The 72089-nt window shown below is 40.3% G+C and overlaps 2 protein-coding genes and 1 long non-coding RNA gene across 5 annotated transcripts in view; 1 reads left to right on the top strand and 2 right to left on the bottom strand.

Annotated features, from left to right (window-relative positions):
- Positions 1-6719, bottom strand: part of LOC115214693 (protein SHQ1 homolog) — a 55159-nt gene extending 48440 nt beyond the window's left edge. Inside the window, exon 1 of one of the 3 annotated variants that reach the window (XM_036503520.1) lies at positions 6503-6719. The gene's annotated coding sequence lies outside the window, so the exon portion shown is untranslated. Of the gene's footprint in view, positions 1-5568; positions 5588-6502 lie in introns of those variants that run through there. The other 2 variants (XM_029783761.2, XM_036503517.1) reach the window with 2 other exon arrangements.
- A 14286-nt stretch (positions 6720-21005) lies between these two features.
- LOC115213803 lies at positions 21006-65666 on the top strand. Its single transcript, XM_036503526.1, has 2 exons — positions 21006-22036; positions 64403-65666. The coding sequence occupies exons 1-2, from the start codon at positions 21638-21640 to the stop codon at positions 64946-64948; spliced, it is 945 nt and encodes a 314-aa protein (XP_036359419.1). The 5' UTR covers positions 21006-21637; the 3' UTR covers positions 64949-65666.
- On the bottom strand, positions 43705-57777 carry LOC118763792. The gene is made up of 3 exons (XR_004999534.1): positions 57768-57777; positions 55368-55372; positions 43705-44038 (listed from the first exon to the last, which is right to left on the bottom strand). It is a non-coding gene; the product is annotated as an uncharacterized LOC118763792 (long non-coding RNA).
- Positions 65667-72089: the final 6423 nt, after the last annotated feature.

Here is a 72089-nt window from a genome sequence, read left to right as displayed (position 1 = left end):
CTAGAGACTCAGGAAATTCATCATCATCATCATCATCACTTAACGTCCGCTTTTTATGCCAGTATGGGTTAGACACTTGGACTGGAACTGGTAAGCTGAAGAGCTGCAACAGGTTCCAGTTTGATTTGGCATGATTTCTACGGCTGGATGCCCTTTCTAACAGTAACCACTCTGAGAGTGTAATGGGTGCTTTTTATGTCCCACTGGTAATGGCCATGACTCACTTGACTTCATGAGTCATATTGCTAAGGTCTCAGTCACTTGTCACTGCCTCCATGAGGCCCAGTATTTGAAGATCATATTTCACCACTTTGTCCTTCACCTCCATGAGGTCCAACATTTGAAGATCATGCGGCCGGCAATGGCCACGATTACAATTTCATGGATGCCGTTTACATGACACCAGCAATGGCCATCACTACGACTTCACTCTGCTTGAGGACTCTTCTCAAGTATGGCATCTCACTAAAGGTCTCAGTCACTAGTCATCACCTCTGTGAGGCCCAACATTCAAAGATCATCCTTCACCGCCTCATCTCATGTTTTCCTGGGTCTACCTCTTCGACAGGTTCCATCCACAGTTACAGATCGGCACTTCTTTACACAGCTGTCCTCATCCGTACGCATTACATGACCATACCAGCACATTCATCTTTCTTGCACACCACATCTGATGCCTCTTATGCCCTGTTTTTCTCTCAAGACATGCTCTGTCGCTCATGATTCCTCAAATGCCCTGGTGGCTCATTAGAGGTTGTAGATAATTTCTGTGATCCAGGGGACCAAATTAGTAGTTGGGGGAGGATGCATGGAGAGTGTGATAGTTAAAATAAGAATAGGATGGAGGAAATTCAGAGAGCTGTTACCTTTAGTGGTTTCTCTCTCCAATGAAAGGAAGATTATATGATGCATATACACAGACAACAATTCTACATGGTAATGGGACACGGGCCCTGAATGCAGTGGACATGCAAAGGTAGGAGTGGAATGTAGTTAGCATGTTCAGCTGAATGAGTAATGTAAGTGTACATGGTCAACAGAGTGAAAGTGTATTGAGAGAGAAGTTAGGCATAAGAGGAATTAGATGCAATGTGCAAGAGAGATGATGGCACCGGCTTGGTCATGTGATGCAGATGGATGCCAACAGCTCCATACAGAAGTGCTGATCTCTGAAATTAGATGGAACACGTGAAAGTGGGAGACTCAGGAAGACATGGGACAAAGTATTGAAAGATGACCTCAGATGCTGAACCTTAAGGAGCAAGATGCTTGGCACCTGACTGTACTTAAGAAGATTCATACAACACAGGAGAAATGTTGAGGCTGCCCCTGCCCCACCTGGTGCCCAGTGAAGAGGATTGGCCTGCAAGAGTCCTATGTGCCAGTGCCACATAAAAGCATCCAGCGCACTTTGTAAAGTGGTTGGCATTAGGAAGGGCATCCAGCTGTAAAATCCATGCCAGATCAGACTGGAACCTGGTGCAGCTTTCCAGCTCTGGTCAAAGCATCCAAGCCATGCCATACCAGCATGGACAACAGATGATGATAGTCTGAAGTAACTGTCAGCTACCACAGTAATGTTATTTATTGGGGCTACAATAGCAAACATGGTCAACTGACCCCTACTGATATTGCTACACTCACCCTGAATAATATGGATAATATAGCAAGCAACAATCATCACTATCACAACTATAATACTGACAGCTTCTACAGCAGCTTTAATAACAACAATATTAATAATGATGGTGGTGGTGGTATTGATAGCATTAATGATAGGACTAATAATATGCAGAAGCAACAAATAGTGCAACGGCACATAACTTGAGATAAGAAGACATACAACTTCAAAAAATAATCAATAGTCCCTTGAGGAACTATTGTCTACATTCTAATATTGTGTATAAAAGTATATAGTTGCCACAACACATCTCCACTACACCAAACAGATCAACAACCAACTTTAAGTGCCAAATCCTACCAGAAATAAACTCCGATGTATTTACAGAGTAACGGTGTTACAACTTGTATAAGTCATTACATTATTCACATCGGACGGATATGAGTCCTCATCTTGTTTGTTATTACCACAACATTTTGGCTGATTTACTCTCCAGCCTTCATCAGGCGTCCTGCTAGGATTTTGAACCCAACCCTGGGTATTTTTTTGATGATGTTATTATTACTTATTCAAGGCACTGCCTGGAATTGAACACACAATCTTGTGGTTAGTAGCCCATGCTCTTAACCATAACACTAAATGAATTTCAGGGCTTATAAACCTAATATTTTTGTATCTTTCCTTAATACCATTTGCCATATTCTACCACCTGATGAAGGCTGGAGAGTAAATCAGCCAAAACGTTGTGGTAAAACAAAGATAGGGACACTTATCTGTCCAATGTAAATAATGTACAGAATTCCTAATCTCAAAAATATAGAACAGCATTGTATAAGTCATAGTACCCCTTAACCAGTGGCAGTTAAAGAGATATATTGTATGCCTTCAATTACATAAAATTATTCAATATATATTTTGTTTTGATTATTAATTATCTAATTAGAATATAACATTATTCCTTTTTTTCAGAGTATGAAAGCTGTTTATTGCAATTGGTAAAATTTTATTACATAGTATATGATACAGCATCATCATCACTATCTTTATCATGTAACATCTGCTTTTCATGCTGGCATGGGTTGGATGGTTTGACTGAGGACTGACAAGCCTACACATGTCCTCAGCAACCACAGCCCATGTTTCACTGCCGTGTAGCATGGTTGTTCGCACACATGTATCATACAGTCTACCATTCACTCTGAACAAGAGGCCCTTTGTTACCAGCAGAGGTAGGAGCTCCCTGAACTTTGTCCAGGATATTTTGATTCTAGCAGCTATGCTCTCAGAGCATTCTCCCCTGCTACTGACTTGGTCACCTAGGTAACAGAAGCTATCAACTATAAAATACAAAAAGAAAGATAAAGAAAAAACAAAGCAAGAGAATGAGAAAAAAGAGAAAAGAAAGAAAAAACATCAAAGCAGCACGAAGTGCTTCAATCAGTCACACACCACAAGATTCAATGGAACCTACCGAAGCAAGCGAGCATGCACGTGGCATTACCATGAGCAATGGCGAGGCTAAGACGGAAAAGCCAAGCACCCTTGCAGACATCACCTGAGACCTCAGTAAGGCAAGCTGCTGGTGATGACAAGAACTTCACTGTTAGTGACCCAATCCCTCCAAACATCTTAAAACTCCACAAGTTGGAAGGGATAGTTCACTGCCAGGTCCCAATACTTCAGGGTTTTGTTCCATTCAGCTATGGAAGCAGTGACTCTCTCACTTCTTGCAGTATCCAGGAAGTGGGAGGGAGCAAGAGTCACAGACCATGGCATCTCAGATGAGATACCTACCTTTTACCCAGAGATGATAAGACCATCTGGTCTCTTTCCATCACTTCTGGATAATCCTGCCAGATCCAGAACTGAGATAATATTAATCTGAGCCAGGGACCACTTAATGATAAAGTTTAGCAACCAGCATTTAGGCAGCAAGATAGACTGTGAAAACCTGTGGGATTAAGGGACCTACCACAGTGACATCTCCGTTCCCTACAGACATCAGCTCCCACTCTGAGTGTGATAGAGATACAGAGCTCATCAAGACTGAGTAGAGCTCCAAAGTTGGCCACAAGCAGGGCATCAATCCAGACCCCAAGAATTTTGCACTAGAAGAAAGTAGGCAACATCTTGAAAATCTATCAGACAGATCGAGGAGTTCAAAGTAGCACCTGAACGCAGATTGTCCCATCAATCCTCAACTGTAGCAGGAACTGACAAACCCAGCTCTCTCCACTGTAGCTGAGCTTCATCCCTCTCCTTGTTGGAGAGGAGAAAATGTTGTCTATTAAAAGGGAGCAAGTATGGATGAAGGAAAGAAAACAGGGAAGAGACAGAGGAGCAGTTGCACAGACCTAGACTTCCAAACCATTTGGGCAAAGCACCTTGGTCGTGGGACTCTGGGGAGAGTCTGATGGTGACCAAGCATTCAAGTTTCCTGAAGATTAGGTCATGAAAGCATTGGAGAGATGACAAGAATCAATAAGAGGGACTAACTCTGAGAAAATACAATAACTTATGGATCAACAAGTAATTCTTAAGTATAAAAAAAAACTTGGTGGGTCTTGATTACCTCAAGATTTTTTAAAAGTTGTTCAAGGTTAGCCATTTTGGATCAGTTGGCAACTGGGGCTTCAACGGCAATAGAGAGGAAGGAATCTGTAAACAGATTTACAGTCTGCTCTTGTGAAGCTGGATGATTGAGGAGCTAGAGCTCACATTTGGAACTCTTGATGCTAAGGTCCCTACAATCTAGTTCCTTGATCATTGTCCTGACAGTTGTGAGGGCCTGCTCAGGACCCCCCCACCACCACCACCACCAACAAGCATCATCAAGATACCAGACATTTAAGTCTAGGTTAGCTCCCATCTTGGTAACATCATCAATACCCAGTGCAAATAGGGCAGGTTCAAGTGAGTCACCCAGTTGGACCCCAGAGGCAGATGCGATGAGGTGATCACTTAAGGAGAGGTAGGAGGGTCAAGTGATAAAACTGTAGGGCGTTCTCCCTTACTGCACTCTAGGGTGACGTCCCGACTGATGGAATTGAAGGTATTCCTAAGGTCTAGTTTGAGAATGACCTTTGGGGACTCAAAGGGTAAGTTGGTGAAGGCCCTAGTATCATGAGCAGCAGCCTCACAACCTAGCTTAGTTGAATAGGGGAAAATTCAGCGGACAGGCAGTTAGAAACTGAGGACAGACACACTTTTGCTGTGGGCCGTCGCAGAGTACAACCAACTGCTATGAGGCGGAGGTCATGATTGGGCTTAGTGAGGCCAAACAGTTCAGCTCCAAAGAACAGGGGACAAATGTAGGGTGAAGGGTACTCTAAGACGAGAACAAGTTTATGAACTGCATTAGGTTCAATATATTAGTTATAACTATTTATTATTCTTTTATTTGTTTCAGTCATTTGACTGCAGCCATGCTGGAGTACCGCCTTTAGTCAAACACGTCAACCCCAGAACTTATTTGTAAGCCTAGTAACTTATTCTATTGGTCTATTTTGCCGAACCGCTAAGTCATGGGAATGTAAATACACAAACATCGGTTGTCAAGCGATGATGGGGGGGGGACAAACAGACAGACACACACACATATATATATAGGGCTAAAGCTCATCGTGTGTGTATATATATATATATATATATATATATATATATATATATATATATAAGACTAAAGGGCTAATGCAGTTACGCACCTCTCCTTGAAAAATACATCTGTAAAAATTTTTTTCGGATTCCTACGTTATAGATAGATGTCTGAGATTACAAATATGCAAAAAAAAAAAATTATATATACAACGGGCTTCTTTCAGTTTCCGTCTACCAAATCCATTCACAAGGCTTTGGTCGGCTCGAGTTTATAGTAGAAGAAACTTGCCCAAGGTGTCACACAGTGGGACTGAACCTGGAACCATGGGGTTGATGAGCAAGCTACTTACCACACAGCTACTCCTGAGCGTAATACTTCGTAAATTATTTATCTCATGACAATAATTTTATCAACATCTCTCAGCAAATTTTTCATAAAGAAAGTGTAAAATTTTTAGAAAGTTATGCGGAAACAAAGTAAGGTGGGACACCAAATTGCAGTCATCCTCTGATGTATCACTGCTTTTAAGCCGGCTGAATGTCGTCGCAGGATATTTTTATAAATTCTGTTTAACATTTTAAGTTCAATAAACGGGATTCAAGACAAAATGAACGTTTTCTTGGTTATTTCATTTGTTGTCATTTAATGTTTACAGGAACCAACAGCCTGAATTCTTTCGGGAATGCCTTAACACATAAGGCGCGACAGGCCACGACCGTGGCCGTCAGGCACAGATGGATGTATTTAATTTAAGGGCGTATGTTGAGGGGGAGGTCTAATGTCACTGAAAAGCTCCGATACAACCAGGAATACAAGAGGACAAATAGTTCAACTAATGACATTTCAGATTATGTAAAACTTTCTGTTATCTTCAGAAATGTAAACAAAGTCACGTGTGTACATATACCGAAGCATCGCCAAAAATTTATTTACTTAGTTTAAAAATTATTTAGTTTGCGTTTTATTTACTTTGTTCGAAAAATATTATTTAATTTTCTTTAATATGTATTCAGCCTAGAAATACAAACATGCGCGCACCGGGACCACTCTTGTTAAGTAGTAGCCACATGTATAAACAGTCAACGGCTTTCATTGAATGTTTAACATTTATTATCGTCATTTTTGGTTAAGCTAAAAATAAAAGGATGAGATTGTAATCAGATTCATTAACACACAAGGAGAACATTACATTAAATAAATATAAACAAAATATATATTTTATAACAGTCTTTTGTGTCTGTTCATTTTTTTTACATAAAATTATCTGAGGTAAATAAACTTACAAGACATGTAAAACAATGGAATCCGATGTGATTAGTGACGTTCTGCGATGACAGAGAATAACACAGATTGTTTAGAGTGGAATGTGTTTTGCTGCACTCATTTAAATACTTCCTTTTCGGTGAGAAACTTAACGAAGATAATAAAAGCCAAGACAGAAATAAATAAACCCCAAACTTCCAAATAAACAAAGGGACAAACACCACGTGGCTTTTATAACACTTCCTTCAGTTCCGCTTCCGGTTGCGGCTCTGCAGTTAATTACCTCTAAAATGACTAATTATAGGTGGCGAGCTGGCAGAAACGTTAGCGCACGGGGCGAAAGGCGTAGCTGTATTTCGTCTGCCGTTACGTTCTGAGTTCAAATTCCGCCGAGGTCGACTTTACCTTTCATCCTTTCGGGGTCGATAAATTAAGTACTAGTTACTCCCCTTTCACGTGCGCGCATTTTTTTTCATATTCGTTTAGAGGAAGTTGTTATACGCCTATTACACAATTTTTTTTTTGTTTTCTTTTTACTGGGTTTAACGCTTTAGTTTAACCGATGTACTTGACTTAATCCCTTTGTCTGACCTTGTTTGGGCGATCTTTCGTTTGTAGTAGCACGTTTCCGTCGATTTCCGTAAAAAACTTTTATTTTTTTACATATGGCCTTGCGGGAACATTTGAAGTAATGAGAGCGAAAGAGACTAAGAGGAAGCGATTTTATGACGAGGGAATTTCTTTTGAAGTTATCAAAGCATTGATGTACATGTGTGTGTGTTTGATGGGGTGTGGGAGACAGACAGTATGTTGTGTAAGTGAAGTGCTTCTGTTAGTGTGTGTGAAGAGACAGAGAGAGTAATGTGTGAAAGAGAGAGATAACTGAAATTTTTTACTCGGTGTATGTGTATATGTATGTATGCATGTATGTGTGTGTGTGTATGTATCTATGTATGTGTGTGTGTATGTATCTATGTATGTGTGTGTGTGTGTATGTATGGCTGATTCAGTGTAATTTTTTACTCGGTGTATGTGTGGTCGATTCAGTGTACACTGAATCGGCCATACATACATACATACACACACACATACATTCAGACATACATATACACATACACCGAGTAAAAACTTACACTGAATCGGCCATACATACATACACACATACACATACATGCATACATACATATACACATACACCGAGTAAAAAATTTCAGTTATCTCTCTCTTTCACGCATTACTCTCTCTGTCTCTTCACACACACTAACAGAAGCACTTCACTTACACAACATACTGTCTGTCTCCCACACCCCATCAAACACACACACACACATGTACATCAATGCTTTGATAACTTCAAAAGAAATTCCCTCGTCATAAAATCGCTTCCTCTTAGTCTCTTTCGCTCTCATTACTTCAAATGTTCCCGCAAGGCCATATGTAAAAATTAAAGTTTTTTACGGAAATCATCGACGGAAACGTGCTACTACAAACGAAAGATCACCCTTGTTTGTTCCCTTGTGGGTAGTAAAAAAAAAATGACTAATTATGATGATGATAATAATAATAATGATTGTATACAGTGCTCGGGTGCACCACATGTAAACGTTTATCTTTCCATAGTCCTCGATGGATAAGTTTTAATATTTACATTTGAATATACAACAAAATATCTTTAGGCTAAAAATAATAAGTTATAAAGTCAATATTTTAGCCCAAAGATGAATTTGCTGAGAACATTTTTATGATATAAACTAATATTTTATATTGAAAAATATTTTGTGTTGCCAAGAATTTTATGGCTATCTTTCAGTATTAGTAGATAACGTTATTCACCCATTTTTTCAACCTGGCCTCTTTATGTGATGAGGGGAACTACGTAAAACTGATTTCTTATAATTTGACAATGATGGTTCAAAAAAATTAACAAAAGCGCTCCTGCCGTACCAGCACAATGTAAAAAGCAATCGTACCCATGTCACGTAAAAGCACCCAACACATTTGGTGTTAGGAAGAGCATCCAGCCGTAGAAACTATGCCAAAACAGACAATTGGAGCTTAAGCTCCTGTCAATCCGTTCTACCCATGCCAGCATGGAAAACAGACATCAAATGACGATGATGTACAGAGAGAGGCCTAACAATAAATGTAGTCAAGAGAGACAACTCTTGAATGCAGATTACAGGTTCAATCTTTGAATACAGCATACCGCCTCTAAGGGTTTTTTAAACCGCTTTAATTTCGTGATATACACTGTTCAAATAACAAATTACCAGAGTAATCCTCAAGAAGTGTCTAATAAACTTTAACTTCAAAGTTAAATGTTTACAAAACAAAAAATAGAAAAATATGGTTTTCCTTGTTGAATTAACCATATTTGAATATAAGAGAATTGTGAATTACACGTTTTTAAGTTGCTCAAGCGTTAGAACATGGATTTTCTAAGGCCTTAAACCACAGAAGGTTACACTATAAACAACGCCAGGCCTTATTATACCATACCACACTACATCATACCACAACAGACCATACTATACTCTGCATTCAACCACACAAGACTAGACTATACCACACCAGCACATCGTATTAGGCTAACGAGGGTTGGCCTCATTCAGTTGACTACTAGAAATAGGTGCCAAATGTCTTTCATATCATACTACCATTCTACAAAAAGAGAGAACCTGTTAGATATTGCAGTTTTAGATATACTGTACTGAAAAAGCAGACAGTGAGGTCATACCTGGAACACCTTTGATCATTACCCTATAATATAGGACCTATATATCAAAGTGGATTTTTCATGTAAAGAGTTTTAGGCTAAAGTTCAAAGGTTCATTTTAACAGCAGGGCTACTTTTGAGGAGCTGTAGGTCAAGGTGTAATTTTTATCAGTAGCTAAATGATCTCATAAATAAATAAGAGAAAATTAATATCAGTAACTAGCAGCATAGCCCGGCGTTGCCCGGGTATGTAAGAAACTTTGTCGATAAGCAATGCCCTTTACCTTTTTACCCTTTTTTGTACTCATTGAATTGTTATTTTGTAAAATGAAGCCTAAAAGGCATTAAGGCATTCAAGGCACCGTTCCCTTGCATGCATGAAGAAGTAGGGAACATCTATGTGAACTTTCAAAAAATATCGCAGAAAAATCGGTTTGCTATGTGTGCCACATATGATGTAATTAACCGATTTTTTCCAGTAATAACGTATCCTATTGGAATCAAAAGGGCCATATAGCTCCTTGGAGCAGACATGATGCTCGCTGTGAATTTCAAAAAAAATTCCTGCCAATTTGTTAAAGATATTGTCGAAAATATGTCATCTTGAATTTGAATGCGATTTCCCAAAATGGACTGATTTTATCGATTTTTTCTGATGGTAAGGTATTGCATGGAAAACTAACGTCAGAATTAAGTTCCTTAGGGTAACATTAAGCTTCACCATGAGTTTGGTGAAAATCGATTACAAGTTGCGAAAACTACAACGGAAAATGTGTTGCATATGATAAGCTTAGATTCTCGACCCCATGTCGAATTTATCTATTTTTTTCAGAACTGGAGGAACTTTTCAAAATTTTCTCTGCGTTAGTTTTGAATTATGACATTGGGCTATGTGTGTGTCAAGTTTCATCAGAATCGGTTGAAAGCCGTGGTCAGGGTAAGGGTACAACCTGACAGACACACAGACAGACAAACTGCCTTTTATATATAGAGAAGAAGATTATAATTTCAGTGGGTGTGTCACAGTTGCATCACACAAGATTTTTTTTTTTTTCAAAAACATTTTCGGGGATTCCTTTCAACAACAGACATTACGATTTTGTCAATAGATAAATAAATTCCGTGTTTAAAAATATGGAGGTTAAATTTTTTAATTTCAAATTTATTTAATATTCCACCTTTCCCTCCTGGTTTTGTACTACCCACACCTGCTCAACACAAACCTTCCAGAGGATTTTATATTCCACTGTTCATTTTGTACGTGCATGGATTTATGCTAACCAGCAATCAGCAGATGAGATGAAGGAGGCCTCAGTGTGGTTGCTTAACATGTTAGAACAACAGCTAAATTTCTCTCAGACCATCCACCTCTATTGTTATATAAAATTAAGGACAATATAGTCCAACATATAGAAAAATGTAGATACAATCATAAGAAATATGATTTTCCAACATTTTATTCTTTTTTAAAATCCCCACTCCTTACCTTCTGAGATAGCAATGCTCCTAAAATATCTAATTTAAGTAGGGAAGCCAAGTATTGGGTCATCCCATAAATATTGCGGTTTTTTCATTTACATGAACTAAAAGTTGGCGGGGATGGAATAAACTACCTGCATCAATTTGCTTTAAAAGCAGGTAGTAATTTTACCTTGCCCTTATTCTTAGTGCAAGTTTTAAAGAGTCCAGTTCGATTTTTAACAGTTTTTTTTTTTTTTCAAAGCTATAATGGAAGTGACAAAGGAGCATATTTTGCCAGAAAATACAAGGAATATTGGACAATAAGCATAAGCCAATGTCAATGGTGGTTCCAGAAATTCTGAGCTGAAAACTAAAGCCTAGAAGATGAGCCTTGTCCTGAAAGGACATCCTGCAAACCCTGGTGGAACAAAATCCCATTTTAATTGTTGAGGAACTCGCAGAGAAGCTTGGATTTGGTCAGTCAACGATTCATTGATATCTGAGTGCCATTGGAAAAGTCAACAAATTGGATCAATGGTTTCCTCACAAACTTTCCAAGTCTAATCGTGTGCAGAGACTGAATGTGAGCTCTTCTTTGCTGTCACATCTCACAAATGAACCTTTTTCAGGTCGAATAGAGACTAGTGATGAGAAATGAGTTCTATAGGAAAATGTCAAGTGCAAAAGACAGTGGGTAGGAAAAGGAGAAACACTGGCACCCCAGGCTAAAGAAGGTCTTCACTCATGTAGGGTGTTGTTATCTGTTTGGTAGCATATGAAAAGTTTAGTCTACTTTGAAACAGTTTTCTGAGCATCTGCGGTATTTATTGCCCCCTGTGCATCTGTTGCACACAAAAGCTATCTTCCCAGTTAACCTTCCTTTGATGTTGCAGCACCTCTTATGCATCCATAGCTTATAATGGGTACATCTTATGGAGTTTCTACCAACACCTTTTCTTCAGATCAAGCAAGGCCATCTACCTGAAGGGGTTTGTGATGTGTTTGCCTTACTACTTACTAAGTGTATACAAATCTTGTATTTTGAGCACACATTTGAATGGGGCAGAAACATGGACTTCCTACTACAGACACATAAAGAAACTTGAAACTTTCCCCATGTGCTGTTCGCACAACATATGCACCATAAAATGGCAAGATAAAATATCCAACGCCAAAATCTTAGAAAAATGTGATATCTCCAGTATCCAAAGCATGCTGATGAGAATTCAGTGTAGATGGGGGGTAGGGCATATTGTTTGAATGAAAAATGACTATACTATCCAAAATGTATGGAAGCAAATTAAAGAATGTATAATTCTCCATTCTTTCTGTTTTCCTTTTCCAATCTTTGGCCTTATATGAAATTTATTTAGTGTTTGAACTTTGGCTTTACAAATTGGACAGACAATTGTATATTTTTGCAACTGACAGGGATTACAATGACATTCACTGGACAACTTATCTAGTTAGCCAAGGTTGGCCCTATGGAATGCTTAAAAAGTATGCACCCGGATTTTAATCCTTTTTTCCTTTATTACATTGATACACATACATACATATATATGTATGTGTATGCATATATGTGTGTGCCTGTATATATGTATGCTTCATCCAGGTTCCTCCTAGGCAAAAAGCATAGGTGTAAATTTTTCTGGGAGGGCAATAACGATGGGGTAGGAGTTGTGGGTATACTTCTAGCAGAGAAATGGGTCAGTAAGGTGACTGAAGTAGGCAGTGTATCTGATAGGGTACTTAAGCTTAGACTAGTTTTGCAGAGTGGAACAACAACAATCATCTCTGCCTATGTGCCAGCAACCAGGCCTGCCAAATGGAAAAACAAGATTTACAACAAGTGACAAAAAGACCCTCATTGTGGAACATGCGAAAAAGAAAAACATTTTAAAAACCAATGCAAATATGAATTGCAAATCCGGAATCTTGATTTACTGTGCCTCATGGCCCAAATGCAAAGAATACTACATTGGGGAAACAAGTATTGGATTATATGAAAGAATAAGGGTGCATAAATAACAAATCCATGATCCCTGTGTTAGAGACACAACTTGTGAACATTTTGAAAAATGAGGCAAAAAAAAATTTTTAATATTCCCTTTCTTTTATAATATGAACAGAAAGCAAACATTTTCACAAAGCCAAAGAAGAATATTTTATCCATAAATACACACCAAAAATAATATTAAAGCTGATAGAATTACTATCCCAACAATGCACATGGAAACACCAACTAAACAGGGTAATCAAAGCTACATATGATCATGTACTCTTTTATACCCATATTTTTATATATTCACACAGTTATATGCAGATGTCTCTCTATATACATAAAAAATATATGTAGGGATATGTATGGATGTACATATATATATATATATATATATATATATATATATATATATATATATATATATATATACACATATCATCATCATCGTTTAACGTCCGCTTTCCATGCTAGCATGGGTTGGACGATTTTGACTGAGGGTTGGCGAACCAGATGGCTCCACCAGGCTCCAATCTTGATCTGGCAGAGTTTCTACAGCTGGATTCCCTTCCTAAAGCCAACCACTCCAAGAGTGTAGTGGGTGCTTTTTACGTACCACCAGCACGGGGGCCAGTCAGGCGGTACTGGCAGCGACCTTGCTTGAATCTTTTTACATATGCCACCAGCACAGGTGCCAGTAAGGCGATGCTGGTAACGATCATGCTCGAATGGTACCCATATGTGCCACTGACACGGAAGCTGGTTAGCCGCTCTGTCAACGATCACACTTGTATGGTGCTCTTTGCACCTCGCTAGCACGGATGCCAGTCATTCAGTTTGATTTTGATTTCACTTGCCTCAATAGGTCTTCGCAAGCAGAGTTTAGTGTCCAAAGAAGGAAAAGGTACGCATAAGTGGGCTGGTTACGCTTCTGGCATAGGCCACGAGGTTATGGTCTCATTTGGCTTGCCGGGTCTTCTCAAGCACAGCATATTTCCAAAAGTCTCGGTCACTAGTCATTTCCTTGGTGAGGCCTAAAGTTCGAAGGTCGTACTTCACCACTTCATCCCAGGTCTTCCTGGGTCTACCTCTTCCACAGGTTCCCTCAATCGCTAGGGTGTGGTACTTTTTCACACAGCTATCCTCATCCATTCTTGCCACACGACCATACCAGCGCAGTCATCTCTCTTGCTCACCACATTTGATGCTTCTTAGGCCCAACTTTTCTCTCAAGGTACTTCCACTCTGTCGAGTATGCACACTGGCATTACACATCCACTGAATCATGCTGGCTTCATTCCCTGGAATGTGGCGGAAGTTGTTCTCTGCACAGTTTCAGTGTTTATTGCTCTTGAGCATCTGCTACTTACAAAAACTATCTTCCTAGTTAGCCTTCCTTTGATATTGCTGCACCTCTTATGTGTCCATAGCTTACACTGGGTACATCTTATAGAGTTTCTACCTACGCCCTTTCTACAGATCGAGCAGGGCCATTTACCTGAAGGGATTTGTGGTTTGCCTGCCCTCCTACTTATTAGGACTTCTATTTCGGGACGGTCATTTTCTTTTTCCGCCAAATACACACATGCACTATATATTCGTTCTTCACTCGTTAATTACTGTTCCTATATTAACTCATGTCCCGTGTCCGGAAATCTTTCGTCACACACCTGTAACACCCTCAGCGACACTTTCCGTCTACTTATTCCATTCTGTTCTTCGTACGAAGAGCACATACGAAAACAGAAAATGTCGCTGAGGAGGTCACAGATGTGTGACGAAAGATTTCCGGACAAGGGACACGAATTAGAATAAGAACAGTAATAAAAGTGAAGAACGAATATATAGTTTTTATTTGGCAGTGGAGGCACATGGCTTAGTGGTTAGAGCAGCGGACTCGCGGTCGAGGGATCGCGGGTTCGAATCTCAGACCGGGCGATGTGCGTGCTTATGAGCAAGATGGCAGCATGATCGGGAGGAAATGGCGAATTTCTGCTGACTCTTTCGCTACAACTTTCTCTCGCTCTTTCCTCCTGCATCTTGCAGCTCACCTGCGACGGACCGGCGTCCCGTCCAGGTGAGGAACCTATACACCAAGGAAACCGGCCCTATGAGCCAGGCGTGGCTCGAGAAGGAACAAACATGTTTATTTGGCAAAATAAATAAAAAATGACCGTCCCGAAATCTATCTATCCACTCAGTCGAAGTTGACTCTCGGTTACTCGTTGGATCAGTGTCCTCCAGTCAGTTCTATCCTGGGCCACTTCTTTCAGATTGGCCATGTCCTTTCCGGTATCCCTCTTGATGGTGTCAAGCCAGCGGGTTCTTGGTCAGCCTCTTCCTCCCTTGCCACTGACCATTCCGAGCATGATGTCCTTCTCCAGGGATTTTCTCCGCATAACATGACCGAAATATGCCAATCTATGCTTGGTGATCCTAGCTTCTGGCGACATTTTCGGCCTGATCTGCTTAAGAACTTCTCCATCGGTGAGCCTCGCTGTCTATGGAGTCCGTAAAAGTCTTCTCCAACACCAAAGCTCGAATACAAATATATATATATATTACACACACACACAGAGGCTCAGTATTAACTTTTGAAACCTTTAATATCCTTGGAAGTATACTATGGTAGTGTAGTGATGCTACAGTGTAGGGTTCGGCGCGCATGCGCAGAATGGGACTACTTCCGGGTGGCCACCGGAAGTCTTCCCCATGCGCATGTGCGGGAAAACATCTCTCGAGCCCGCGAACCTCAAATCTCTCTCTTCGGCTCAAGACAGCACTGCGATCGGTCACGGTTTTCCTGGCTCTGACAGCCACACACCAACTTCAACCAACTTCAACCAACCTCAACGACCAACACCAGCAGTATCTCAGAGGCTGTCTATTCCCCCATCAGACAACGTACAACCATGAATCAATAAACCAAGTTGTCTGTTCACCTTTAACCTGAGTTTCGTCTGTTTGTTTTCTACAAGAATTATTGTATGTGACTAGAAGGATCTCGACACCCTGCCAGTGCTTCGATGATAGATCCTTCACGTTACAATTGGTGACCCCTAGTTGAGAAAAAGAACAGGATAGAAAAAGACACAGCGAACAGGTTTTTTTTGGGGCCGAAGAGCGCGGAAATTCACATTTATTTCCTATTTTCTCCTTTTCAGCACGGCGAGGTGGGTAAAATAGCCTTATTCATCGCACACAGTACAAAAAAAAAAAAAAAAAAACAAAGAAAAAGAAAACACACACACTTCATTTTTTTTTCCTTTTCTGTATTTTGTTTTCCTTGTACACACCTATTCCTTTTTTTGCTACCCACGAGGTGCACACACAAACACAATTTTGAATTGCCTTCTCGGTTCCACGTGTTCTCTCTCCACTTCTAGACCATACTTCTGCCCCCTTCTCACAGATTCCTTCCGACAAAGGCATGGCTTCAGGTTTGCCTTCATTTACGGGGGATATGGGCCTGTGGTTTGCCCAAGTGGAGTGGTATTTTGTTGCACATGCCATTTCTTCACAGCAGCAGTTGCACCTGCTATATTCCGGCTTACATCCCCGACTCGCCGCATCGATCAGGGATCTAATAATAAGTCCCCACCCGGATGCCACATACGCGTCTGTGAAAGCAGAAATCCTCCGCCGCAACACACGTTCGGGGGAAAGAGCAATATTCAGATTGCCACGATGGCCGATGGAATACTGGAATTTCCGAATCCATCTCCATCGCGAGGCCTCTGTGCATGTATAGGGGGCCCTGCGCAAATTTCACTAGCCGAGCGGATTGATGCGCTCACGCGGCGAATCGACGATCTATCCCGTGCGATCGAGCGCCGACAACGCAGTCGTAGTCGCTCTACCAAAAGGGCAGATCGGTGTACCCAGCCGTGCACTTTCAAGCCCTCGGAAAACTAAATCCGGAGGAGGTGAGCACGTCACCTTCTTCCATCTCGTTTCCCAAACATCGTGCATTCTATGTAAAAGATCTGGTGTCGAAGACATTCTTCATGGTAGACACCGGTTCCTGTTGCAGCATCTGGCCCCTTCGTCTGGCTGCAGACAAGCCGAAGCGCTCTTCGATTGTCTTGCATGCTATTGACTCGTCTCCCATAACCACTTACGGTCAGATTTCGCTGCGCCTCAACCTCAACCTTCGCCGAGACTTTCGATGGGTTTTCGTCATCGCTGACATCCCACATCCTATTCTCGGCGCTGATTTCCTGAATAGGTTTAACCTATTGGTGGATGTCAGGCGTCGGAGGCTTCTTGATAGCACGACGTCGCTCTCTACACCGACTGGGAGTCCACCACTGCGGTCCTTAGCCCGACATTCTTTGTTGCCACCTCTGGAGACCCTTTTCACTCTCTTTTGGTTTCATTTCCGGAGCTAGTGGACATTGCCTTTAAAACCGGAAAATCCTACCCACTCGACCCTCCATTTCATCACCACCAATGGGCCACCTGTATTCTCACGCCCCCGGCGCCTAGCGCCAGACCGGCTTAAAACGGCCAGAGCCGAGTTTGAGCACATGCTTCAACTTGGCCTTATACGCCCCTCCACCAGCCCATGGGCATCTCCCCTTCATTTGGCGCGAAAGGGCGAGTCTGATTTTCGCCCGGTTGGAGACTATCGACGCCTCAATGCCGTCACAATAGTCGATCGCTATCCGATTAGAAATCTCCGGGACTTTACAGCAAATCTCCATGGTTGTACCATTTTTTCGAAGGTCGATCTGATACGCGCTTACCACCAAATACCGGTCAACCCAGCCGACGTTCCAAAAACTGCAATCACTACCCCGTTTGGGTGTTTTGAGTTTTTGTACATGAGTTTCGGTTTGCGGAATGCTACTAGCACCTTCCAGCGTTTCATTGATGAGGTTGTTCGCGGTCTTGATTTTGTGTTTGCCTATGTCGATGACATACTCATTGCGAGCGACACACGAGAAAATCATCTCCGGCACCTTTCTCAACTCTTCCAGCGTCTTCGCGCGTATAGCATACGCATAAACCCCGACAAGTGTGTTTTCGGACGCTCTTCCCTAGATTTTCTAGGGCATCATATTGATTCGACTGGAATCAGCCCCCTCTCGTCAAAAGTCGATGCCATTCAACGCATCGCACCCCCCACTTCCTTGCGCCAGCTCAGGCATTATCTAGGGATGGTCAATTTCTACCGACGCTTCATTCCCGGTTGTGCAGATAAGCTGCTACCTCTCACCAGGCTGTTAAAGGACTCTCCTAGAAAGGACAGTCAAGTCACCCTCTCTGTTGAGGCAGTGACAGCCTTTGAGTCCATTAAGAAGGAACTGGCTTCTGTTTCTTTGCTTGCACATCCAGTTCCTGGTGCTTCTCTCTCTTTGGCTGTGGACGCATCGGACACTGCGATTGGCGCTGTGTTACAACACACAGTGGATGACCATGTTCGACCTCTAGCCTTCTTTTCCCGTCAACTGCAACCAGCTGAACGACGATACAGCACCTTTGATCGTGAGCTCCTAGCGATCTACCTATCGGTTCGTCATTTCCAGCATCAACTTGAAGGGCGAGATTTTGTGATCTATACGGATCACAAGCCCCTTACATTGCCCTGTTTTCAAAAACGGACAAACTCTCACCCCGTGCTTTTCGGCACCTGGATTTTATCTCTCAATTTACTAGCAACATTCGACACATACCTGGAAAAGAGAACGTTCCTGCTGACGCTCTCTCTCGCCTTCCAGTTTGCGCCCTTTCGTCTCCTGCTGCTATCGACTTAGCTGCCATATCGCAGGAGCAGCCACCTTTGCGTCGTCGTTAGATTTAACTTCTCCCAAGTTCTCCTGTTGCCAGTTTTCCTACCTTCCGCTTCCGTCAGCCGAAGGCACCATTCTTTGTGACACTTCAACTGGATCTCCCAGGCCACTGGTGCCTGAGACCCATCAACGCTCAGTGTTTGAAGCACTGCACTTCTTATCACATCCTGGCATCGCTGCCACCCTCAAATTAATCACTGCTCGGTTTTTCTGGCCGAATATGCGTCGCACAATTACTTGTTGGACACGCACCTGCTCCAAGTGTCAACGATCCAAGATTCAACGGCACGTTCGTGGCCCGCTTGGACAATTTCCCCCACGGAGGCCCGTTTTCGCCATGTCCACATCGATCTGGTTGGACCATGGCCTGTGAGTCGCGGGTTTTCTTATCTATTAACTTGTGTCGATCGTTTCTCCCGCTGGCCAGAAGCCATTCCGATAGCAGACATTTCTGCTGAGACTGTTGCGCGAGCTTTCGTTTCAAACTGGATTTCTCGCTTCGGAGTCCCGTCCCGATTGACAACTGATCGTGGACGGCAGTTTGAGGCCTCGCTATTTCGCGAATTGTCGCGAATTTTGGGTATGCACCATATCCACACCACAAGCTACCATCCAGCGTCTAATGGATTGGTTGAGCGGTTCCATAGACAGCTCAAGGCCGCTCTTCGTGCCTCTTCGGACCCACAGTCCTGGATCGAATTTCTGCCCATTGTGCTTCTCGGCTGTCGGACTGCTGTCAAGGCAGACCTGGGGTTTTCTGCTGCAGAGCTGCTGTATGGTACCACACTGGCATTGCCCGGTACGATGTTGGTGCCAGACACTTCCCCGCCCCATGATCCGGCGACCTATGTCACCAGACTGCGGGAATATTTTTCAAACCTTCCGCCCATGCTTCCCAGAAAGCAATCTCCACCGTCCCATCTTCCACCGGATATGAACACCTGGTCGCATGTTTTTGTTCGGGACGATTCTGTGAAGGGCCCACTTGTTTCTCCCTATAAAGGACCTTTTCGTGTGCTTTCTCGCACACCAAAGGTTTTCACGATTGAGATAAATGGTCGTTCGGAGACCGTTTCCGTGGACCGTTTAAAAAGGCACATTTTGAGACGTCTTCATCTTTTGATGACAACCTTGACACACCCACCTATGCACCTTTAACAACACTTTCACCTGCACAAACGCCTTCACCTGCACAAACGCCTTCACCTGCACAAACACCTTCACCGGCTCCTACAACACCACCCTCGCCGTCAACGGGTGCCCCGAGCACACCGTATGTTACAAAATCGGGCAGAACAGTGCATTGGCCCAAGAAACTTTCAAAAACAATTTACATTTAACTTTAAAATGTTTCTTATTGTATAATAGTATGTACCAAGTCTTCTGGGGGATCGGCAAGCCTTCTGTTTTCTGCAGCACCACCACAATATTCTGGTTGCCGTACTTCGCACTCGGAGGGGAGCCCTGTAGTGATGCTACAGTGTAGGGTTCGGCGCGCATGCGCAGAATGGGACTACTTCCGGGTGGCCACCGGAAGTCTTCCCCATGCGCATGTGCGGGAAAACATCTCTCGAGCCCGCGAACCTCAAATCTCTCTCTTCGGCTCAAGACAGCACTGCGATCGGTCACGGTTTTCCTGGCTCTGACAGCCACACACCAACTTCAACCAACTTCAACCAACCTCAACGACCAACACCAGCAGTATCTCAGAGGCTGTCTATTCCCCCATCAGACAACGTACAACCATGAATCAATAAACCAAGTTGTCTGTTCACCTTTAACCTGAGTTTCGTCTGTTTGTTTTCTACAAGAATTATTGTATGTGACTAGAAAGGATCTCGACACCCTGCCAGTGCTTCGATGATAGATCCTTTCACGTTACAGTAGCATAACAATGCCTCTACAGTAATTAATATATATGTAAATATGTGTGTGTGTGTTAGCTAATATGACGAGGAAGGGAATGCTCATAGCTTTCCGAGATGTTGGGAAGGTAATAAAAATCGGAAAATTTTAAATGTACAAACTGAAAAACGTTGTTTCTAATTTCCACGGTATAAGAATAAAGAATAAAGGAACGCTGATTATAGCGAGGTATACGGCTTTTTACTGTTGTGAAATGTCCAGCGCAGTAGAAGAAGAAGTTAACGAGTTTAGTCTCACAAAGTTAACTCACAATGCCTGTGTGTTCAACAAAGAAATCTTTATATGGTAGTTCAACTGCTAGAAATAGCAACAAAACCTACCTTAAATTACGTTTGTTCTTAAAAGGGAACACAACAAGTGTTAGAGATAATGTTGGGACGGTTACAGTTTGAGCGATAAATCTGTGACTTCACAATTAGTAACATATTTATTCAGGTTCCCTCGATTGAAATAACCTTTCCATCGTGGTGTCTATCGATTAAAGTAGGTGAAAGTCGAATGCAGCTTCACGAGTTTTACTCGTAGACAGAGGTAGACTTAGTAATTAAGTTGTGACACAATTTTAGGCCAGGTCAGGTGCGTGTGTGCGCTCGTGCGTGTGTACAAACGTTTTAATCCACATTCTATGGAAACCTTTCATCAACAGACGTCCCCCTTTTACTGTTGCTGCTACTAGGGTTCACAGAATTAATTATAATATTAATTATGAATAATAATAATAATAATAATCATTATTATGCTTTAAATAAGTATCGAACTTTATGTATATTGATTCGGTTAAAGTAAGAAGCTATGATTTCGAAAAGAATATTTGCTTTTATTGATTGAGTTTCTGGAGTTGTAAAGAGAGAGAGAGAGAGAGAGAGAGTAAGGTGGGTGACCTGTTGCAGCTACGAATATCATTGGTGGACTGACAGACATATGTTCAGGTGTGGAAGGTAATGACAGCTGAGACGAAAGCTTTTTAAAAAGTTTTGAAGAAGGTAACCTCCCGCCAACCGAGAAGTAAAGTTTTACTCGACTTCGTTGAATGCTATGGCTTTAACTTTCGTGTTGATTACATTAGGTTGAATCGGTTCCATTGTCAGTCCATAGTTTTATTAGACGAACACTGCTACTTCCTCCGTCCCGTGAAAATCTTTCCTTATAATCCCAATCCGTTTCTATCGATTCGTTTGAAATTGTTACTACTTTCTAATTCAATAACAGAATCAGAAGATTTTATTGTGATTTTTCTCGGTCCCAAACAGGTGCTATGTCTTCAAAGAAGGAAAGACGAACGATACTTGCTTCTATATGGTCGCAACCGACAGTCCACGAATTGGATTTTTTCGACAAGGGTAAATATGTGGTTGTGACTTCAACCTACAAAGATATCATAAAGTGGTGGATGAATGTTCTGAAAGTATTCTACCCACAGGAGACATATCGAGAGAAAGGAGACCTTATCAAGTTGAAGCCAGTTAGTGGGGTCACTTTACGCCTCAATAAAACTTCGGGAGTGATGAGAATCGAAGGGAAAAACCATTGGGTTTGGTTTGTCGATAATTTTGCCAACATCCTGGAACAAGGAAATGCTGATGCCGAGTCACTTGCTGAACAATCGGATACATCTGTTACAAGATATTTACATTTGGATAAAAACCTCGATGAAGTAAGTATTTAACAATTTTCTTCACCTTAAAGGTAAACTGCTGTTGGATCTTTGTTTAACTCCGTGTCAGCTGGTCCGCTCTGACCATAATTTTCAAACATTTCATCTCAGAATATTTTATCCAATTTGTCCTTCATGTAATTTGAGAGAAATTTGGCCACTATTTTTAGCTGCTCGAGTGACGATTTAACTCCTTCCAATTTTATTTAAACCTAAACTGATACAGATTAAAAGAAGGGAGAATATTGGTATAGACTTGAATTTAGAATAGTTGATTCATCTTTTCCTTATTTGTACAACCACTAATTTAATTATAATTGCGGCATCTTATCAAGTTACTACAACATACAAACGTTATAGTTTTATATTTCGGGACGGTTACTTTTTTTGCCCATCCCTTCAACAAATGACTATCCCGAAATATACCAATATCTGTTTCAGCACATGGTTTCACATCACAAATCTTGCTACACAAATTCATAAACTTAATTACACCTAACAGTAGATATTATTATGACTGAAACCCAATAGCGAGATAAAATTTGTCAAAATTGAGCCATCTTAGTTGAATTTAATTTTAATTATTTCTATCCTAGCTTTTGCAGCTAATTCCCCCACATATCAATATTTACCTGCAATATTTGAAAGCTTATGGTGTTGGTGGTTATTTTTGTAGTTAAAAAGAATTTACAACACAGGTTGGTTGTTGTAAAGTTTGAGGACAAGATAGAATCTAAAAACAAAAGTTTGATCAAAAGGAAACTTGTTAAACATTCCCGAACCATTCTTCAATTTAATTAATCCTGACCTGATTGAAGGCACCTGTTGCCTTTTTATTTTTGTTTTTAATATAGTTGTCTGGTGAACATTTAGAAAATGTTCTGTTAATATATTGAAGTTTCATGGATTATGAAAATCTTCATAGAATAACTAATCAGATTGACCTATTTGATAGTATTTCCACCTCCCACGTGTTACTTTATTTTAATGCATAACATTTCATTGTTTATAAATCTCTCTCGCATATCACAACCTACTGACACTTCTTAAAAGGCGGGATGGTCACCTCTGAACTACCTTTGCTCATAGGTTGGTTCGAACTGGGCTAAATGTCTGTGACTATGAAGGTAGGAAAAACAACTTCCTGATTGTTACTAAAACTTTCAAGGTTTGTTTTATTATAAAAAGAAATTCACGAATGAAACGATTTATTAATACATGGGGCATGATGGAGGAGCTGTTCAAATTCGCTTTATATTTCATGAAATTAAAGTAAATATCATGGTTTTGTGTTTTCTTTAAGGGTCATTCTGCAGTCTCCGTAGAACTCTCTTCCACTCCCAGTGTGATGACAATCCTAAACAGTTAATCTTCGATAAGACGGTCAATAATCACACACACCCCGCCAAAAGAAAAACGTTACCAGAGACTTGTACTCTCTTAACTCTTTTACTTGTTTCAATCATTTGACTGCGGCCTTGCTGGAGCACCGCCTTTAGTCGAGCAAATCGACCCAAGGACTTATTCTTTGTAAGCCTGGTACTTATTCTGTCGGTCTCTTTTTGCCGAACCGCTAAGTTACAGGGAACGTAAACACACCAGCATCGGTTGTCAAGCGATATTGGGGGGACAAACACAGACACAAACATACACACACACACACACATATATATACATATATATATACGACGGGATTCTTTCAGTTTCCGTCTACCAAATCCCAGAACCATGCGGTTGGTAAGCAAGCTACTTACCACACAGCAACTCCTGCGCCTGAGCTTTATTGGAAAACTGATAGAACTGCTTTTTCCAATCAGCTTCGTCATGTCGCCAGGTCAGGCCAAATCTTATCTTTTTTACAGAGCTGCCATATGGATCTAAAGTATTTAAAGCTGTCCACTTATACAAGTTTTTGTTCAAGCAGCATGATATTGGTTGCTTGTAGTCAAATTGTTTAAGATTCTTGCTCTTCACTGACCTAACTTCCAATTTGTTAGTTCCATTTTGTTATCGAGTTCTGAGAATCCTTGCAATCTACTATGAGATCGATATGAGCAAGTCATGGGTTACAAACAGGCCATCCCCCGACGCAAACAAAGTGGAGGCCATATAGTGTCTCCTCTGGAGTAGTTTTCCCAGAGAAAACATATTTTAAATATGCAGGCAATCTAGACGACATTCACCTACACAATGTTCCCTCTTGACATAGAGGCTAGGCTGAAAAGAAAAGTGAATGACGTCGTCTACTAATACCGATTGATTGCCACATATGGCTGTAAAACCTGCTCAGTGGAAGTATTCAACTTGTTTGAACATGCTTACATTAAAAAACAATTTTAGAATGACTTTTTTTCTGTCAAAACGCTAAAAATATCTGACCAACAAAAGAAAAAACAAGCAAGATTCAACCAAATCAAAAAAATAAACCCAAATACTAAGCAAACAAAGATGAACCTTCCCACTTCCATTGTGTGCACATGCACACACATTCACATACTCCCTCTTTTACATACACACACATATATTCGCACAGTTGAAACGCTGTTTGATTTATTTTTTCATCGTACAATTTTCATCATCCCACTACTAAGTATGACATCATCCCTTCCTTTCTCATTCATAAACATGAGTATTATTATAGTAGATTATCTTGGTAACCAAGGGAGCTATGAAAAACATAGCCCAGCATCACCACTGGATCATTCTACACATCTGTGTAATTTTTCACACAATTCCACCCATCCATTTGACCGTGAATCCCAAGACAAGGAAGAATCGCCCATGTCAAATTTATATCAATAGATTTTAATGTGTATGTGTGTGTTTTTCTTTATTAATTGGCAGAGGATACAGTGATTTAAGGGCCGACAGTTCTGTTTATTGGCACTTCTCAAACTGGTTCCAAATCATGGGGCTTGCATTTATATACTGGTTATAAGGTATTTCCATGAATTGTTTTGAAACATGTTATAAAAACAATGTCATGTGGATAATGCATATGTTTCAAATGGTTTACCAATTACGCCATTCAATAATCAACAGATAAAGAAAATTTAAAGATATGAATGCAAACCCCCATCATTTGAAACCAGTTTGATAAGTGCCAATGCATGAAACTGTTGGCCCTCTGTAACTTCTGCTGATTTAAAAAGAAACATAAATATAATTGTTTTGAATTCTATTTTCCTGTTTGCATCACCAAATGTGTGTTGGGGTGGGGGGGTGTCCGTGTGCTTAAGAAATTTGTTCAATCTCACGAAATCTGAAAAGATCATTGTATATGTGTGTTTGCATCCACTTTGTGCTTTCAAAGCTGTGTGGAATAAGATCTCCCCTACTTGAAAAACAGGTAAGGTTTAATGACAGGAAGAGTATCCAGTTGTAAAACACTGCCTCGATAATGTATTTGTCTAACCCATGCAAGCATGAAAAAAGTGGACGTAAAAACGTGAGCTAAATATTTAATTGTATAGTGAGCACTCTTTTATAAGAATCCTAATTTCTTATAAAAGATGATTTCATTGATGATTATCGACAAAAAATACTTAACTTTGCGCAACACCCTGCTTGACATTTTGATTTTACCAATGTAACAAATCCAGTGCCCCCACCCCCAACCCCACGCTTTCGTGTCTTTTATTTCAATACCCTAATTAATGACTTACCTCCTCACTACCTCACATTCCTATACCCTCTCAGATACAATGCTGAATTAATCTTCTTTAGAGCAGTATCTTTTCAGGAATGTTTTTTCCCCTCAAGTATTGAATTGCAAAACTTCAAATGAAATATTAATCACACCACACCTGCATCTATTTACTTTTATTCCTCAACAGGGATTAAATAAGCTTCTGACCTCTACTTCAGGCTGAAACTATTGTCACTACTTCATTGGTTACTACTATTCATTCAGCAAAGTGATTGTAGACAGCCTCTTCCTTTCTGTTTGCTTTATATCTTGTATAACGAAACTGAATACACTGGCGTGGGAAATAGAAGGAACATTGATAGCAATTACAGGCTGAGTGAAAAAAAAAAAAATAATAATAATTATAAAGCTAGTGTCGAATTTGAATTAAGACTTGTTAAGACTTTATGGTGTGTCTTATTATGAAATAAGACATGGTCAGACTTTATGGTGTGTCTTATTATGAAATAAGACATGGTCAGACTTTATGGTGTGTCTTATTAAATAAGAATGGCATATGGTTTTGTACTTGACCACTTAAATTTTTAGTTATTCTTTTGCCCTTTTATTTGTTTCAATCATTTTACTGTGGCCATCCTGGAGCACTGCCATTAGTCGAGCAAATTGATTCCAGGACTTATTCTTTGTAAGCCTCGTACTTATTCTATTGGTCTCTTTTTGACGAACAGCTAAGTTACAGGGACGTAAACACACCAGCATTGGTTGTCAAGCGATGTTGGGTGGGACACACACACACATACACAACAGGCTTCTTTCAGTTTCCATCTACCAACTCAAGGCTCTGGTTGGCCTGAGGCTATAGTAGAAGACACTTGTCCATGGTGTCATCAAATAGGACTGAACCTGGAACCATGTGGTTGGTAAGCAAGCTACTAACCACACACCCACTCCTGCACCTATACATTGAACAGTTAAGGGATATAAAGCTGAATATTAGCTAAAAGTAAAGTTTAGTTAGTAGCTCGTGTCAGAAAACTCTTGTTCTTGAGCTTACTGTGTGTCCCAAAAATTAATAATAAGTTCTTTGGTATTGACTGGCAAGCAAAAGTTCATGTGCACTAGAGTGGCTAATAGCATAATCTGGCTAAAATTGAAGATCCTTGATACCTCACAACCAGAAGCAAATAGTTCTGCCACAAATAACACAGTGAACAGTGTCTGTATTACTAGAGATAAGTATGGTGATTCATGCTTGAAGGAAGTGGTAAGGTAGGTTCTGCTGTCTGTAAGTAGCAAACTTTGTCTTTCCATAAGAAAGTTTCTATGAAGTGAAATTCAAAAGTGTTAAAATAATCTGCAGTGATTTGAAGTCTGTTGAGACAGTTCATTGGATGGGAAATGTTGAAGTGAAGACAGAATGTATGAAAGGCACTGAGTGATGTTAGACACTAGAATTACTCTGGTTGTGTGAAGAGAGGATATTGGGGAGCAGAGGTGGTGATGGTGGTGTCTGAGTCAGTGATGGTAGGTTCCTATATATAGCAGCAATAAGCTTGGTAAGAAGTAATTATACACAACCTGAAAATATTGGGTTTGTCAAACAACGTCACATGTTGCTATTTAGCTCCAAGTCAGTCTTCATTCAGCAAACTACAATCAAAAGTGGTCCAGCAGTGACCACCTCATCATATTTTTGCAGACTAATATAACTAGGACCATATTACCCAGTGCATACTTCTCTTTTTAAGATGCTTGGGATTTGAGGGATATTCTGCTGCTATTTCTTGCAGATAGACCTATACTATACTTGTATGGCACAGCAAGATGTAAGAGCAAGAACTGCAAGTCTGATAGCTTCATCCATCATGGATTCGTTCATCTGTGCCAGGGTAACACGGTACACTTAATTGTGAACCATGTTACGCTTATCATACAGTGCCATCTTAAGGCATAAACACACTAAGCAGTTGCCCAGGGGCCCTATTCTGAACTATGTTTGCTGTGGCTTGCTGTCAGTAAGTAAATACTATAGGGCCCAGTGTATCGATTTGCCCAGGGGGCCTATAATGCTACCTCTTATCATGGATTGATATGTGATAACATAGATTAGCGATCAGTTGAAGATTCTGCTTGGACTGCTTGGACACACCTCAGTGACCACCCACAACGCTCAGCATGCACTGACTGTAGCTTGTGTTTATATGACTGCAGTATTTTTTTTATATGGCTTTATGTACTCATACCCATCAACATGAGACCAGTGAAGAGAAACAATATGAAGGTGCATGATCCTAACAAACATCTCAGGCAAGAATGTTCTGCACAGGAGAAGGTGAAGATGACTAAGGAAATATATGATGGTGGAAGTTTTGGTGCTGTGGTTCAGGAGTTTGGTTTTGATGAATCTACTATTCGTTCTGTTTACAAAGTGTGTGGACACAATTCATTTATCTCAATATCTTTTTGAAACCAAATCTCGACATTAAATGAGGGCATAATTTATAGCAATATATACTTTTTTGACCAGCAAAGTTGAAGTTGAAGAAGGTCATTATTTCTAACTTCTGGGGCAGATGATAAACCAACATCTGATTAGAACCGATACCAGTTTCTGTGAGTTGGTAACTAATAGGCTCTGCTAAGGTTTCTCATCAATCAGGTCAGTGTAGGTCAATTACAGTCTGTTGCCTGGAGACAACAAACTCAGCCACCGAACCATTTCATTTTTAGTTTCTTTTTCTCTTTTATGATACAAGATACTGAATCAATTTCTTGTAGGAGACGGTTTTGTGACTCCTCATATTAGTCATTTTATTTTATTTGTAAACGGTAAAAAAAAAAGCTTTTGTCAGGAGGGATGGGTAATGCCCATGATTCTTGGGCCTCCAAAATTGGGGAGCTGGGAAGAATGATACATCATCATCATCATTGTTTAATATTCAGTCTCCATCCTAGCATGAAGTTGGATGGTTTGGCATGGGGTGAGCTGTCTGTTGTGGCATGGTTCCTATAGCTGGATGTCCTTCTTAGTGCCAACCACTTAACAGTGTGTTGGGTACATTTTATGTCTCACTGGCACGGGTGTGTTTACACAACATCAGCAAGGGTGCATTTGCATAGCATCGGCATGGGTGCTTTTCAAGTGGCGCCGGCACCTGAAAGGGCCAGCCTGTATATGTGGAAGACAGGGATTCTACTTAGCTTGACATGTCTTCTCAAGTACAGCAAATCACCACATCTCCCAGTCCCTCATCCTTTCTTCAGTGAGGCCCAGCACCCAAAGATCCTTTCTCACCACTTTGTCCTACATTTTCCTGGGTCTGTCTCTTCCACAGATATCCTTGTCAATTAGAGCTCGGCACTTCTTTATGCAGCTGTCCTCGTCCATATGCATCACATGACCAAACCAGCACAGTCTTCTCTCTTGCCCACAGCATCCGATGCCTCTTGTACCCAATTTTCCTCTTAAATCATTTCCACTCTGTTGTGCATGCACACTGACATTGCCCATCCAGCAGAGCATGCTAGCTTCATTTCTTTCAAGCCTTCACAAATCCTCTGTAGTCAATTCTCATGTTTCACTGCCATGTAACATAGATGTATGTACACAGGCATCATGCAATCTGCCTTTTACTCTGAGGGACAGGCCCTTAGTTACCAAGAAATGCAGACACTTTCTAAACTTTGCCCAGCCTGTTCTTATCCTAGCAACTACGCTTTCAGAACTCCCTCCCCAACTGGTAACTTGGTCTCCTAGATCAAAGTAGAGGTTCATGGACCGGTGCTGGTCTGCGAGCCATCAGCTGCCGGTATGCTTGTGATACCTGCACATTTGCCACACACATAGACTATAACTTTCCTTTGATATCGCTGCATCTTTTGTGTTCAAAGCTTGCACTCAGTACAATGTGTGAAGTTTCTCCCAACACTCTTCTTACATATTGAGCAGGGCCATCTCTCTGAAGGGACTTGTGAGTTGTCAGTTTTCCTACTGACCAGGACTTTGGTTTTTGCTAAATTAGCCCTAAGAACCTTAGATTCTAGACCTTGTTTCCACACCTGAAATTTCTTCTCTAAGTCAGGTAGTGATTCAGCTATAACAACGAGGTCATCAGCAAAGAGTAGCTTCTAGGGATAGTTGGTCTTGAATTCCTCTGTTAAGGCCCGGAGGTCTAGGGTAAACAGGAGGGGGCTGAGAACTGAACCTTGGTGGATTCCTAGCTGTACACTGGATTCATTGCTATACTTGTTGCCAACCTTCACCTTACTGGCAGCATCCCTGGACATGGCCTGTACCACTCTCATTAACCACTCAACTATCCCTATCTTCCACATTGCTCACCAAATAAGGGAGCAGGATGACTCTGTCAAAGGCTTTCTCTATGTTGACAAAAGCCAGGTACAGAGGTTTATTTTTGACTAAATATTTCTCCTGTTGTTGCCCAACCAGGAATATAGCATCACTCATGCTCCAGCCTGGCACAAATCCGAACTGCATCTCATCTACACTATCTTCTTAATATATTGAGCTATGACCTTTTTTTTGTGAATTTTGTCACCTGGTCCAGCAATTTGACACCTCTAATTATTTCTGTCTAAGGCATCACCTTTGCTTTTGTAGCAGTTGGCTGCTACACCAATCATTGGGTATGACTCCCTCGTGGACAAACCAAATAACTATATGGGTAGCTAGGCTATATCCTACTCTGCCAGATATTTTAAGCATCTCAGCCGTGATTCCTGATGGGTCAGAATACTTACAGTACAGAAGACTCTGCCTTTAGTGTGCACACACACACACACACACACAAGGATGTAGCCATGAGTACAGTGGTGAGTTTAGTGTACAAGTAGGAGTTTGCTAGGGCTTAGTTCATAGTTCTTTCTTATTCATCATAGTCCATCAGACCATAACAGAAGAATTTAAGATTGGTTGCCCATGGGAACTACTATTGCTCTTATGGCAGGATCTGTAGAATTAGAAATCTCTATAGGAACAAAATCTGGAATTAAAAGGCCTTAAAGTTAATATAGCAAAGGCCAAAATTGTTGTTAGCAAGAAAGTTAAGACTCTCTTCCCATCAGATAAATGGCTCTGATCAATATGTAGGAAAGTTGTTGGAAGGAATTCCATTTGATGCAAGCTGTGGATGCATTGGATCACAGGTAGTTTAACAGAGAAAGTAGTCTTTGTATGTGGCAGATGTGCAGTAACGGTAAACAGTAAGGACAATAGGGTCTACAGTAAGCCAGCTTAGTTTGCACTTATTGGAAGAGGCAATTATAGATCTCGTTTGGCGTTGTAGAGTATGAGATTTTAATCAAAGATTTATTGAAGATAGGGTACATATGAATGGTGTAGCAAAATTCAGTCAAACTTTAGTAACTACTGCTGCATCTGTAAAGGAGTCTGACATTGTGATGATGAAAGACAATGCCCTTACAATAAGCAAGTGTTGGGTTCTGGTGGATTGCTACATTTAATTTGTCTAGCTGGTCACAGTAGACATCCAAAATGATTCTGTCCATGGGAAGAAGTCTGTAAAAGATGACTTCCTTCCAAATTGAAAGCATAATCTTTTTTTAGGTGAAGTCCTGTATTGGAAGTTGTTTGTGATGGTTCTCTGCATTTCGCTCCTGATTGTTTTCACTTCACATAGTTATAGACAATACATTTTTTACCCCTTGTCACCATTCTCTTCAAAAAAGGATTGTTTTCTTCACATTCCTGCAATGAATCACTGATGGAAAAATGTCAGTCTCAGTCAATTAATGCAGGATCCAAACACTGAACCTGCCGATGGATTTGATGCAAATAGTTTGCAACACTCAATTTGTATTTTTTGAGAATGACTACAATCATCTTGGATGTATAATGGGCATTGGTGTCATTTTCTCACTATTAATCTTGGTTGGCTAACCAGAGCAAGGACCACAAAATTTCCCAATCAAAATCTTGGAAACCAATTCTGGCACACATGTCCTGTAACAGAATCCTCCCTGTACACAGAGCATATCTTCCTGCAGTTTTCTATTACTGTCTTGACTTTTTTAAAATGAAAAGCCATGAGATGTTGATATTGGTCATTTTGGTTCTTGATTTTCAAGGTGATCCTAAGTATACAAAATATGTCTTATTGCATTTTTATGTTGAGCTTCCTTGAAGTGTCAAGTATCTAAATGTATATGTGCAAGAGATAGACTGGAGTTAGCTACCTATTAGATTGCTAGAAGTTTAGTGTCGAAAAAAACCAGATGTATATTTCCAATATCACCCAGATAATGGCAACCTATATGTATATATATATATCATTACCATCATCATTTTGCTGGCATGGGTTTAGTAGTCTGGCAAGATCTATTGAACCATAAGGCTGTGTCAAGCTCCACAAAGTTAGCTTTGGTTTGGCTTCTATAGCTGGATGTTCTTCTTAATGCCAACCACTCAACAGTGTGTACTGGGTGCAAGTGATTTACAAGAAAAGAAAGGAACAAGAAGAAAAAAATGGGGGTGGGAATAAAGAAGAAAAGCGTTCTTGACTACATGAGGTAGGGTAGTGTTTGAGAGGTGGAGGGGTAATGGTTCTGTGCCAAGAGTTGAGATGCTAGTGTGTTGGGAAAACAAGCCCAGGTGTCTTGTAATAAAGATATAAGGTTGAGTAATGGAAAGCTGGAAAAGAGAGCCAGAAGTGTACACAAAAGGTATATATAAATCTGCTTGCATGGATCAGACAAGAGTATGTTAGGGTAGAATTTCCTATGACCAGATACTCTTCTTGGATCCTAATCCTTGCCTGTTTCTTAGCAGTTATAATCACCCTGCTTATTGAACAAGCAGCTCGAACATGGTTATTTGGGTCACTGGAAGCAAATGACATTGTATGAATGATACTTTTGAGCTTTTTGCTTACATGGATCATGCAACATGAGAAGAGGCTCCGATATTTTTCTCACTGGACTGGAAGCAAACAGCACTGTCTACAGGAAATCAAAACCATTGTTTACAACTAGTGAGGCATGTGAAGACAGAGAGAATATGGACTTATGCACACAGCCACACCTATGCACGTGCTCACACATGTGCATGTATGTATACACCATGGGCTTCTATGAGTGTCTGTCTACCAAATCTACCCGCTAAGCTTTAGGGGTGCAGCAGAAGATAGTTGCCCAAAATACCTCGCAGCAGCACTGAACTCAGAATTACACGAGATGCATAGTGAACTTATAAACCCTACAGCAGTGGTTCCCAAACTTTTTCAGGCTGCTACCCTCTTGGCACCCAGCAGTGGTTCCCAAACTTTTTCAGGCTGCTACCCTCTTGGCACCCAACAGTGGTTCCCAAACTTTTTCAGGCTGCTACCCTCTTGGCACTTAGCAGTGGTTCCCAAACTTTTTCAAGCTGCTACCCTCTTGGCACCCAGCAGTGGTACCCAAACTTTTTCAGACTGCTACCCTCTTGGCACCCAGCAGTGATACCCAAACTTTTTCAGGCTGCTACCCTCTTGGCACCCAGCAGCGGTTCCCAAACTTTTCCAGGCTGCTACCCTCTTGGCACCCAGCAGTGGTACCCAAACTTTTTCAAGCTGCTACCCTCTTGGCACCCAGCAGTGGTTCCCAAACTTTTTCAGGCTGCTACCCTCTTGGCACCCAGGCCACATTCCTAGTGCCCCCCCCCCCTCATCACTACCACCACAAACAGAAATCACTTTCTGCAGCAAATTCAAAACAATTGTATCTCACAAATAAAACTTAAACCTAATTAACTCATTTTTTTTTACACCCCATTATCACTCCACTTTTCTTCAATGCTTCCAAGGGGGCGGGGCAGTGCCACCCACTTTAGAAAGCATTGCTCTACAGTTTTGCTTGTGTGTTTTCTTGTGTGTCCATTTGTCTTGACATTGTATGAGAGTTGTAAATGTCAATGTCAGGCTAGTGATGCCTTTCATTCCCAGTCTTCCATGGCCATGGAGGGAAATATTACCTTGCTTGGAAATGGGTGAGGGTTGCCGACGGAAATGACATCCAGCTGTAGAAAATTTCCCTCGATAAATTCTGTCCAACCTATGCAAGTATGAAAAATTGGACATTAACACAATGAAGGTGATATATATTTACTCTTGCCTCTGTCAAACCATTCAACCCATGCCAGCATAGAAAATGGACATTAGATGATTTAGATGATGATGATGATGATACCAATGAACAACAAAAAGTCATTTGGTTTCTAATTGACATGCAAGTACAATAATTCTGAGGCAAGAGACTAAATAGGTGCCATTGACTCAGTACTTGACTGCTGTTTATTTAGTCAACCCAGGGAGGATGAAAGCTGAAATTGATCTTGGTAGGGTTTGAACTCAGAATGTAAAGGGCTGTTAATAAAATTAAATATATATAGTAGAATTAGATTTAAAAAAAAAAACAGTTGAATTAATTGCTAATATATTTATTGTAAATAATGTTATTGTAAGCAGTCTACGGAATGGTTTGTAATTACTGATTAAGTGTAAGATAAGTAATTAAGTCTATCAAGGAATCATTTAAATATTATGATTAGCAAATGTGGATAGCTAATATCACTTAAAAGTTATATGGGGTGCAAGGACCATTTGAGGACACTGAATTATCAATATATTACCCTCTTCAAACCAATTAAAAGGTTTCTATTTCCTTCAGATTCCCCTCGGTAAATAAAATGCTAACACAAGGAATGAAAATATATGGCAATCATTGTTGCGATATGTGCAAAACATGGCTGTTTAGAAATTGCCAACTTTCTAAATATTACAAGATCCTTTGTATACAAAATCATAGGTATGAGCTTCCTCTGATGGGAATCTTTCAACTATGTCAAAAACAGAAAGCATTCTAGATGTTGCGATACTATATGTAGTCTGATCAATAAGTATCTGGACTGTTGCTATAGTAACGAAGCTAAAGCATGGAGAGTGAAGCTGCTAGGCACAGATTGACCTTAAACTCTGCTGTGTATGTGCACTAAGTTTTAACATTCTAGCTCACTTCTGCTATTTACAGCAGTACTTGGAAGGAAGGTGTGTAGCATGTGATTGTTGCATTGACTGTGACAGAAGCTGAGCAGAGGATCTGCATCAAATTTTGCCAAAAGTTTGGTGATACCTACTCAGAGGCCTATGCAAAGTTTTCATAAAGTTTTCATTGTTCTCGATACAATCAAGATTTTGTGCAACTGAAACCTGAGTGTCTGTTTGGCCAGCCGAAAACAGTTTTGGCACAAACTTAGTGGACACACGTCTCGTACCCAAATCTTCTGTGTTAATGGACTAAACTGAACTGTAACTAATCTGCACACCCTCTGATAACTCACGGATGCTGATTCAACAATTTCTCCTCACAGATGCATGCACGTCTGTGATGTTTTACTCAGTTTTGCTGGGTGAAGGTCTCCCAGAATGTTCGTTAATATCAACTTTTTTTTTTTGCCCTTTTGGAAATGTCTGAACCACTCATACACTTGTGTGTGGCTCATACACCCCTCTCCATACACTTTCTGCAACTTTGCATAGATCTCTGAGCAGGTATCACCATGACAACTTTCTCTGTTAGGATCAATACAACAATCACACGCTACTCATGTTCCTTCCAAGCACTGCTGTAAACAGCAGAAGTGAGCTAGAATGTTAAAACTTAGTGGGCATGCACAGCAGAGTTCAAGATCAATCTGTGTCGAGCGGCTTTACTCTGCATGCTTTAGCTTTGTTACTATGGCAACAGTCTGGATACTTATTGATCAGACCTCGTAAAGACTGTAATTCACCCAACAGGTTCAAAACATTATTGATGATGATCCTGGAAAATCAATGAGGGCAAGTACCAAAGAACTTCATGTGTTGGAGAACTGTGCTGCATGAAGATAGTTGATGCAAGTTGTATGTACTGAGTAGAGGCCAATTCATGTCTGCAAAGACACATGGAAACTGTTTGATCTGTGCTAAGCAGTTATTTAGTAAATTAAAAACTCTCACAAGCATGGCATGCTCTGTTTCTTCTTTGATGAGAAAAACTTTGCCTAAGACCATAAGTGTAAGAGGAGAAATAACATATGGTTATGTGTAGATCCTTGAGATGTCCCTAGAGTGACACACACTAAATTTCCAGCAATTGTGATGGTTTTAAGAGTGGTGAGCAATGAAAACCATCATGCTACTTTGCATTTTCCAGGGTCTTAGAATTAATGCTGATGGATATGTTGCAGTACTGCAGACAGTTGTTTAGCATTGGTCGGATGAAATAATCCAAGAATTAATGTCAGACAATCTTAACGATCATGTAACACTCAACTTATGGGCTCCAAGCTCATCAGCTTAAATTCCCATGAAACATTTGGAACATTTTCGAAAGGGAGATTAATTGACTTTCTCACAAAACAATAGCTTCACTGAAGGTTGCCATTGTCTGGGTGATTTCTGAAATGAATAAAGATCATTCAGTGCCGAATGTCAATAATTCTGGTCCTGCATTGAAGCAATGATTCAAGGTGAAGGTGGATTCATAAAACAGTTTTATATGAAAGTTTATTGAGATCATGTGCACACGCTTTTATTAGAATACATTCTGTTCTTGCTAGATTAGAGTTGTTATATTAAATTATCAAATATGCCCTCAAATGCCTCTTGCACCCTATTTGTTTCTGTTTTAATGTTTCACGATTATGTTATGTTTTTATTGCAACTTTTTGCAAGTTAGATAATTTTTTCTTTTAAAGGGTGTGACTGTAACAGCAGCCATTGGCTTCCCAGTTAACAATCGATTTCAAATATTTAATCTGACATTAGCTAATCTCTTAATCGCATTAATTCAACCAAAGTTTATAGCAAATAAAGCTAATCTCAGACAATAAGCAAGACTATCACAAAGTATGTGATGTCCCAAACTATTAGATTTAGATTTCTTTAAACTGAATCTTCCGTTGGTAAAAGTCAAGTTTGTAAACATTATTTTCCATTCTTCAAAACAGAATTTGGTCAGTAACATGCTATTTGTTGTTGTATCTCTTTGTAATAATGGTTTAAATCCCCCCCCACTCTGGTAGCTCATCAAAGCAGGAATTACTCAAGTTCTTGAGTAATAGCTATTTAAAAACTAATTTGTCTTGTGTTTTATGGGTTATAGAGCCACCAAGACAGCAATAAGCATTAACCATTACTACATTGATCCTTAAGCATTTCGGTTTTGGTGTCTCTGCTGTCTGGTTCCTGTTTGCAGTTTGATGGAAGATTCACAAACTAAGTGGGGAAGACTCCTTCACCAATACAATACAACTTGTCTTCTCTCTCTCTGCTTATTCTACCACTCCTTCAATGGCCTCTGTTCCTTTGAAATAGCAAGTTGCACACTTCAGCCACACTTTTCACACTCCAAATACTGCCAAAACGTCTTTTCCTCATTTTGGCATTACATCAACCCTCTTATCAATGTCCATCTTTCATCTTGCTATCCATCTTCTGGCGTTCCTTATCAATGTCTGTCTTTCAAACATTGATATTCAACTTGATCTTCAACCATATTGTTCTCGGAGGTGTTACAATGATTAGATTACTTTCTCTTCCTGCTGGGTAAGGGAGAAAACCAAACTGTGTTTACCCCCACAAGCTGCAGGTAAGATTAGGCCTATGGAGATTAGTTAACAACAATGAAATGGATTGACTCCATCACCCACTTCACCATCCTGGTACTTTTAGTGGAGTCTGGCCAGATCTCTGGTCTGAGGATAAGTTGCCCCAACTGAAAACACTCATGAGTGATGGCCATCTGATGAAGCTCTTGAGACAAATCTTCAATGATGACACAGTGCTGATAATAAAATTTTTGTTGATTAATTAGATCCCTGCCAAGTTGGACTGAAATAACAGATGCCAACATTGAACAGCTATGTCCAGTACCACATTACTTATTGTGGCCAGAATGTGTAACACTGATGATGATGTAGTTGTTGTTGTTGTTGGGGTTGATGTAATCAATTTGCCCCCTTCTCCAAAATTACCGACATTGTATTAAAATTTGAAACCAATAAAAAATGCACCAAATAGAAATGGTTTTTGTAATTTGTCTTCTAAACTAGAATCTCTAATTATGTTCTAGTATTTTTTAATGTTTCCTGTAACATAATTAAGATCTTTCTGAGCATAAATTATTATCTGAATTATTGAATCAAGTATTTTGTTACAGTTGGATGCTCTTCTTAACAATAATCACCCAAATGTAAAGTCTGGCTTAATATCTACTTACAGCCAGCTTGATAAGAAAATAACATATTTGGCCTAAAGGTACATAACATTGCTGCTATTAAGCAAGATTTGTTTTTCAGTTTCCGAACCAGTTGTTTACCAGTTTCTGTTAACACACACCTTACTGAATTTCATGAAGAAAGCATTTACTTAGACTTTTGAACTGTTAATGTCTGAAATAGCACTTCTTTATATCACTTATATCAAAATATCTTCAACTGTTGAATTCCTGGATAAAACACTTAAAGTTACTCCGCTTCAGCCTACCTCAATCGTACCTGTGGTTCATAAAATAAGTTTAGAGAATTTTGTTGATTGAGAGTAACAAAATTGTACACAGCTTGAACCAATCTCTCACTTGGAAGTAATCATTCAAACTTGTAAAATCACTCCATTAACTTTCAAGTGTGCTTTGATGTGTTTGTTCTAGCATAGTCAGTAATGTGACCTTCAGGATATATTGTATCTCACTACCCATATTGTTCTTGGTAAATTCACAATTTATGACAGGACCCCATCACCAAAATACTGTTGTTTCTTTGTTAGTTGAATGCTTTCATTGGGTAAGGAGATAATCTTATTCCAGAAGTCAGCCTTATAATTCTTCAATTCTTTAAAGTGTTTCAGCTTTAAAGCTGCAGTCATGCTGGGGCCCCACCGTTGGCTGTGCTACACCATTATTTGAAACCACGTCTGATACGTGGAATTTGGTGGATGAGGGAGATTGATGCTACTGTCCTTATCTGTGCTTCCTGCCATGGGGTTGGCTCATCTGGAAGCTTTCACTGGAGGAGATCCAGTTTTGTTTTGAAGACATCCATACCATACAGGTCTCTCAGGCATTTTGGAAGGATACAGAAGAGCTGTGGACTCTTGAAACCCAAGCTGTTGCAGTATTTGGTCCTGTGTTTTGATGGTGATGCTGGGATCTTTGGCACTATGCAATGGCACCCCATTCTGTTCTTTGTGTAATTTTCAATGCCAAAGTTTGGTACAAGACCTTCCAGGATTTTCCAGATGTATATCATTGCATATCTTTCCTACCTTCATTCTAGGGAGAAGAGTTTTAACTGTTTCAGTCTTTCTCATTACTGAAATGTAGGTCTGGTGAGATTGTTGAGATGCTTGAAAGGAGACATTGATGTGTGTTGCCTCCAAGAACTCAATGAAAGTGAGCTTCAACCAGGTTCCCCACAGGCAAAAGACATAGGTATAAACTCTTCTGGGAGGGCAAGTGTAACGGGACAGGAGGCACTGGCATACTTCTAGCAGAGAAATGGGTAAGTAAGGTGATGGGGTACTTAATCTTAGACTAGTTTTGCAGAATAGCACAGAAACAATCATCTCTGCCCATGCACCACAACTGAGCCTGCCAAATAAACAAAAAGGCACTTTTGCAGATCACTTTGAAGAGAAACGACAGTGACCTGATCTTCATGGCTGCTAATTTCAATGAACATGTTCAGTAGCACCCAGGTGTCTTCCATGGAGTGCATGGGGGCCATGGGTTCCCAAAATAAGGAGGGAACAAGGCTGCAGGAGTTCTGTGATGCAAATGACCTAATGATATGCAATACCAACTTCAGTAAACCAGCCAGTCACTTGAAAACCTATAAATCAGGTGACCATGCTGGCCAGATCAACTACAGTTGCTCATAAATGCAAAGTCCTTTGCTGGTGAATGATATACCTCTCAGCATAGGTTACTCATTAGTGACTTCAAACTGCAGGCACAAAGGATTCCAAGAAGCAAGCCAGTTTGGAAAAGAAGGATCTGGAATCTTAAGGATCCTTTGAATAATCAGAGATTTAGAGACTTCCTAACTGAAGCATTTGGTGAGTAGAAGTTACAGATTTGCAATATAGAGGATAACTGGAAGTTCCTACGAAACAGCTTACTGAGAGCTACAGACCAAATTTATGGTTGGTGTAAAGTCCCAATTAGACCTAGAGTGATATGGTGGTGGAACAATTAGAGCAAAGAAACGAGCTTGCAAGGACTGGAAGGGTGGTGGTAGCAAGGAGCTATGTCAGGGCAGCTGGAAGGGACATGAGGAAACTCATATACTTAGTCAGGGATGAAGCAGAAAGGGAAAAGTTTGCCAATGTTCTGCAACATGAGGACCAACAGCTTGAAGTGTTTCGGTTTGCAAGACAGTGTGCCAGGGAAAAATGTGATGTTGTGGGAATGAAGTGCGTTCGCATGGATGATGGTTCACTTGCAGTTAGTGACTTGAAAGTGCCACTATTGAAGGCTACTAAATGTAAAGAACTCATAGCAGAAGGAACGTTTGCCTAATATGAATCCAACAGAGGGACCAGCAATCTGAATAAATAGTAGCATGGTAGTCAAAGCCATGAAGGATATGAAGAAAGGGAAAGCCCCCAGCCTATCAGGAATCACTGCTGAGATGCTTAAAATATTTGGTGGTGTAGGTTATGGTCTAGTCACCCGTAAAGTTAATCAGGTTGTACACGAAGGAGTCTTCCCGGCAATAATAGAGGAATTTAAGTTGGGTTACTCCTGGGAGCTCCTCTGTGCCAATGACCTTGTTCTTCTAACTGAACATGACCAGAACTTGAGAAGAAATTTCAGGTGTGTAAGCAAGGTCTAGAATCAAAGGGCCTTAGAGTTAATTTAGCAAAAACCAAAGTCTTAGTAAGTAGGAAAGTGGACAAAACACAAATCCCTTTATGTAGATGGCCCTGCTTGATATTTAGAAAAGACATAGACTCTATACGATGTACCCAGGGCAAACTATGGACACATAAAAGGTGCAGCTGTTGATCTATGATGAATTAATTCACAAACAGTGCAGTGTTGTAACCCGGGTGAGTTGCTTGTTGAGTTGTGTACTTAGAGAGATGTTGACGTTAGGACGATGGTGGCGACAGAGATAGAGGTTACCAAATGCTGCTGGACAAAGTTGGTGAGTCTCAACGTGGCTGTTGTTGTGTTGTTGCTGGAACTAGCTGTGTTGTGTGTGGTCAGTGGCTAGACTTTAAAAAGGTCTGGAACCAAAGGACATCGAGATGAGGAGAAGCTGGGTTTTTATAAGGAGTTGTAGGCTCAAGACTGAGTTGAGAACAGGCTGTCACATGTGATCTTATTTGAAGGCTGCGATTGGTTGGGTTGCATATTGGTGTGTGATAGAGCAAGAGACAAATTTCACCAATACCAACCAATCAGAGTTGCGATAGAATGGGAAAGGTAGACATTGGGGTCATAGCAGTAAGAAAAGGGGAGAGAAGGGACCAGCAATAAATAATGGTTTAAGTAGACTGAGTTAAGGTTAGAGTAAATTAAATTAAGATGCATTACTTAGTGTCATCAGGGTAGAATTAAATGAAGAAGCGGAAAATTAAGCAAAGAAGTGCAAAAAGCAAACTTATCGGCACATAGCTGAATGAGTGAATAGATGGGTAATCCTTAGTAAAGAGCACATAGTTGGCTTGGTGGACTTGTTCATATGAATGGCCAAAAGGAAGCATGATGTCTCAAGCTACGAGAAAAAATAGAAGCTGTTATGAGCTAAATTAAAACTAATTTTGAAAGCAAGAACATGACATCTTTAGGTATGAGCAAAATTAAAAGACGATTAGGAAATAGCCTTTTAATTTTGCTTGTAGTTGAAGACATTGTTTGAACTATTCAAGCTGAAAGTTTTTATGCCTAGGATTATAACATTCCTTTTACAGAATTTCTCTAAGGTGAAAGGTTACTGTAAGAAAGCAGGTGTCCATTAGTTCTATGGAAGCCATAATTGTCATTGAGAAAAGAGAGAAATTCATTTTGTCAGTGTTACAAATTAAAATTAAAGTTTATGAATCTTTGATCAATAGTTTGAAATATTTTAGCAAGCACTATGGAGTAAAGTTAAGTTTTTGGCAAGTGATGTCTATAAGTTGATTATATTCATATTTCAAGTTAATTTCCATTCCTGCCTCCTGTTAGTAATGGTCTAAAGTAGTGGTTAATAACCTAAGAAATAGCTCCTGCTTATGGGTGTTCTGAGCTCACAGTTTAAGGGAGTGCAGGAGTAGGGGTGTTCTGTGTTTAGAGGGTGACAAGATTTTTAATAGAAATATTTAAATTAAGTTCAAAACACATTTTAAATACATTTTCAAAATAAAAAATCATTCTTGGAATTAAATATGAATCCAGCATTGTGTTTAGCAGTGAGCAGAAATATGGTTAATGCTACTTCAATGGCCATTATAAATTAGTGGAACAGTATACACTTCAAGCTATGTTCTTGAATGATGTGCAAGGCAAGACAATATAATTTTGACAAATGGCTATACTTCATAGTAGTGAGAGATATGGACTCTGAATGCAGAGAGGAATGAAGCTAGTATTCTCCAGTGGATGTGCAACATCAGGATGCATGTATAACAAGCACAGTACTTGGAGAAATACTGGGCACAAGAGGAATCGGTTGCTACTGAAAGAGAGAGACGGTGAGTTGTGAAATGAAAAGCATCTTACAAGAGTTATTATTCTGTAGTTAAAATTTGTTGAATCTTCCAGCTTTAGTTTAGAATTGGAGGTTCTGATATAAAATTGTTGACTGTGACTCCTTGCATCATATAACGGGTATAAAGCTTGATTTATTAGTACGTTGTTGCTGAAGGGTCGTAGTTAGTAATGTCTTGTTGCCTGTTGAATTGCTAAGATGGACGGGTTTGTTGCTTTATCTCTAAAAGTGGAATTGAACTTATAAACAAGTTTACACTAAAATCTTCTCATTGCTTACCAAAGTGAATCCTGCCCTGCCGCCCCATGGTTTCATTTTTATACAGTCAGGTGAAGCCTGTTGCTTCCTGTTAAGTGTCTGCAGTAGTGTTGTGATCGGATGACCCCACAGCTAACTGCTTCTTACCTTTAAACTCTTCCAGTCTGAATCCTCATCATTTGTGAGTTTAAACTGAATAGTTTCTCCTAGTTTGGGAAAAGCAGTAGTCTTCAGAATAGGTTTTTGCTTCTATTTTTTGATCTTGTAGTTTGATGCTTTACAATTTTGTCATCGTATCATCCATTGCTGTTTCCAGTTTCACATCCATATCACTCTCTTCATAAATATCAGGTCATTAAGAATGAAATGTCTGATTTTCTTATGCACCAAGTTTTACAGTCATTAATTCTTTGCTTTACAACATTGAAGAAATTACATCATCCACTTTTTGAAATGCAATTCGTGGTGTCTGATTATATTCTGAGTTTGCTCTTGTTAGTCAAGTTTTGTAAACCCATGGATAGATAAAAAATTTGTGTTGTTTATGAATATGAGTTCCATCATGGAACCAATGCATCCCAGACAGCTTGAAAGATCAACGAGGCAGGTGTCTGGTGAAGGTGTGGTAAATGAGAGCGCTGTACATTGTTGGTTTGAGAAGTTCCAGTCTGGTGACTTTACTCTTGAAAATCAGCCCTTTGGTAGACTCGAGACCAAGGTGGATAATGATGAGCTGGAAACTGTAGTGGAAGCGGATACATCTCAAACTCTGTGTGAGTTAGCAGCAGGGTTTGATGTTTCAATCCTAACTGTATTGGACCATCTGAAACATATTGGCAAGGTAAAGAAGCTGGTAGGTACCAAATGAACTGAATAAGCATCACATGACACATCGTCTTCAAACTTGCTGCTCTTTGCTATCACGGCATAAAAGTGAACCATTTTTGCATCATATTATGTGTGATGAAAAATGGATTCTTTTCAACAATAGCAAGTGTTCTGCATGGTGGCTGGATAAAGATAAAGTACCAAAACACAATCCCCAAAAGAATATTCACCAAGAAAAGCTAATGGTGTCTGTTTGGTGGTCCAGTGCTGGTATCATCCACTACAGCTTCATGGGACCTGGTAAGTCAATTACAGTGGATGTATGCATCAACCAATTGGATGAAATGATGAATGAACTTGCAATTAAACAACCAAGATTGGTCAACAGAGACAGGCCAATTCTCTTGCATGACAATGCTTGACCACACAATGCACAAAGAACATTACTCATGTTACAGGAACTGAACTTGGAAGCACTCTGTCATCTATCATATTCACCAGACCTTGCACCAACTGACTATCCTGCTTTCCAGGCATTAGACAAGTTTTTGCGAGGAAAAAACTTCAAATCTGAAGAAGATGCAAAAACAACCTTTTATGATTTCATCACCTCTTGCTCTCCAGAATTCTTCACTGCTGGCATAAATAAACTTCCGATAAAATGACAAAAATGTGTTGATAATTTAGGTGCATACTTTGATTAACTGCATTGCTTTTTGTTGAGATAAAGTAAAATAAACTTTCAGTTCTAAATTGGACACATTCCATTCTTAATGACCTGATAGATACTCTTGAAGTATTGTTACATCCTTTTGGTAGGGTTGTAATTTCATTGCTTTTATTATCTTCTGAAGAACTTTCAAAGATTTTATGACAGGGCACCAAACAGATGGATGCAGTTTTACCATTTTCCAAAGGCTATATTATGCTTGTCCTAACTTGGAGACAAAGAGTATGTCTTAATTTCTCTAAAGACTTGCACTCTATGAATCTTTGATGGTTGGTTAACTTACTTTGGTTGCTATGTTGTAATTTTTATTTCTTTAATAAATAACATTTGATTTCACTTCACTTTCGGTAAAGGTCTTGTCATGGGAATGTGATAAATACCAAACAAAATGCATTTCAAGTGTGGTTTTCTTCTCAACTTTACTGTTGTTCTCAAAGTCGAGTTCATGAGATATAACAGCAACTATGTCTCTAACATAGGGGTTGTTGAGAAGACTGTTTTCAAACAAATAATCTATCTTCCAGTTTCATGTTGATGACTCATGTTAATTAGGATATTGTCATGGTTTTTTTATGCTGTTCAATGATCATTAACCAATTACTGAAAGGTTAAGAAGATATAGACTTCTTTCCTTAATGAGTAAAAAACAAAATTTTCTGAATATCAGTTATATAATTATAATCTGCACCTTTGAAATCCTATTTCTGCAAAATTTTATTATTCTATGGATTTTCAAAAAACTCTGCAGAACTGAAGCCATTTCATTAATATTTACTTCATCGTCGTCATTTAACGTCCGCTTTCCATGCTGGCATGGGTTGGGCAGTTTGACTGAGGACTGGTGAGCCAGATGGCTGCACCAGGCTCAATCTGATTTGGCAAAGTTTCTACAGCTGGATGCCCTTCCTAATGCCAACCAATCCAAGAGTGTAGTGGGTGCTTTTACGTGCCACCAGCATGAGGGCTAGTCAGGCAGTTCTGACAACAATCATGCTCAAAAGGTGTTTTTTACATGCTACCTGTACAGGAGCCAGTCCGGCGGCACTGGCAATGACCATGCTCAAATATTGTTTTTCATGTGCCATTAAGGCAATGCTGGCAACAACCATGCTCAAATAGTGCTTTTTATGTGCCACTGGCACAGGAGCCAATCAGCGGCCCTGGCAATTACCATGCTCGGATGGTGCTTTTAATGTTCCACTGGTATGAGTGCCAATCAGGCAGTAATGTCATCGGCCACGTCAGCGATTTTGATTCCACTTGCCTCAACAGGCCTTCACAAGCAAAGTTTATTGTCCAATGAATGAGGGGAACTCATAAGTGGGCTGGTTACACTGTTAATATTTATTATACTGATTTTAACACTAATTTTCAATAACCTCAATCCTTTGCTGAGGTGGCATGTGTAAAAAGATTCGAGCAAGGTCGTTGCCAGTACTGCCAGACTGGCCCCTGTGCTGGTGGCACGTAAAAAGCACCCACTACACTCTGAGTGGTTGGCATTAGGAAGGGTATCCAGCTGTAGAAACTCTGCCAGATCAAGATTGGAGCCTGGTGCAGCCATCTGGTTCGCCAGCCTTCAGTCAAATCGTCCACCCATGCCAGCATGGAAAGCAGACGTTAAACGATGATGATGATGAAGTAAGATTATATTCATCAAAATAAAATTAAATTTATAAAACCTAGAATTTTCATATAATACATTTAAATTAAATATTATACAAGACAACTATATTTTGAGTGTCTGTTCTACTCCAGTTGGGTCTGTTATGTTACAAGCATTAAACTAGTTGGTAGCTTTCAATCTGGGAACATATTTTCATTATCTGTTTTGTAACTGGTTGTATATATTATATAGCAGCAGAATGTGATATTTAAAGAGTTAGTGTATACATTGTTGACGTTGAAGAAAAGAATATGAAGAAAGTGATGTTAAGAATGTTTTTTATTTGAAGTTTTTACTGAAACGGCCATCACCTTTTGTTTGTTGTGTCTGGAATGGCAAATTTAGTGGATAACATTTTCTTAGTTTTTACTGAAACGGCCATCACCTTTTGTTCGTTGTGTCTGGAATGGCAAATTTAGTGGATAACATTTTCTTAAATCTTACCGAAACTGTCAGGCAGCTTCTAAATAACTATTTAACCTGGTTCATACAACAGCAAAATCCTTTTTCTGTAATATTACTATCATCTAATATGATGAATGTAAAAACTAATTTCTGTGTGTCAGTGTGTCACACTTTGACCCCCTCTCTCACTATTCAGTGCCACTTCTATTTCTTATGATGAGGTGAGAGTAATAGTAGGCATAGAGATGGTGAGGGGGTGGTAAAGACAGATACCAAGAGAAAGAAAAAGAGGGGGGAGAGAAAGAGACAGAAAGAAATTTAGGGAGAGTTATGATGTTTTATTAAAAGTAGTAATGTTGGTGGTAGCAGTGGGAGTAATAATAAGAGAGAGAGAGAGATGATTTACAACTTTATTTAACCATGTCTCTTTGACAGAAATTCCTGTGGCCAACATACTGAACACTTTCATTTTTGTTTTATTTTTGCTTTACACACACACAAAATACACTTTAATTGGAATAAAGTTTCCCCCCAAATTAAACATATCTAATATAATAAATATGTCAGTATGTCACAGTTTTTCAACTTTAATAAATCTTTTCTATTGGAAGCACAAGGCCTCAAGTTTTGGGGGAAGGGATTGTCGATTACATTGACTGGTACTAATTTTAGTGACCCTGAAAGGATGAAAAACAAAGGTACCTTGACAGAATTTGAACTCAAAATACCTCTAAGCATTTTGCCTGGCATGCTAACAATTAGTTAGTTAGTTAGTTAGTTAATTTGGCTCAAAAGCAAATAGCAAGGCCATGTAGGGGGACATGGAGTTAAGTACAGGGTGGTGTTCATGTAAAGAGTTCAGGCCACTTGAGGTCCAGGTCGTCAGCATCTTCACCATCTCGTCTGGCAGCTTGTTCCACGGATCCGCAACCCGGACGGAGAAAGCTCCTCTCCTTCGATTGAGATGAAATCGTCGCAGGTAGAGCTTTTCGGAATGACCCCGCAGCCGACGCTCTGGAGCAGGAGTGAAGAACAGCTCTTTCGAGAGGTTACACTTTCCGCTTATGATGTTGTGGGTGAGAATGAGATCACTATGGCGGCGGCGTTTTTCAAGAGAATAAAGGTCGAGCGTCCTCAGCCTTTCTTCGTAGGACAAATTTTTGAGACTATGAACCATGCGGGTAGCCAGCTTCTGGACTCTTTCGAGATGCTGTATGTCTTTGAGGAGATAAGGAGAAGAGGCTTGAATCCCATACTCCAATATGGGTCTCACCAGCGTGACATAGAGTGGTAGGAATATGGCTGCTGTGAGCATTCCGAATGACCGTCGAATCAAGAACAGAATTCCGCGTGCTTTGTTGGCAGCATGGACGCACTGGGCCGAAGGCGAAAAGGAGGAATCCACCAAGATACCTAGGTCCTTTACCTGATCGGTCCTCTCCAGCAGCAGACGACCCGGCTCGAAATCAAGTTGAGTTGCAGGAGTAGAGCCGACAGGCAGATGACAGCACTTTGACACGTTCAGACACAGGTCCCAATCGTTAGACCACTTCCAAATTTGGTGGAGGCATCGACGAAGATCCTCTATATTACCGCGAGGAGCGACCAGTTTGATATCGTCGGCAAATAGAAGGGTGTGTTGCGTGAGGTCGTCAGGCAAGTCATTTATGAAGACTAAGAACAACAAGGGCCCAAGCACTGAACCTTGAGGCACGCCACTGCTCGCACTGGAGACGTCGGACCGCGAACCATTAACTTGGACTTGGAAGGAGCGATCTGAGAGGAAGGCACCAACCCATCGTACAATATCCGGATGGAAACTATATGCTTGAAGCTTGACAAGTAATAGGCGGTGGTTTACCGAGTCAAAAGCTTTGGCAAAGTCCAGTAAAACGATGTCAACAGCATCACTATCATCAAGGATGCGTGCCACCAATTCTTCCATTACTAGTAAGTTGGTCAAGCATGATCTCTTCGGCACGAAGCCATGTTGGGAATCAGAGATAGAGGCTGTGTTTAGGAGGTGGAGCATCATACTTTTCTTAAGGATGGTTTCGAACATCTTGCTGATTATTGATGTAAGGGAAACCGGTCGGTAGTTAAGCGGGTCTTTGCGGCTCCCTTTCTTGAAAATTGGGCAGATTATCGCTGTTCTCCAGTCTGCAGGTATAACACCCGTCGCCAATGACATACTGAATAGTCGTGTTAAGGGCTCGCAGATGACCGGAGCCAATGCTTTGATAACCCGTGGGTGTATGCCGTCAGAGCCTTGACCCTTGTTGTCATCGAGGCCTTGAATAACACGTTTGACTTTGTCCCACGTGATGACCAATCGAAGCATTGGAGGTACCAATCTATCAAATGGAGGGGGTTCACGACCATCATCTTGTTTGAAAATAGTTGAAAAAGCCTCGGCAAATAATTGACTCTATTGATAAGGGTCCTCAATCGATACGCCTGTTGAGTCTACCAACGTTGCAATCTGGTTGTTCAAGCGGGAATTCCGCTGGACATGGGCAAAGAAGGTTTTTGGATTGCTACTGGCATTTGCCGCGATTTTGTATTCATAACTGAAGCGTTCTTTCTTTTCGATTTTCACGGCTCGGTCTTGTTGAGTTTTGTACACCTCAAAAGCTGCAGTTGAATCCAGATTTTTGAATTCAGCCCAAGCAATATCTCTGAGTCGACGTTCTCGTTTAATCCTCTTCGTCACCCAGGGCTTGTGTTTCTTCCTCTTGGGAAGCCCAACGGGAACTGCCTGGTCAGTCAAACAGATTACATGTGCTTTGAGGGATGACCATAGCTCGTCAACTGTGGACAACGTCATCAGGGATCGCCAGTCCAGAAGCGCTGAAGCCTCGGTTAGAATTTCAAGATTAATTGCAGAGAAGACTCTACGTGGCAGCGAAGTAGTCGTGGGCGTAGAAAAAGTTGTGTGCATGATAAACTTCAGGACCGCATGATCACTCTTGGCAAGAGGGGCGCACACAGATACGTCTGACACTGATCTTGGATAGCGGGAGAATACCAGATCTAGCATAGATGGCTGCTGCCCAGACCGATGCCTTGTCGGATATTCAACATGTTGCGATAGAAAACAATCTTCAGCCACGTCAAGAAGGGCCTGGCCGAACCAGGAAGATGTTGTACAAATCGATGCGGGCCAATCGATCGTGGGAGCGTTGAAGTCTCCTAGTACCAAACAGTCATGCGAAGCTGAAACGAATCTTATCGCTTCGAGTAAATGAGCATCGTCCTGGGGGTCGGCAAGAGGCGGCCTGTAGACAGCCAACACGGGCAGGCAAAACTCAGATAGGCCCAGCTTGCAATAGACGGCATCGAATTTTGTTGTAGGCTGAGCATTAGTGGGTAGAATACCGCTGGACGGTTTGTGCTCAGACTTAACATACACAGCAACACCTCCACCTCGCCTTTTTCCTCTGTCACATCTGAAAAGGACGTAGCCCTGCAGGTGGATTTCTGAGTCCTTTACTGCTGGAGTCAGCCAAGTCTCGGTGATAGCTATCACATCAGGGGAGTCACGTATGGCCAGTGTAAATAGTTCACTGAACTTTGGGAATAAGGAGCATGAGTTGGTGTAGACGATGCTAAGCTGTGAAGTCTGAGGGGCGGGAGTTGGGGAACAAGCAGAATAAGGGGTATCAGAGATAGCATCGTTGACGGGGGTATAACTTCACTTCGATTTGCCCTCACATCACTTTCCCTGTCAGCACTACAGCATGGGATCAGAGGTAGGACTTGATTATCTGTCCATCTTGGATTCGTAAACCCTTCTCTCCCATTTGTTTCCTCATCTTTAGTTCGGATATCAGGTTTCTCCGGCGAATTCTCTCTCTTAGTGAGTATAGCTCATCGCCTTAATATCATGCAATAAACGTGAATGTCAGTGTGTCACACTTTTTCAACTTTACTCCTAGAGGCTGTAGCCCAACATATACCATTTTGAAATCAGGCTGACTCTGTGAGTAAATTAAAATAATTCCGGGCCAAATCCAGACCCCCCAATCCTGAAGTTTGGGATTCCCAAATTTTCATTTCTGTGATTATTTTTGGCGAATTTTTAACGTGACTTTTTGCAGCAAATTTTTTTTATGATAACAATTTTTATAATCTAAAGCTATATCCATGAGTAAATTAAAAAGATTCCAGGCTGAATCCAGAAATTTTGGATTCCTATGTTTTCATTACTGCGATTGTTTTTGGTGAATTTTTTTTTTTTTTTTTTTACATGATATTTTTGCAATGAATATGATTGTCTTTGGGATATGACTCTGACGGAAGCAATTGCAAGAAATTCTCCAAAACAAGCCAGAGATCTGTTTGCAGATCTTCCCATTCGGGGTCAGTTGCTTAAAAGCTTTATACTAGCTTAAAACTGCCGTAAAGAGTGGCCTTTGAGCTAGTTTCACATATTTGAATATCTTCCGTTTCCAAACAGTATGTTCTGCAATGAAGAAGTGTGGGGAGAAGGCATCTCTAAATGCTAATCTATAAAACACAAAGTAAATCTCTACAATATGACATCACATGTATTTGCTGCTGTATGACATCATTGTTTTTGTCAGGAGAAGTCATTGGGCAATTGCTGGCAAAACACATTCTATATTATTAGCTGGCATCAACAAACGGCATGTATTTGCTTGCATGAGGCATTTTATATTAGCAGAAATGAACAAACATTATGTATTAGATGGCACAAGACATTATATATTTGGTTACATCAAAGATAGCATATTTTCTGTGCTGAAACATCATATACTTGTTGTTACAAAACATCACATCGTTATTGTTACAAGAGATCAGTTATTGTGTGCCATGAGATATCATATATTTCCTGTTAACCAACTGCATATAGTACCTGCCGTGAAACCTCATATATTTGCTAGCACAGGACATCTTACATTTACTTCTGTGATATCTCATGCATTTACCAGCATCAGACACCTTCTGTTTCCTTACACAATACCTCACTTATGTGCTGGTCTCAGACAGCATTTATCTGTTGCCTTGAAACATCATATAATTGCTACCATTGGACATTATATATTCACCAGATTGAAACAGAATGTCTTTGCTTATCCAACTTACTGGGCCTGTGGACTGCTCATAAGCATTCAAGTTACTGTCTATATGTTGTATATATTCAAACAGAGCTGACTGAGTCTACTCAATATCAACCACTTAATGGATATATATAATGTGTTATATACACTAAACACCTTACAGCATGGAATACACACACACACACACACACACAGAGGGCTTTTTATTTATTTAGTATCACATGCAGGTTTTTATGACAAATTATAGTTTCTCACAGGGGAATCACTACATTGACTTCCTTTCACACTCACCCGAGAGCACAGAACCTTACATTTCCAGGACTGAAGGAAGCAAGGAGAACACAAGTGACGGAGAGAATCTCTCGTGTTGACTTGAAGCCAGTTTTCTGCCTTTTTTCATCAAAAGCTTTTGTTTTACAGTTTGATAGATCTTGAAGCCTTCAACCTGCTTCTGCTCTTGTTGAGTAGACTGAGAAAATTTATATCAGAGTGGTAGTTACTTTCAATAATATTGCATACATTTGCTACCTTTTCTTTATTTTCAGCAATGCTGTCTAGGAATTTCGTTCAGATGCTGATTTTGTTGGACTTTTCCCAAATCAACACCTCACTATTTTCTGAGAAGTCCTTTTACCTGAATGGATCTTGTAATAATTATGAATTCATTACTTTTTCGTAACAAGTAGACTATATTAATCATTGAGATATTTGTAGAATTAATTGCCACAAATAAATTTGAATATTCAATGTATATTCTTTACGAATAACAATTTCTTCTCATACATCAATTTGCTCCAGATTACAGTTGAGTTTTACATTTTACACACACAGACACACACACACGCACACCTATATCATTCACACATATCACACACGCATAGATATCATTCACATGGTAGTGTGTGAATAATATTCTTAAGATCAGCTTTTGCTCACTTGTGGCCAATTTGACACTTTACCAAAATTCAGTTTTAACTCAATCTTAATTCATTTTTTTTGCACTACAATGGACCATTGGTAAGCTACATTTTCACATAAAATAATAGAAATTTGGTTCAGTAGAAAAAAAGTTATAATAGAAAGTGTAGGGCCAAAAATGTGAGAGTAATGTCTGATATTTACTTTAATTCATAATTTCTTAGTTATTTGAAAATCAAATTATGCTTTAATTATATATTTTTAAAAGAACTTGAGTAGAAGCTTTTGGGGAAAACCCCATTAAAAGATATTAGATTGAAAAAAGTTATGCAGCTTTATGTAGCCAAAAACTTGGTAACACCTAAAATTGATGTTTGACTCAAAATATCTTGGGTATTTCAAATGCAGACTATACTTTAATTATATTTTTTTAAAAGACCTCAATGAGTAAAATCTTTTGAAAACTCCATTAAAAGATCATCATCATCATCGTTTAACGTCCGCTTTCCATGCTAGCATGGGTTGGACAGTTCAACTGAGGTCTGGGAAGCCAGAAGGCTGCACCAGGCCCAGTCTGATTTGGCAGTGTTTCTACAGTTGGATGCCTTTCCTAACACCAACCACTCCGTGAGTGTAGTGGGTGCTTTTTACATGCCACCGGCACAGGTGCCATACGAGGCTGGCAACGGCCACGATAGGATGGTGCTTTTTACATGTCACTGGCACGGAGGCCAGCGCTGGCAACGGCCACGTTCAAATGGTTCTCTTACGTGCCACCGGCACTGGTATCACAATTACAATTTCCATTGATTTTGATCGAATTCGATTTCACTTGCCTCAACAGGTATCAGTTATCTCAAAAGATATCAGATTGAAAAAAGTTATTGCAATTTTAAGTGATGAAAAAAAAAGTGATAATTTGTTTCTAACTTTTACTCAATTTTAATTTGATTTTGCACTAATGGTAAACTACTGTATGTATGTGTGTGTGTGTGTGTGTGTATATATATATATATATATATATATATATATGATTGTTGTTTTTGTGTGGCCCTAAGACTTTATTCTCTTCATTTTGTCCCTTGTCTGTTTACTAACGGTCTAATCTTGAGCCTGTCTTATGTTTTGATCCCATTCCTGGCATGTTTCTTGACGGTGCCTCCAGAGTGGAAGCAATATTATCGATAATGGCCAAAATTGTGCTTTGACCCTCTGGCTGATAACTGAAGAGGAGTTGGTGACTTATGTTTTCTGTTCATCTGTATTTAGTATATATTCATTTACTACATGTTTTTTAAATTATATATATGTATATATATATATCGGGTTCAGTCCCACTGCGTGGCATCTTGGGCAAGTGTCTTCTGCTATAGCCCCGGGCTGACCAATGCCTTGTGAGTGGATTTGGTAGACGGAAACTGAAAGAAGCCTGTCGTATATATGTATATATATATATGTATGTGTGTTTGTGTGTCTGTGTTTGTCCCCATAGCATTGCTTGACAACCGATGCTGGTGTGTTTACGTCCCCGTCACTTAGCGGTTCGGCAAAAAGAGACCGATAGAATAAGTACTGGGCTTACAAAGAATAAGTCCCGGGGTCGATTTGCTCGACTAAAGGCGGTGCTCCAGCATGGCCGCAGTCAAATGACTGAAACAAGTAAAAGAGAAAAAGAGAAATATATATCATCATTATCATTGATTAATGTCCGTTTTCCATGCTGGCATGGGTTGAATGGTTTGACTGAGGTCTGGGGAGCCAGTGGACACACCACACTCCAATCTGGTCTGGCAGAGTTTCTACAGCTGGATGCCCTTCCTAATGCCAACCACTCCAAGAGTGTAGTGTGTGCTTTTTACATACCACTAGCACAGGAGCCAGCCAAGAGGACCTGTCATCGACCACATTCCGATAGTGCTTTCTACTTCCATTTACTAATACATTCCCTACTTTTAGGTCACTTTAAATAAAACCCTTGATTCAATAATACTGTGTATAAACTCTATACTTGGAATGACCAATTTTAAATACTGTTGGATTTTACTCATAAGGTATTGGAATCTGATATGCATACCATTCTGCCTAAATAATGGATCTACAGATGCAATATTTCTGCATATCTCACATCTATATTCATTCTTCCACTTCACTCTCTATTTCGTATCTTATCTAAATTAACTATTGCTTAACCATCCTCTCACACTGTCTCTGATGAAGATATAATAAATATCCTAGAAACAGCTGTAAGACCTATTTATAAATCTTCTAAAATCTACACAGCCTTGGTTTTATTTATCTCACTATGAAAAGAATTTTTATATACGCACGCTGATATTTGACCTAAGTTGGACCCCTTATTCACATAATCACTGAATCTGGAACTTAACAATGGTCTATCCATAGCATTTATTCAGCATTACCTGACACTTTTGGGTCTCACTGATACCATTACCTCTCATAACCTATCATCATCATCATCATCATCATCATCATTTAACGTCCGCTTTCCATGCTAGCATGGGTTGGACGGTTCAACTGGGGTCTGGGGAGCCCGAAAGCTGCACCAGTCCAGTCAGATCTGGCAGTGTTTCTACAGCTGGATGCCCTTCCTAACGCCAACCACTCCGAGAGTGTAGTGGGTGATTTTATGTGCCACCGACACAGGTGCCAGACGAGGCTGACAAACGGCCACGCTCGGATGGTGTTTTTTATGTGCCACCGACACAGGTGCCAGACGAGGCTGGCAGACGGCCACGCTCGGATGGTGTTTTTTATGTGCCACCGACACAGGTGCCAGACGAGGCTGGCAGACGGCCACGCTCGGATGGTGTTTTTTATGTGCCACCGACACAGGTGCCAGACGAGGCTGGCAGACGGCCACGCTCGGATGGTGTTTTTATGTGCCACCGACACAGGTGCCAGATGAGGCTGGCAAACGGCCACGATCGGATGGTGCTTGTTACGTGCCCACAGCACGGAGGCCAGTCGATGCGGTACTGGCTACGGCCACGTTCGGATGGTTTTCTTATGTGCCACGTGTCACCATCACTGGTACCACAAAGATACAAATTCCATTGATGTTCATCTATTTTGATTTGTTTTGATTTGATTTTCACTTGCCTCAGCAGGTCTTCACAAGTGTCACAAGAAGGAAGGTATGCACAGGTGGACTGACTACGTCCCAGGTAGGGGCCATGGGTTATGGCCTGACTAGTCTTGCCGGGTCTTCGGAAGGTGTTTTTATGTGCCACCGACACAGGTGCTAGATGAGGCTGGCGAACGGCCACGTGCCCACCGCACTGACTACGGCACTGATGGATTTCTTGTGTGCCACAGGCACTGGTACCACAAGATACAAATTCCATTGATGTTCATCTATTTTGTCTATTTTGATTTGATTTTCACTTGCCTCAACCGGTCTTCACAAGTGTCACAAGAAGGAAGGAAGGTATGCACAGGTGGACTGACTAGTCTTGCCGGGTCTTCGGAAGGTGTTTTTATGTGCCACCGACACAGGTGCCAGATGAGGCTGGCGAACGGCCATGATCGGATGGTGTTTGTTACGTGCCCACAGCACGGAGGCCGGTCGATGCGGAACTGGCTACGGCCACGTTCGGATGGTTCTCATGTGTGCCACCGGCACTGGTACCACAAAGATACAGATTCCATTGATGTTCATCTATTTTGATTTGTTTTGATTTGATTTTCACTTGCCTCAACAGGTCTTCACAAGTGTCACAAGAAGGAAGGTGTGCACAGGTGGACTGACTACGTCCCAGGTAGGGGCCATGGGTTATGGCCTGACTAGTCTTGCCGGTCTTCGGATGGTGTTTTTATGTGCCACCGACACAGGTGCTAGATGAGGCTGGCGAACGGCCACGTGCCCACCGCACTGACTACGGCACTGATGGATTTCTTGTGTGCCACAGGCACTGGTACCACAAGATACAAATTCCATTGATGTTCATCTATTTTGTCTATTTTGATTTGATTTTCACTTGCCTCAACCGGTCTTCACAAGTGTCACAAGAAGGAAGGAAGGTATGCACAGGTGGACTGACTAGTCTTGCCGGGTCTTCGGAAGGTGTTTTTATGTGCCACCGACACAGGTGCCAGATGAGGCTGGCGAACGGCCATGATCGGATGGTGTTTGTTACGTGCCCACAGCACGGAGGCCGGTCGATGCGGAACTGGCTACGGCCACGTTCGGATGGTTCTCATGTGTGCCACCGGCACTGGTACCACAAAGATACAGATTCCATTGATGTTCATCTATTTTGATTTGTTTTGATTTGATTTTCACTTGCCTCAACAGGTCTTCACAAGTGTCACAAGAAGGAAGGTGTGCACAGGTGGACTGACTACGTCCCAGGTAGGGGCCATGGGTTATGGCCTGACTAGTCTTGCCGGGTCTTCGGATGGTGTTTTTATGTGCCACCGACACAGGTGCTAGATGAGGCTGGCGAACGGCCACGATCGGATGGTGTTTGTCATGTGCCCACAGAACGGAGGCCAGTTGATGCGGTACTGGCTACGGCCACTTTCGGATGGTTTTCTCTTGTGTGCCACCGGCACTGGTACCACAAAGATACAAATTCCATTGATGTTCATCTATTTTGATTAGTTTTGATTTGATTTTGATTTTGATTTTCACTTGCCTCAACAGGCCTTTGATTTTCACTTGCCTCAACAGGCCTTCACAAGTATCACAAGGAGGAAGGTATGCACAGGTGGACTGACTACGTCCCAGGTAGGGGCCATGGTTTATGGCCTGACTAGTCTTGCCGGGTCTTCGGAAGGTGTTTTTATGTGCCACCGACACAGGTGCTAGATGAGGCTGGCGAACGGCCACGACCGGATGGTGTTTGTTATGTGCCCACAGCACGATGGCCAGTGATGCGGTACTGACTACAGCCATGTTCGGATGGATTCTTGTGTGCCACCGGCACTGGTACCACAAGCGGTACTGACTACTTTTTATGTGCCACCGACACAGGTGCTAGATGAGGCTGGCGAACGGCCACGACCGGATGGTGTTTGTTATGTGCCCACAGCACGATGGCCAGTGATGCGGTACTGACTACGGCCACGATCGGATGGATTCTTGTGTGCCACCGGCACTGGTACCACAAGCGGTACTGACTACGGCCATGTTCGGATGGATTCTTGTGTGCCACCGGCACTGGTACCACAAGCGGTACTGACTAAAGCCACGTTCGGATGGATTCTTGTGTGCCACTGGCACTGGTACCACAAGGATACAAATTCCATTGATGTTCATCTATTTTGATTTGTTTTGATTTGATTTGATTTTCACTTGCCTCAGCAGGTCTTCACAAGTCGGAAGGTATGTACAGGTGGACTGACTACGTCCCAGGTAGGGCCCACGGGTTATGACCTGACTAGTCTTGCCGGGTCTTCGGATGGTGTTTTTATGTGCCACCATGTTCCCACAGCACGGAGGCCAGTCGATGCGGTACTGGCTACGGCCACGTTCGGATGGATTTCTTGTGTGCCACAGGCACTGGTACCACAAAGATACAAATTCCATTGATGTTCATCTATTTTGATTGATTTTCACTTGCCTCAGCAGGTCTTCACAAGTGTCACAAGGAGGAAGGTATGCACAGGTGGATCGACTACGTCCCAGGTAGGGGCCACGGGATATGGCCTGACTAGTCCTGCCGGGTCCTCTCATGCACAGCACACTTCCATAGGACTCGGTCTTCAGTCATTTCCTTGGTGAGACCTAAAGTTCGAAGGTCGTGCTTCATCACCTCGTCCCAGGTTTTCCTGGGTCTACCTCTTCCACAGGTTCCCTCAACTGCTAGGTTGTAGCACTTTTGCACACAACTATCTTCAGCCATTCTCGTCACATGACCATACCAGCGCAGCCGTCTCTCTTGCACACCACAACTGACACTTCTTAGGTTCAACTTTTCTCTCAAAGTACTTACACTCTGACGATTATGAACACTGACATTACACATCCATCGGAGCATACTGGCTTCATTTCTTGCAAGCTTACGCATATCCTCAGCTGTCACGGCCCATGTTTCACTACCATGTAGCATGGCTGTACGTACACACGCATCATATAGTCTGCCTTTTACTCTTAGCGAGAGACCTTTTGTCACCAGCAGGGGTAAGAGCTCTCTAAACTTTGCCCAGGCTATTCTTACTCTAGCAGTTACACTTTCAGCACACCCACCCCCGCTACTGACTTGGTCTCCTAGGTAGCGGAAGCTATCAACTACTTCTAGTTTGTCTCCCTGGAACGTGGTAGAAGTTGGACTCTGCACATTTCCAGTGTTTATTTCTCCTGAGCATCTGCCACAGACAAAAACTATTTTCTTAGTTAGCCTTCCTTTGACATTGCTGCACCTCTTATGTGTCCATAGCTTACACTTGGTGCACCTTATAGAGTTTCTACCTACACCTTTTTTACAGATCGAGCAGGGCCATCTACCTGAAGTCGTTTGTGGTTGGTCCACCTTCCTACTTATTAGGACTTTGGTTTTGGCTAGGTTGATTCTAAGCCCCTTCGATTCTAATCCTTGTTTCCACACCTGAAACTTCTCCTCCAGTTCTGATAGTGACTCAGCAATTAGAGCAAGGTCATCAGCATATAGGAGCTCCCAGGGGCATCCTGTCTTAAATTCTTCCGTTATTGCCTGGAGGACTATGATAAATAGGAGGGGGCTGAGGACTGAACCTTGGTGGACCCCAACCTCTACCCGGAATTCTTCACTGTACTCGTTGCCAACCCTCACCTTACTAGCTGCGTCTCTGTACATGGCTCGCACAGCTCTCACTAACCATTCATCTATCCCTAGTTTCCTCATTGACCACCAGATAAGGGATCGGGGGACCCTGTCAAAGGCTTTCTCTAAGTCAACAAAAGCCAGGTACAAGGGCTTACCTTTGGCTAGGTATTTCTCCTGCAGCTGTCTTACCAGGAATATAGCATCAGTAGTACTTTTCCCTGGCACGAACCCAAACTGCATATCATCTAAGCTAACTCTCTCTCTAATTAACTGGGCTATAACCCTCTCCGTAACCTTCATTACCTGATCCAACAGCTTGATGCCCCTGTAGTTATTTGTATCTAGGGCATCGCCTTTACCTTTGTAGCAGTTGACTATTATGCTGCTACACCAGTCATTGGGTATGACTCCTTCGTGTATCACCTGGTTAACTATACGGGTGACTATGCTATAGCCGACACTACCAGATATTTTGAGCATCTCTGCAGTAATTCCTGATGGGCCTGGGGCTTTCCCTGTCTTCATGCTTACATATATAGTATATGCATGTGTATATATATATATATATATATATATATATTAGTTTAGCATGCCAAAATGAAGACTTGAAAAGTGACCCCAATTGTAATTGGTAGAACTGTATACATGTTCAATCTCATGTGGACATCTTGTGTATAGTTCTGCAAATTATATTTGCAAAGACGATCACACTGATGAGTTGTGGATAATTACGTAAATGATTATGTAAGCGTTAACAAAACCTGGTTTGTGATTAATCTCTATTTTGTATCTTTTCATTTGTCTTCCTCTCTTAGATTCTGGGCATTTGCTAAATTTTTCTTGAGAACATTCCTTTCTTAGTGGTAAGGGCATAGTGGATCTTCTAGCATAATGGATGTCCACTTACAGGTCATCCCTTTTATATGTATATATATATATATTTCATCGTCATTTAGCATCCGCTTTCCATGCTAGCATGCGTTGGACAGTTCAAATGGGGTCTGGGAAGCCTGAAGGCTGCACCAGGCCCAGTCTGATCTGGCAATGTTTCTACGGCTGGATGCCGTTCCTAACGCCAACCACTCCATGAGTGTAGTGGGTGCTTTTTACGTGCCACCGGCACAGGTGCCAGACGGGGCTGGCAAATGGCCACGGTCGGATAGTGCTTTTTATGTGCCACCGACACGGGGGCCAGGCGAGGCTGGCAATGGTCACAATCGGATGGTGCTTTTTATGTGCCACCGGCACTGGTGCCAGATGGGGCTGGCAAACAGCCACGGTCGGATGGTGCTTTTTATGTGCCACTAGCACGGGGGCCAGGCGAGGCTGGCAATGGTCACGATCGGATGGTGCTTTTTTACGCGCCACCGGCACGGAGGCCCGTCGGAGCAGTGCTGGCAACGGCCACGTTCGGATTATATACACATTATATATATACATAATAGATTCTTATATATACACACATACACATTACATATATATATATTATATGCATTATATATATAACCTGATTAACTATGTGAGTGAATAAGCTGTATCTCATTGTGCATGATATTTTAATCACCTTGGCAGTGATATCTGATAGTCCGGGGGCTTTCTCAGTCGTCATGTCCTTAATTGCCGTATTATACTGCTATCAACTCTGATGGCTGGTCCCTCAATTGGTTTGATATTTGCAAGACTCCCCTCCCCCCATTTAATAACCTTTCAGAGTGTCACTTCCATGCGTCTTTCTTCTCCGAGTCACTAAATGCAAGCCTATCATCCATTTGAACACATTTCTCATCTCACACTAGAATATTGGCAAACGACTTACTTTCTGCTATTCCTCTTGCTATGGAAGTGTTAAAAACAGCATCCATCTTGCGAACACGTTATGCCCACCCCCACTGAAAATTTAGTGTTGGAAACAGTTAAAGTGTCTTCTGTTTCCATCTCATTAAGTGTGCTTTAACAAAATTAGTCAACACTTAACTCAATCTTTTGTGAAACAAAAAAATACCAACAAAAAAAAAACACACACACACAGAGTACTGGATAACTTTTTTTTATTCTTTTAAATATGACACACAGTTCTTAGTTCCAAAAATTTCAGCGAAAATAGAATTTTTACTTCACAAAGTTCAAGACCAGCTGTAAAACAATTGCTCGATATCCAAAACGATCCAATCAGAATCGACAGAATCGAATCTGAAATCTCTAAATCCAATTATATTCCCATAGGTTTATAACTGTTTCACTCCTGATTTTAAAGGAATGAGGCAAAGATGTGAACAGATTAACTTGGTTAGTTTGAATAAATGATTTCATCATTTCCAATACTACATGTACTGCAGGCCTGAAGACAAATTCTATCTCATTAAAGAGAAGCTCTTAACAATATGTAGTGATGGTCATGACTCTTATAGTGTTACAGTTAAAGCTACCCTGCCATAAAAACACTATTATTGTTGTTTTAATATTGTACGATATATTGTCCTCTCATTATAATGTCATGACACGTTTGACCTCTGGTCTCACTCATAGCACTAAGACACTCGAAAATATGCACAGCTCAGAATTTCTCTGGTTTTTTAACTGCCTCATTCATTCAAACTCATCTATTCTCTAAAATAATTTTTGTTTGGTCTGCCGCTGCTATGAGTAACTTTGTTTCTTGGCTACATGTAAATACATATTTCATACTCTAAATAATTTCATACTCTAAAATAATTCTTTCTTGTTTGCTCTACCCCTTAAAATGGCTTTTTCATGTCTATGGTTGCACCCACCCTTTCCCACCAATACTGGAAATCTCTTTCTCTTACCAGGACATCCAGTTGCCCTTCCCCCTCTCATATTGGTAATCTTGCCACCCTCTCCTTTCTTTCCCCCATCTCTGGACTAACTAAACCAGATAGCAGCCCACTTACCCCTCTCTCTTTTTTTTTATATTTATATCTGCAGCATCAGTAATGCTTACGCCCACAATGCTCATAATGCTTTTTTTACGCCCCCCCCCCACCTGCAAACACTTTCATATACACTGCTTCCCTACTTCCACCCCACCCTCTAGTAGAGGCAATAACCTTAACTCTAACATATTTGAATGACAGAAGGTTAAAAGCCAGAACAACTATTATGACGTCTGTTACCTCCCATATCTCCCCAGTTCTCGGAGTTGGCACTGTAAATGACTTTGTACCAACTGCCTACTGTCACTGCAATCCTTAAATAATGCCATTGAAGTATCCAAAATTGGTAAATTTCTTCCTAGGAGTTTACTGATCCTCAATGGCCGTGCCTCTTGCATTACAAACTTCTTAACAAAAAATAAAGAAACCCTTGACTGCCATCAAACAATGCACATATATGTACCGCAGTGGGAATACTTCTACCAACTTAGTTTTTTTAATACCAACTTAGTTTTTTTAATACCAAAATATCAAACAAAACCAATATCAAAGGCTTGGCTATCTCCAGTCAGCTATTTTTCTGGGGTTAAAATTGTTTAGGTGAGTTTCAACTTATAAACAGAAGGTTGTTAAAGATGTTTATTGTTGAGTATTTGTTGGTTTGAAGGTGATGTAATTTACATTTACAGAATTTTTATATTCTAATTTTTAAAATTTTGATTACTTAAATATAGTTTTATTTCCCAATTTATTTAAAATCCTATTTATAATCTTTTAATTTTTAAGCCTCTTAGAAAGGTTTATATTTCTCTAATATTTGATTCTGAGGTAAAGCACCAAACTGGCAGAACTGTTAGCGCACGGGGCAACCTGCTTAGCAGCATTCCACCCATCTTTACTTTGTGAGTTCAAATGCCACCAAAGTTGACTTTGTCTTTCATCTGTTTGAGGTTAATGAAATAAGTACCAGTTGAACACTGGATGGGTGATGTAATTGTTTCCCCTCCCCCAAACTTCCTGGCCTTGTGCCAAAATTTGAAACCAATATTTAATTTTGAGGTACCAAGGATTATTTTAATGATAATATCTAATCTTTTCATATTTTATTCCTAAGAAGCTGTCTGACCCATCCTTCATTCTTTGATATACTTTTCTCATTTAATATTGTGGTTCTTTTGATAAGTGGGAAAGATGACAGGACTCTGGTAACATCAGGGAAACGGTCAAGCTCACTTCATCTTTGAACACCTAATACAGTCCAGATCATCATCATTTAACATCTGTTTCCCATGCTGGCATGACTTGGATGGTTTGACTGGCAGCTGGGGAACTGTACCAGGTTCCAATTTGATTTCACGTGGTTTCTATGGTTGGATGCTCTTCCTAATGCCAACCACTCCAAGAGTGTATGTGCCACTGGCATGGGTGTCAGTTATGTAACACCAGCATCAGCTACAACTATGATCTCACTTGGCATGAAAGGTCTCCTCAAGAACAGTATATTGCCGAAGGCCTCAGTTACTTGTCACTCCCTCTGTGCGGCCCAACGTTCAAAGTGTGCTTTTTACATACCACCGGCATGGGTGCCAGTTACACGACACTGGCATCGGTCAAAGGTCTTCGCAAACCATGTCATATCACCCAAACCATGGTATCTGTTGATATCTTCTTCTTTGTCTCCAGATACATTGACAATATCACAGTTAACAAACAGTGTCTTAAAATAAAAGACAGGACACAACAACATCTAGACCGTACAACAAAACAGTTTTCTTCTGAATGCCCACATTACTAAACACCAGAGTATTTTCAAATATAGAAATATTACTCCTTAGTGGGGTGGGGTGGGGTTTTTGTAGAGAATTAACTGAAACTCCAGATGAAATATTGTTTGCTTTAAAGAAAGAGAATAGAGTGGAGTTACACTCAACAACAGTAACTTATAACTGGCTTTGGTTGATAGTTCAGTCTGTTCTGTGACGATGTGACATACTCCATCTTCAAGTGTTATGGAATATATTTGTCAGTCATGAGCATGCCTGCAGACAACGTGGACAACCTTCCTAATCTTCATTCATGAAGCCAAGCCATGACCAAGAAATTTTACTAGTGATTGCAGTTATGAGATATCTAAAGTGAATTTAATGTGTAATCGCATGGAGTATGCAAATCCTAGCTAGAGATTATTTTAAAACCTGTCTAAAGTCTATAATAACTTTTCCTTCCAGCAAATTGTGTGAAATAACTGTAAAACCAAAAACATTGATAACAGAATTTGCAGATAAAACAAATTTTAGTCTTTTAGAATATGATCAAAATCAGTGAGAGAAATTTTAAGTATATTTGGATCATTGACTTTTGAGATTATTAACAAAACTTGTAACTGATCTTATTTTCTCTTGTTTTGTCCATTTTAGGTTCAAGAATTCATTGATATGATTCCAGAAGGTGGTGGCATCATGAGTCATGATTTTATCTTACAACTTTGGAAATGTCTGCTGGATGATTGGTTTGGAGTTGGTGCCACTGTTTATATTGTGACACCACAGATTGACCCAGAACGCCTGTTCAGCATATATTTACTAATGATAAGGAATAAAGGAACTGGTTTTAATGTTACTCTGTTGACACCAGAGAAAGGACCAGATCGTTTCAGTAAAGTTCTGGACACAGCCAAGCAGTTGATGAAAAAGACTCGAACATCACGGCATACCTTGCTTGTATCTGATGTAAAACGTGAGTGGGTTACTAACAAACTAACAATTCGCCATGAAGAATTCTCCACTAATTTCATAGCTGCCTACAAAGACCACGAAGCAGAAGTGTTGACAACAACTGCTTATTTCCACAAAAGTCATTTTAACTTTAACCAGAAAGATACAGTCACATATAATAAGTTACCAACATCTGAATTACGACGTAACTATCTCCTTCCTTTAGGGTTCGGAGAGAGAAATTTTTGAAGTCTGGTTACTATTCTCTTTGTGAATTTGAGTAATTTTTGGTATTCCACCAGGGACATTAGAATAAGGAACAAACGTTTCCAGTATTGAGAAGACATTCCAGATATAAATTTACCAACACTGCTGGGTGTATTTCACTTTCATTTCCTTTGACCATTGCTCAAGGTTTGATAATTATTGTAAGAGCAAATTTTGAGGCTGAAAGAACCAAAATATTTCTGAAGCATGTCAATAAATATTTGGAGGATAAAATATATTGTAACTTAGGGTTTCAGCAACATGGAATGGATGAATCCCCATAGAGGACCGAAACTGTTTCACCCATCAAAGGAAGATTTCTCAAGAAAAATTTGTTAAAGCAGCGCTGTAATGTCTCTACTTCAGTCTGTTTCTCCTGTCTTTACTAATCAAACTCTATTTCTGTGTGTGTCTAATTTATTTGCTCAGTATTTTGATTTCGATATACAAATACTGTATATATAAACCAAACAATGCAAGCATGGAAAAGCAGCTGTCAAAATAACAATGATTCCGGATTTAGTTTCTATTTCTTGCTCCACAATGAAATCTTTCATCTGCCATCATTTTCAGGAAGTTTGTGACTTAAAAAAGAAAGAAAAAGTGGGGACATATTCTGTACTTACAAAAGCTGCACTGAGATTATCATTTCAATAAACCTTTGGTGAAATATGCTGATAATAAAGAAGTATTTCTATTTTGTTCTATTGAATAATTCACTTTTGCCCAGCCATGTAGAATGTACTGAATTGTGTTCAAAATGAAGATATTGACCATGTCTTAATAGAACAGGTAGAAACAGGCTTGTAATCATAATTCTTACAATAGCAATCTAATTACAAAGGCATTTGCACTTTACATCTAATTTAGCAATTCCTATGTTTAAAAGTGAACCACTAAAAATAATTGTTAGCAAGGAAAATGTGTCAGGTTAGAGGTAGCAGCAGTTGTAGGAACAGGCAGCAGAGAGGGAGGGAGGACACTATAGATCTGTGATCCAGCAACTTGTGTGTGTGTGTTGGTTAATTCAGCAGTATTTTCAGACATGCAGCAGTTATCAGAGCTTCAGTAGTCTTAGGTGTGTATTTTCACTTACATTGTAAACAAAATAATGATCTGCTGAGGATTCAAGAAAACTGCTGCAAGTCTCCTGTAAACCAAAATGTTGCAAACATCCCTTCAATGTTAGATTGGGGCAAGGTTTCATTAAAAAATAAAAACTACTCTGAAAAACCAATTTAATGTTATAGTGGGAAATGTTTAAAATCCAGTCCAGAAATTTTCCTTCGTGTATATACATTTGCTTTTCAATCACCTGGCTCTGTGTTTAGTCCCACTGCATGACACCTTGGGCAAGTATCGTCTATTATAGCCATGGGCTGACCAAAGCGTTGTGAGTGGATTTGGCAGATAGAACCTGCAAGAAGCCCATTTTGTGTGTTTGTGTCCTCTACCACCACTTGACAACTGCTGTTAGTTTATATCCCTGTAATTTAACAGGATGACACAAGACATTGATATAATAAATACCAGGCTTTAAAAATAATTACTGGGGTTGATTTATTTGACCCTTTGAAGTGGTGCCCCAACATGGCTGCAAACCAATGACTGGAACCAGTCAAAGCTACGCACATATTTCATGCTGCGATGTTGGTTCATCTGATATTGTGGGTAGGAGAATGTTCTTCAGTCCTTTTGAAGAAACATTGGGTAAGTTTCTTAATTTTTCTGGCAGAGGACTGAAAATTTGTGAATCCCAAGCTGATATTAGATGGAGTGGTCAGTACCTTTTAGTGTAGTAACATTGGATTGTTTGAAGCTGTGCACTTAGTTTCACATTGCGCAGTGACCACAGGGTCAACATGACTTCTTGATCCTTAGAATCCATCTTGGTAATGTGCACATGAAATGATGCGTCATTACATATGCTGTGTGTGACTCTGGGAGTGCAGTACCTCCAGGTCCTATACATGTAGGTTATGGTGCATTTGTGTGCTGATAGCACTGCTTGAAATTTTCCAGCATTAAGTTGCATGTTGTTTTGTTCTGTCCACATATGATTGCATTCAGATGCAGCTGCAAGCTTGTCACACTGTAAGGGTTCTTTATTTGCTAATAATTCTGTGTCATCAGTGTAGTTAGTGGTACTACCTGTCTAAATGTCCATAGGCATGTCTAAAAGAGCAACTATAAACAGTAATGGTCCTAAGACAGTTCCCCGAGTGGCCCCAGAGAAGGTACCATCAATTGCAACTGCCCAACTATCATGTAACCACTCTCCTTGGTCACCATCTGTGCCAAGCTCTCAGTTTGTGACATATGCCATGATCTACGTTGTCAAAGGTTATTTTGGTAAAGTCAACATTTAAATGATTGAGCAGCTGCTTCAAAACCCAGTCATATGCGCTATTAGGGCTGTGTGTGAGGGGCAGCTTCTTCCTGACTGAAACTAGGCCGAGCATCATTCAACAAGTCATTTCCTTCTTGAAACATTAGCAGTTTCTTTCTGATGATGATTTGTTCCATGGTTTTGCTGATATGCCTTCCTCTGTAATGTCAAAGAATTCAACCAGGTTTGTTTATTTACATGTGTCCCAGGGGTGGGGTGAAGACACTTTCAAATTGTTCACTGAGTACGTCACTTATCCTTTTGGGGTCCTATTTTGTACTGTACTACGGCTGTTTCCTTTGCAAATTTATAGAAAGCTTCAGAGTTTGTTCTTATACTTTTAACAACTCTGTTCTCTCTCTCAACTCTTTCCTTTTCATGAGAAAGTTTGAGTCTGCTTTCAGTTTCCAGGAATGTCCATCTTAAGTTAAACTTTTCACTATCCTTCAGTTGCCTACACAATAAGTTTGAGACCTTTGTTAGTCTTAATTTTTGGTTATGTTGGCCTTTCATGTTTAGTGGATATAGCTGGCTCATTGACATAAACTGAGTTTTAAGTCATTGTCTTACATAGACTGTTGGGCCTGTTTTGCTGTGGATCTCTTTGCAAATTGATTTCCGGTTTGCTTTATGGAAATCCAAGTTGGATATGGCTTTGAGTACTTCTTATCTTACAGAGGAGATGCCAGCAGCTCACCTAGGATCAGTGTTAGTTTTACAATGTTGTAGTTTGAGAAAGCTGTTGGTGTCATCTTCACATTATAAATAAGGTCTATATTACTTGGGAAACTAAGACCCAAGATGTTGCTCCTCTTGGTTGGCTGGCATATATAACCTGTTCCAGGAATAGCATATTAGAAAGTTCAAGTTCTACTTGATTTTTTCATGCAGTGACATCCAAGAGAGGACGTGGCCTTCAGGCTATTTAACATTTGGGAAGTTGAAGTTTCCTAGGAGCATATTGATGTTGGTCCAAGCTGGCAAATACCTTTCCTGTATGCCTGAGGCTATCCTCATTGTACACACAACTACTTAGCTTTATATGTATTATTAAAGTGTTGTTATAAACTGAATTCGAATGTGACATTTTCCAAAAAATAAACTTAAATATTCTGCCAGTTTTACGTTCAAATCAACCAGACCCTGCCTCTCACATATGGATTCTGTAATTCTAAAAATAAACAAACACATTATGAAGTTTTAAGTAATTAAAATAAAAAATTAATAGAAAAATAAAAAAATGTTTTTATATATATAAACGCACTTAAAGATAGATGGAGGATAAGAAACATGATATTAAAAGTAAGAGCTTTAAAAGGTAAGAAATGTGAATATATATATGTATATATATATACGAGTACAACCACGCAGCATGAGTTCACACCATCAACACAAAAATGAAAAATATAAAAGAGCATGTAAGATTATATCAAAATATAACAAAACAAAAAAAAGTTGAAGGAAGTTCAAACATACAGGTGGGTGACAAAAATTTTTAGAAATTAAGCCTGCATTTACTTATATCTAGGCCTGCCTAGAATAAGGATACACTTTTATCGATTTGGCTACTTGCATGAGACATCTCTTTGTATTAAAAAAGCAGACTTGTTTATCGACTGAATATTTTTGTCGCACTGTCATGGTTGTCATGTGAGCTAAAAATAGCAGCCAAACACCCCTAGGCCTTAAATCACACTACGCTGTAATTTTTTTTTTTGTTGCATAATTGTATGAAGTACCACATGTAGAATACAAATTTACAAACATTTTCTGAAAACTCCAAATAATAAAAAGTCATGAGGGGTTATATGTCGTGCATAGTTCTACAGTTTCATATCAAAAGACAAGTGCTATTTTCAGGATGTTGACAAGATGTGTAGTCATGCACAAAGTGACAGCTTTGAAATTGTGTTTTTTGACTGGGTGCAAATGATCAAACTTCAAGACTTCTTTAACTTTTTAGAAACATTTTTCTGGAAAAAGTTGAATAACTCCAGCAATTTAGCTTGGCAAGGTATATTAATGAGCCAAATTCTAAAATTTTCGATAAACTTACTTTTTGAAATGCTGGTAGCCAAACGAACTTGATCCATATTTGCTCCAGTAAAGATGTGTCATCTGACTCTGCTCTGTCGACTTCTTCTCTTCGGGAATACCATACTGCCTTGCTGATGCCATCTGTGGAAATTCGTTTTCACATTTTCACTTTACTGACGTCTCCAGTCAAGGAAATTTTTCGAGAGTACAGTAGTGATTATCTATTGTTTGGATTCATTCCCTCTTCTCAGCACTGTCAGTTACCAATGTGCCTTCTTTGCCATCAAACATTGACTAACGAAGCAATGAAACTTTCATGCTTAAAGTATTACTTTGATGCAAAGCATTCTCACAAGAAGGACAACCCATTGTCATACATTTTGCAATTGAGCACCTCTTTTAAAAAGCAAACACAAACATTCAACACACTACTCTAGGAAACAGGAGAATGATGGGTTGATTGCATCGTACAACATTGCTGGTTGCTTAGTTTGGGGAGTCTCACGTAAGTGGAGAAGCATTATTTCACCCAGTTATTGAAGAGGTTTTCTCAAGTTATGCATGAAAAACCCCATAACATTACGAAGAAGATCCCACTTAGTAATAACACAATTTCTTGATGCATCAATGAAATGGCCAACAAGATCAAACATCAGCTCATTAATATATTTCTCCAGCATTCTGAATTCTCTATACAAGTGGATGAGCCAACTGTTGTGGACATCAATGTTTGATGATGGTATATGTTCGGCATTTCAGCGAAGACCTTCAACCTTGTGAGGAAATGCTATTCCGAGAAATTGCCGCTTGATCCCACCCAATAATATTTCTGCCTGTGCGTCTGATGGAGCCCCTTCGATGACAGAGGTTTTTCATCTCTTCTAAAGAGTGAAATTTCTCACCAGGCACACCAGAAGCATTTAGTGGTAAAAATATGAATAGTAGACTGAATGGTGTGCTGCAGTTAGTTTTCAAGACTGAACAAATTGAAGTCCCATACCAAAGTACAATGGCTGTCAAAAGGAAACTTTGTTGAACTGTTTCATATAATCATATCTTTCTTTGAAGATGCTCCACTCTCTGCTTCATTGATGGCTGCAAGGTGCGACATCTTTTTTTCTTTGTGATATTTTCACAAAATTAAATGATTTGAATAAGTTATTGCAAGGAAACAGAAAAAACTCTCGTTGATTGTAAATCATTTATCACTACCTTCATTTCGAAATTGGTGCTGTATAAGACTAGCATTTCAAAACGTCAATTCCATCAATTTCCACAACTTGATTCTTTGAAAGATGAATCGGTTGATGAGGATTTAACTACATATCGCAACTATTTACAATCATTGCACGATAACATGGTGGAGTGATTTGAAGATGTTATTGTGCTTTATATTCCAAATTGGTATAGCAATCCGTTTGAGGTCGATGCAGTCAGTTGCGAGGACAATGTTCAGGAGGAATCGATATAATTACAAAATGACTGATGCCAGAATGCGATGTCGCCGTAATGGCAAAGAAGGTTTGTGGTACCATCAGAGTATATTGAATCCTTACCCCAATCTGTGGAAATGTCTGAAATTACCTTTGCTTGCCTTCCCAACCTCATACCTGGTTGAATCTGGTTTTAGCCATGTTGGAACTTTACTTTCCCATAAAAGAATTGGACTGGATGTAACGAGGAGATTTGCGGCTAAAGTTGACAAGTTTGAAACCGAATGTATCTGCACTCGCTGCATCGCACCAGACACATGGTTCTCATTAAAAAGTTGTATTCTTTTCCTTTATAATGCAATCATTAATCCTTCTTGCATCAGTAGTTCTGCTCAAAGGTTCATTTGGGGGAAAATAAAAATCAGTGTAAAAGAAAGTGCAATCCTACCAAAGTTAATCTGTCTGCATAACACAGTCAACGTTAGAATTTTATTCACACTAATGGCAAAACTAAATCCACAATAAGGGATTTGTAAACAACCACACATTAATTCCAAACAGCATGAACAAAGCAACAAGTCTACGATATAGTGTTATGTCAAATGATACAAGGGGGGGGGGTCTCTCCTAGGGGATTTAGTGCTGGGGGAGAGTTGTGCCAGGGTATTTTTTTACACAGGTGGGTGATGGGGCATTTTTTGGCTGATAGGTGGGTGATATTTTAATTCGGTACAAAAAGTTTGGGAAACACTGGTGTAGAGGGTGTGTGCGCATGTCATGCCATACATGGGTAGGTGTGTGTGTGTGCGTATGTGTATGTATATCTTGCATTTAATATCATATTTTGTATCTTTCATCAACCTTTAAGTTATTTTTTATGTATAAAACAATTTTTGCATATCGTCATTTCATGTCTGCTTTCCACTTATCCACTTTACAATGTTCCTCTACCCTTACTTTAAGGGAGCAGCATGTTTCGCCTTTGTATAGCCTACCTCAACTGTATGGGATAGAGTACATGCAGTTCTTGGTCATATTCTCTTCTGATCATGTATGGAAAAACAGAGACTATTCCTGCTGTGTGATGAAGTTAAAATAATCGACAGAGAAGACCACTGGAAAATGTGAAAATTAAAAGAGGACACATCATCATCCTCATTGTTCAACCGTGGTCGAGACAATGGAATTTACCAATAACCTCCTGAGCAGACCTAGTGCAGCTATAAATGTAATATGGGAACCAGTATTGAGAAAAGATAAAATA

This window comes from Octopus sinensis, linkage group LG1 (genome assembly GCF_006345805.1).
Source record: "Octopus sinensis linkage group LG1, ASM634580v1, whole genome shotgun sequence".
Taxonomy (NCBI): domain Eukaryota; kingdom Metazoa; phylum Mollusca; class Cephalopoda; order Octopoda; family Octopodidae; genus Octopus; species Octopus sinensis.
The sequence above is the reverse complement of the archived record's forward strand: the minus strand, read 5'-3'. Positions and strand labels throughout refer to the sequence as shown.

Excerpts from the sequence above, each read along its gene's own strand:
- LOC115213803 (XM_036503526.1), top strand. The coding sequence starts at position 21,638 with ATGTCTTCAAAGAAGGAAAGACGAACGATACTTGCTTCTATATGGTCG. Across the intron at positions 22,037-64,402 it reads TGGATAAAAACCTCGATGAA|GTTCAAGAATTCATTGATAT; the intron begins GTAAGTATTTAA and ends TGTCCATTTTAG.